The sequence below is a fragment of the Talpa occidentalis genome, unplaced genomic scaffold (assembly GCF_014898055.3).
Source record: "Talpa occidentalis isolate TD23 unplaced genomic scaffold, MPIMG_talOcc4v2.1 talOcc4.14, whole genome shotgun sequence".
Lineage (NCBI taxonomy): Eukaryota > Metazoa > Chordata > Mammalia > Eulipotyphla > Talpidae > Talpa > Talpa occidentalis.
This window is the reverse complement of record NW_023601433.1, coordinates 72,982,443-73,054,531: the sequence shown is the minus strand read 5'-3', so window position 1 is coordinate 73,054,531 and position 72,089 is coordinate 72,982,443. Positions and strand designations below refer to the sequence as shown.

Below are 72,089 nucleotides of genomic sequence, written 5' to 3'. Positions count from 1 at the left end.
ACACCATGCATTATATAACACATTGGAGAGCACAAACCTTTGAAACACCTTGTAATCATCCCTTTACAGTATATGTGTGCATGGATGGATGGATGGATGGATGAATGGACGGATGGACAGATGGTGGGGTGGTGGATGGATGGATGGATGATGGATAGATGGATGGATGGATATATAGATATTTCTTATTTGGCACACAAAATCAAACTCAAAAGCATCAGGTTGATGTCTTTGCTCCGTCACTTCCATGTTGGATGAGCCAAAGCAAATCATCCCACCTCATCTGCACAATGATGATAATCACAGTCCCAATCTCAGAGGGCTGTTTGGAGAGTCAAAAAAGGTAGTAGACGTAATAGGATGCAGCAATGTGCAACAAACTCTACCACGGTGAGGCATCATATTTAATGTGAACGCTGAATAAATGAAGCAGCGACTACTGATGCGTAGTAGGTCCTCAACAAAAATTAGATAAATGGAGGTAAAAATGACTAAACCATTATCCACACTGTGAGGCACAAGTCAGAGACGGAGACCACAGTTTCTGGGAGCAACTGGAGGAAGAGATTACTTGGGAACCCAGGATGGGCACCAGACAAGACAGAGACGGGTGGGTCTGATACAGCGGGAAGAGCCAAGACTGAGGGGTCAAGCAGGTCTGGGCTTGGATGTCAGGTCTTCTACTTTCTGAATCTGTGGCTTCAACAAGAATCCTCCCAACTCAGGGCCCCGGCTTCTTCTCGGCAAGATGATGTCAGGGAGGACTCCTGACTTGGAGGAGTTTAGAAAGAGCACATGAAATACAGATTGTGAAATCACCCAGTTCAGTACCAGCCACACAGTAGGTATTTGATGAAAATAGTGCCCGTGACCTGCCCCCTGGTCAAAGGCTGAGTGAGAGGTTAGAGCAGCAACAGGACCAAAGTCTTCCATTCTAGCATTACTTGAGCACCACTTGCACACTGGGCACTTGGTTAAGTTTCCTATATTTAATAGTTATCTTAATTATTCCATAAGCCAACCCCTCAAAGTGGAGTCTATCATTATCCCCTTTTCACTAATAAGAAAATAAAAGGCCAGAGAGGTTATCTGACTTGTCCAGGGTCACACAGGAGCTGAGATTACAACTCAGGTCATCTGATGCCCCATATTGTGTTCTTATTAATATAAAGATAAGATTCATGGCATTTTTGTGGCCAACTATATCATTTCTAGTGTTAATTAAGCTCCTCCCACATATAAGGCATTTGATATACTTTATCAACAAGTCTCTCACTACCCGTGGGGGCAGCATTGCCCTCTCCTTTGTATAGATGGTGAAACTGAGGCTCAGAGAGATAAAGTCACCTGCCTAAGGTCACAGAGCCAGGACGCTTCAATCCCAGCTCTCAGGGGGACTGCACAGTCCAGGGTGATGGCTGTTGGGAGGGTGGTGAAGGAAGGGCAGTCTGCAGGAATCTCTCCTAGAGGGTCACACACTTCCTACCATGGCCCCTTCCCTCCTGGGAGATGCAGCCCCTCTCTGTAACCAGAGTCACTGGGCTCTGGTTAGATACAATTACTCTTTCTCCACTCAATCACCCTCAAGTCTCATGCCTTCCAGCAATTTATTCTTCCTGGAATGTGCCTGTCTTGGGCTTCTGTGTGTGCTGCCAGTTTCTAAAATGCTGATGTAAACATGACAGGTCCTGCCTTTTGCACCCTAATCACCATGGGAAAGAGTTGGGGGCAGGACACCTGCTCTGGTCCTGTCAGGCACTGTGTGAGCCTTGCTGGGTCTCAGTGACCCCATCTAGAAAGTGGGTGGATGCGTCCTGGAGGTTGGTCAGTCCAGCTTGGACAGGCATCGCCTCTGCTTCTCACGCCCAGTTAGTAACCTGGGCAACTGCCAAACTGGGGGGGTGTTACCCATCCCAGAGGTGTTGGTGTTCTCTGCTCCAAAGTTCCTCATTAAAACAGAAATTCCCCTAGCCGAGGGCCAAAGTTCCCATCTTGAAGGAATGGTTCTAGTCTTATTGTGCCTGTGGAGAGGAGCAGGTCCTGAGTATGGGGGTGCATCCAGAGACAGCCAGCACGAGTCAGGAGAAGGCCCCTCTGCTCCCACCCACCACTGCACCTTCCTCATCAGTCTTCCCAAGCACAGAAATAACTGGTTCTGGAGTAGCTGAGCCCGGGAAAACTCCCACCTCTTCTTGGTATTTTGTGAGGGATGTTGTAGAAAATGTACAGATGTGACATGACGCTCACAATCAATTCTTAAGTGGAAAAGAATTAGTAAGTGAAGGGCCTCCCCGGTGGCGCAGCGGTTGAGCGCTGGGTTGCGAAGCCTCTGCGGCCTCTGCGGCGCCGGTTCGATCCCCGGCTGCTCCCCGGCCACCGGAGGAGGGTCCCACATGGCGCGCAGACCTCTCCTGCCGCCCGCTGCTCCCCTCAGCAGTGTACTTCGGTCCTTCTGCCTGCTCTGCTCCCCGCTCTGGCTCTGGTGAATTCTCTCACCCTCCCGCGCTTCTGACTGTACCCAGTGCATGTATAAACCAAACAAACAAACAAATAAATAAATAAAAATTCATGCCTCTTTAAAAAAAAAAAAGAATTAGTAAGTGAAAAAAGCAAGTTCCAGAGTAATAGGGATGGTATGATGCTATATTTTAAAGATATATACTGTTTAAACATATATTTATATGTATAAGTATAAATTTTATGGGGAAGCACTCCTGGAGCCACACACAGTAAAATGCTAATGGTTGCTTTCTCTGGGGGGTAGAGAAAAGGAGATTTTTCTTTCTTCCCTGATTCCACGACCTGTAAGTCACTGGCGCAGGATGACATGACAGTTCCCTCACCTCTGGATGTTCAGCACCTGGCTCGTGCTGACGCATAGTAGGTGCACAATCAGTATTTGCTGAATGGACAGAGAGCATTTTTCTGCATGTTTTCTGTCAGGTACAAGCTTTATTCTCACAAAGTGAAAAAGTTAATAAGCGCTTCATTGTTAAGTCCGTCCTCGAATGGGCAGGAAACTGGTCTAAATGAAATGCCTTTCATCATGGGCGCCTGGACAGGGAAAGGACGAGGGCTGCTGGGGGGCAGCATGGGGGCTGCGTGGCAGCAAGAACCTGGTATGTGTTGTGCAGCTGAGAGGCCTCAGGGGCACCTGGGCTCAAATGGGAGCGGCAAGCAAGACACCAGATGGTGGCCACACCTCCAGGAGACGAGGCAGGTGTGGAAGTCAAGGTCAATCCAACTGGCCACATGGTCACATCCCCTGCTCCAGCCTGCCCTGCACACTAGCCTGACTCCCCCATGCTCTAGCTGGCCAGGCTGCCTCTCCCAGAGGCCGGCACATGCAGGCGAGAGCCACCTCCCGGGCCCTCACCCGGCCTGTCTGACCCCCAGCCCTGACGGGCACATGTTCAGGCTTGAGGCAGCCAGGCTGAGGTCTGAGCCACTCAGGGTAGCCACCCTACCCTGAGTGGCAGTTTTCTCATCTGCAAAATGGGGCAAGATATGTCCCTTCTGCAGGCTCTGGGTTTGTTGGTTGCTTTCAGTTACATGGGCTTGAGTTCTGGGAATGAGGGTGTGGATATTTTGGGGTGTCATGGCTGCCCATCAGAGTACGCACAGGCCTGGCGGCACTCATCGCTCTGCCCACCCGGAGGCCAGATGTGGGCAGCAGGGAGCAGTTTGTTGCCAAAGGCATTGAACCCGCCTGCCAGGACATTTTGGCGGAGGCTCCTGTTACAAGGGGAAGGCTGGACTACATCGCCCCCCATTTCCTCGCCTGCACAGGAAGGAAGGAAGGTGAGGAAGGGAGAATCCTGCAAGCCAGGTCTGCAGCTGAGATCCCGCGCAACCCCATTCATATCATCGTGGCTGTGATGCACGTGAGCACCCCCATTTCACAGATAAGAAAACCAGGACTCAGAGGGTAAAGGGACGCACCCAAGACCACAGAGTGAGGAACGACTGGATGGGACTGGAAGCCTTCATGTTGGACGTTGCCTTCAACCCATGGGGCTACGTGGTCAGAGGTGCAGCCAGCTGACCCCACGCTGACCGCTAGCCTCAGCAAGGCCCATGGGCAGGGGACAGGGCCTCGTGGGGCCCCTCCTCTGCGCAAACCACCCATCGGAGGACAGGCTCAGGGGCTCCTGGGTCTTCAGGAAATCAGGCAGGACAAGGCCACACTGCAGACAACACTCTCATCCCTGACTACAAGAACGCGCTCCGGAAGACCTCAGCGCCCGCCCGGCGGTGCTGCAGAATTTATGAGGAGGGGCTGGCCCTGGGGGCGAACATGCAAAAAGGACACATCTTCAAATTCCCAGCCTCGACTGGCTTCCAGTGCCGCTGTTGGAAGAACCTCAGTACATAGGAGGTTTCCCCGAATCAGTTTGGTTTGGCTTTATTTTATTTTCAACTGCTTTGTTTGTAGCCCCGAGTGTAAGAGTGGCTGGCATTCATCTCAGGGTCCAGAAAAATGCTAATTGACTAGCTCCTGCGCCAGAAGGAAAACAAGAATTTACTGAATTCTCAACCAAATCAATGAGTCATAAAATATCATAAACTAGACATCACATTGGCTCAGTGGCAGGAGGCTTGAACTTGAACAGCCAAACTGGGGCTCAAACCCCAGGTCCTCGCTTCCTCCCTGTGTGACCTTGTGTCTGTCACTTCATTCTGGGGTGATATGAGAAAAATGAGCATAGATGCTTGGTCTGCTCGGGCTAACGTGCTATGTGACAAGCACTATCACATTAGGTCCTCCCAGCAACTCTGGAAAGCAGCTGTGATTATCAGACCCATTTTACAGGGTGGAAATAGCCTTGAATTTCCAGCCTCTGTGCTCTCACACCCTGAGTTCTCTCCAGAGCAACATTCTCCTGATTCCTCTGGTCTCAGCAGCTCCTACCCACCCTTTGCCATTCTGTTGCCATCCCCTCTGCAGCCTTCCCACACTGACCTGGTTATAGAAAGTAAACGTCCCTTCCCCTGAATTCACATGGAATGCAGCTCCTCTTTTGGAAAGAGCCCACAGCCAACTATTCATCCACAGACTGGGGTAAACACAGAGACTGGAGGTGCAGAAAAGAGGCACAGAAGCCAGACTGGAGCCATGCTGTGGTCAGAAGTGGCCTCTCAGGGGAGATAATGGCCAAGCTGAGAGCCCATGGGGCAGCAATAGGTAACCATGGAAAGACATGGAGATTTTTCTGTAGAAGGAACAGCATGTGCAAAGGCCCTGAGGCACTTATGAAAAATTACCAGTAGTTTAATATAGCCCACCAATGGTTAAGCAGGCACATTTTTGCTCCCCAGAAGACATTTGTCAAGGTATACAGATGTTTCTGGTCATCACAAATGTGAGAGGCAGCTACTGGCATCCAGTAGTAAAGACCAACAATGCCACCCAACATCTTACAATGCACAAGACCACTCCCACCCCAAAGAATTACTGGTCCAAATACCAATAGTGCCAAGGTTGAGAAACTCTGGTCTGCCAGCAGTGATGCATTACTGGGAGCTTGTTAGAAATGCAGATTCTCTAGCTACATCCCAGATTTACTGAATCAGAAACTGTGAGGGTGTGCCAACTCTCACCCCTGGGATTCTAAGTCTCCCAGTTTGAGAACCACTGGTCCCACTGGGCTTTCATCCTTGGCTGCCCCCTGTAGTCACCTGCTTTCACAGCACATGGTGCCTCACCTCTGTCCCCTGAGACTGACTGATGAGCCCAGGGGGCAAGCATGGGCATTTTGCAAATGTTCCAGTTCTTTATTATGGACTAAAACAAAAAGGACAAACACAGGGAGAAGAAAGAAGCCATAAGGCCAGTGTGCTCCTATATTACACGCTAAAGAGTAAAGACCTTAGCAGGAGGGCACTGCGGAAGCCACCACTCCCTTCATTTGCTACAGATGAGGAGTCGAGGCTCAGAAAGCCACTTCCCTGCTCAGGGTCAGGCCACCATCTGCACTGGCTGGGAAGGTGTATCAGAACAGCTGAGCTATGCACCTGACTAAGCACCTGAATCTCTCATCACATTAAAAAGAGTGATTGACACCTACTACGTGCCAGGACATGAGCTGGGATTCAGTAATGAGAAATGGAGTCCCTTCTCTCTGGAGTTCCTAGGTTTCCGGGGTGGTACACTGTGTCTTGGATATTGTGTGTGGGATCATGTTGCTGATGATGATGATGATGGTGATGATGGCAACAGCTCACTTTTATTGTTCACTTACTATGCGTCACTCCCACATGAGAGCTGTATGGACATTCACTTAAGACTTTCAAAGGCGGGCACCATTATTATCCCCACTGGGCAGATGAGATAATCCAGGCACCGAGAAGGCTAGGGCCTCACCGAAGACCACAAAGCTGGTTAAGTGGGATGGGAGGCCAGGAGCCCCACCTGAGCAGTCCAGCCCCTGGACCCTTCACTCATTCAGCCCAGGCCTTTTCCTGAGGCATGTACGAGAATGAGCAAGGTACACCATCCAATCCACTGTGAAGTTATTTGCAGTGATAAATAACACATGTAACAGAAGTTTATACAAATCGTTAGTGGAGGATTTACGTGGCGAAGGCTGGGGGCAATGGCCTGTGACCAGTACCTGTAGCTGTTAGCACTCTGCAGACAACAGCACGCTGCCTGGCTGAAGCCTGAGCGCTCCTCAGTATGTGGGCAGCCCTGCGCAGCTGGGGGCAACAGCCCTTCACCTTGGGCGCTGGACACCGTGATTCCCTGAAGGGCTACGTGGATATAGCCAAGGAGTCAGAGGAGGGTCCCCTCGGGAAAATACCAAGAGAATGTTGAGGTGGTGGGTTTGGCAGACACAGCACAGGACTCTGAGTGAGTCATTCATTCATTCATTCATTCATTCACTGATGAAACTTTTATTGAGCACCTGCCATGTTCTCTGTGCTGAACTAAGGGGTAGGATCTAATATGAGCAAAGCAAGCGGAGTTGTTCCCTCAGGGAGCTTGCCGTCTTGTGGAGGAGGCAAGATTCATTCCAACCCTGAAAGCAGGAGATGAGCACTGTCGCTGAGAACATAGGAAGAATGGACCCGCCCTAGATTAGGGGTCAGTGTCTGGGAGGTGGGGGAAACTTGTGTGCAAGAGCGATGGCAGATCTGATGTTTGAGGGTGCAGCTGACGGCGATGGGAGAGAATATGCAAAGGCTGTTTGGTAGGAGCAAGTTTGCAAGAGATGACTTGTATGCCTGAAACTCCGAGAAAAGCAGGAAACGGTAGAGAAATGGGTTTGGAGAGGAAGGAAGAGGACAAATTTTTTTTCCTTTTTTTTTTTATAATAAATTTTATTTTTATATTCCCCATACAATTGCAACTCCCTTATTTTGACCCCAATCCCTCCCCTCCCACCCCATACCCCCATAGAGTGTCTCTGGTTCATAGTTTTTTTGTTGATTTTGATTTTCACTTTCTTATAGTTATTCATTTTCCTGGTCCATTATTTCAGTTTTCTAGATTCCTGCTATGAGTGAGACCATCGGTATTTTTCTTTTTCTTTCTGGCTTATTTCGCTGAGCATGATCCCTTCCAGCGCCAAATTTTTGAACCCAGTTTTGTGGGCTATGCCACAAAGTTAGCCCTAAAAACAGTCTAAGAGGTGGACTATGCACCAACTCGATTAGATTTGCAGTCTTTTAAACCCTCTGGTGAGGAGTGGATGGCTTAAAGGGAAGATGGCCAGAGTGGATCCAAAGAAACCATTAAGGAAACTCCATGATTGTCCCAGGAATGTTATTGGTGGTTTGACCATATCCTACTTCTGACACTTACCAGTTCAGTGGCCTTGGGTAATTGGTTTTTCTCCCTGAGGCTCAAAGTCTTCATCTCTTAAATGGGGCTAATACCAGCCACCATGCAAGGCACTGAGAAGATGTTATAAGATGTAAAACTTATGGCCCAGCAGAGGAGCAGAGGTCAGGAAATCTGTCTCAGAACTCAATTAAGCTCTGCACGCCTTCTTCTGTGACTCAGCTTTCTGACTCGATCTTGGAATAAACTAAGTCTCAGAAGAGCTGGTCTTGGTGGACCAGATGTTCTTTGGATGCATCCGATGATGAGATTTGACCATTCTTTAATCTGACTTTCCACAAGCCAGGCCCAGCTCCCATACCCTGGGTGGACAAAAATAGGGAGATGGTAGGACAGGACCCATGACCTTGGGGACCATGGTAGGATTTTTTTTGTTATTCTCTCCTAAGTGCAGAGAGTTACTAAGAGTTACTAAGAGAGTAACAAATTCGCATTTCCAAATTTGTAATTTATCTTGATTGCTCTAGCCACAGGATAGAAAATAGGTCGCACAGAAGTAAGACTGGAAAGAGTGGATGGGGATGGAGAGAAGTGGACAAGTTCAAGATGAAATCTGTGATTAGCAGCGATGGAGTGAGGAATAGACTGGGAGTAACAGGGGTGGGGGTGAGGAAGGCATGTGGTACTGAGTGGGGTGACTTTTTCAACTTGGGGCCTGAAAAACTGCAACTCCTTGAGTTAAAAAGCTGTCATGTTCATCACAGTACCATGACACCTGGCATTTAAGAGGTGCTCAGTACCTGCACTTGAAATGAAAGGACACAGTGGAATCCAGGGCTTCCTAGACCTGTACCTGTGAATGGAGGTAGTTCCACCTCCCAAGAGAAATTTGGAGAATATAGGACAATGTGGGGGGATGTTTTCTATTATGTTGGTCCAGTGGTTCTCAACAGAGAGAGAGTTTGCGCTCCCAGGTGACACTTGGTGACATCTAGAGATGTCAAAACTTGGGAAGTAGGTGTGACTGGCATCTAATAGGTAGAGGCTAGGTATGCTGTTAAATAGCCTACAATATACAGGACAGACCCCAAAACAAAGAACAAAATGCCAATTATGCAGAGGTCCTGTTCTAGAGGATTGGAAACCTGTCCTAGAGGATTGGAAAGGATTAAATCAGCCTTGCTGGACATGCAATGCCCAGGACAGTCCCATACCAAGAAAAATAGCCCCAAGTCCTTTGAAAATTTCAAATGTCCTTGTGGACATTCATGTAGGTAAGATTCCTACTTAATATCTGAACCTAAAATACAAACTCATCTTAAACTCATCTTAAACATGGCAAAACCTTTTTTGCACACATTTCCTTTGCATGGGATTTTCTTAGAATGCAGCTGCAGTAGAAATGTGTGGAAGGCAGTATTTTATTTTCTCCAAGATTCTATCATGAGTTGTTTTCCATTTTGGAAGAGCCAGGCATTGGCCTCGGAACCACTCCTGGAATGTGAATTGCTGCAACAACACACCTGTGTCGACCGACATTTGAAGCAGCCCCACTCATGGTGATGCCACCCATACATATGAATATACTAATTTAGCTCTTATTTCAAAATGTCAAATATAGAGAAAAATGTCGACAATATTCAACTGAATATTTGTCTGAAATCTCAACTTATTCATTATAAGTAGGTACAAGCGTCAGACTGCTTCATTATGTCTCCTGGCAAATAGTGGTTTCCCGATAATTTACATATTGAAATAGATATTATTTTATTATAAATTGCTTTCATTTTATTCCTCTTTTATATTACAGTTAGGGCATTATATTGATTTTTTTTTGAAATTACATGTGTATGAAGATAAAATGCATGAATTTCATTTCAGAATAGTAAAGTGGGTGTTATAAAATATATGTAATGAAAAGAGAGTGTTGGGGCTGCCAGAGTAGAAACCCACCATCCTAGACTAGTTCCCATATTGATGGGAGAACATTGGCATTTAAGGTGCAGAAGACAGAGAGACTAGATATGCTGCAATTCACAGAAAGATCTCAAAGAATTGCCCTGAGTCCCACATGAATTTTAAATGTTCTGTAGAGCAGCCATGAAGGCAAACCTCTGTTTATAATCATTTCAGTGTAGCTACTTTGTTAGTTCATTTTTGCTGTGTAACAATCCACAAAGCCACCACGGTTAACAATAAACATTCATTTTCCTCACAGATCTACAGGTTGACTGGACTTGTCTCTTCCTCCACAGACCAGCCTCTACTTGGGGCATTCCCAAGCAAACAGCAGGACTGCAAGAGACCAAGTCAAACCACACAGTATATTTAAATTATCTGTTGGCATCAGGTCTGCCCATAGGCCTTTGCTCAAAGTAAATCACATGACCAACCCCAACAGCAATTGGCTGAGGAAATAAGCCACACCTCCTGTAGGAGGGGCTTCAAAGTCACAAGGCAAAGGATATGGGTGTGCAGAGGGTGGAAAAAATAGGGAACAACGCCCAATAATCTAACTTAACTCCCTTACACCTAAACGGGAATTACTATGATGGTTTTCTTTTCCATGCTTAATAAAAGCTTATCAGATAAATGCTTTGACTGCAGAGTGTACAAATAGCACCAAACCTTTGCAACCTAGAAAGGGCTATCCCAACCCTTGCAATTACCATATTGAACAACTATGCGCCAGATTCTATATGAAAGATTTTTGTCCTCACAGCCACCTATGATTTTCTCCATTTTCCAGAAGATAAGAGAGGCTCAGAGAGGTTAAAAAAATCACTCAATGCCACACAGCTCACTAACATCGGAGTCCGCATTGGAATACACGGACACGTGACTATTTGATCAGCACATCACTCTGTGGGTTAGGTGAACCCACCCTGACCCAGTCCATCCGGGAACCCCCAGATATTTTACCTGGATGCTAACATTGGCTTCAGCCATTTCTAGTTGTGGAAGGCAAGTTGAGTAAGTGGGACATGTGACATTTATTTAGTTACATATCTCTGGTGGGAGGTTTCGGGGGCCATTAATGTAGTGTGTCTGCATGGCTAGTTTACATGCTACTTCTTGTTATTGCTGTCTCTATTCCATGGCCCTCACACTCAATTTCAATTCAAAGTTTGGCAGTCAAGGTGTCAGAGCTAAAAAATGGAATGGCCTCCCTCCGAAATGAAATAATTTTGTTGTTCAGTTCCGAGCGATTTTGTAATTTCATGCTTGTGTATGATAATTTTATGCTGTCCTGCCTCACGTAACTCAGTTCTGGCAGATCCTGACAGGTGATAAATACAATCTTTTCCGCCCCGCATGCGACAGGCCGGTGCTAGGGGGGAGAAAAAACGGCAATTTCACATCTGAGGCCAGTGCACAACTGGAGGCAGCAGCGGCCACATTCTTTCATAATTTCACGCCTGGATTCCAGCCGGCGCCACCTCTGTTGTGGCTGAAGGACCCACGGGTCAAGGGAGCCTTCCTGAAAATAGAATGGTGTTGGGCAGGGGCCAGGGCATAGGTGGGTGGGGAGGGGACAGGGAGAAAGTTATGGCTCTGGGCCCGCCCTGGGCTGGCGCATCGCAGGCTGGAGATGCTCAATTTATGGCGTTGCTTCTCACTCATACTCGCCTCTGTGTACTTCTACAGAATAAATTCCTCTTGGAGGGATGATTTTCACAGATCTGTTAAACAGTTGAAAGACAGCCATAGCCCATTTGAAAAAAATAAAAACAAGGAAAGGGATGAAGAGAGGAAAGAGTGGGAAAGAGGGAGCGAGAAGAGCAGGGAGGAAGAATATGACTCCTTCACATTGATCACCAAGCACGGCATGTTATAACTACTCCCTGGTATTGTTCCTGAAAAAATAATGTGTCTCCTCCTGACAATGAAGGAGTCAAAAGAATATTAAGGAAGTGCCAAGCAGGATGGGCCAGAAGATGTCATGGTGGCTGATGAAATGGAAGTAGAGGCAGCAGCATCAGGACCAAGAAGAGAGATGAGCATGTTTTACTAGCATGGCCAACAGTCCTGCCTTCTCCCCCATTATCCTACCTTCTCTGCCCCACCTCTTGCTAAGAGAAAGGAAAGTTGTTTTGGGGTGAGCCAGGAGAAGCCCAACAAATGGCTCATCTATAATAACAGCCATCAATAATGACTCCAATTTCTTGAGCTTCCACTGTGTGCCATGCAGTGTTTCAAGCAGTTTACACACCAGCCTTCTCTCGATCCCACAGTGCCCCTAGAGAATAAACTACAAGACAACCCATTTTACAGATGAGGAAACTGAGGTTCAAAAGTCTAACCAAGAGGGATCAAAACGAGGGTGGGAAGAGCACAGGGACTATGGTAATGGTGCACAGGTAAATTGGTGGTGGGAATTCTGTAGGGACTACACCTGAGAAAAGAAAGCAAACACTGTAAAAAAAAATAATGTAATATACATATATATTAATTAATAAAAAATAAAATAAAATGCAATAATAAAAACAAACCAAAAAAAAAAAAAGGTCTAACCGAGTTGGCCAAAGTCACTGTATCCATGTCCTGGAGCTGCCATAACAAATTACAACAAACTTGGTGACTCAGATTACAGTTCGGGGTTCTTGAGGTCTGAAATCAAGGTGTCTTGCTTCCTTCTAGAAGCTCTGAGTGAGCAACTGCTCCTTGCCTCTCTCCTGACTTCTAGTGTTGACCGGCAAACCTTGGCTTGTAAATGCATCTTTCAATTTTCACCTTCATCTTCACATTCATCTTTCACATATCTGCTCTTCTCTTTAAGGAGCCTGCCATTAATCAGAGGACTCATCCTAATTCAGGGTGATTTCTTCTCAAGATGCTTACCTTAGTTACCTCTGTAAAGGCCTTTATTCCATATAAGGTCACATTCTGAAGTTCCAAGCAGACATATATTTGAGGGTGACACTATTCCACCCACTGCAGTCACGCAGCTCAGAAGTGGCAGATCTGGCATATTTTACCCCTGACTCAGCTGCCTTGTGCCATGGGATTCTCATGCAGCAGAGCCCAGGGGGTTGATGGCCCCACTACTGGAGGGGACAGCTGGGAAGGGGACAGGTAAGAACACGACTAACTTCAGAATTCCTAATCCACTTTGAGAAGCACACTGTGTTTTGTCCCTTCCTGAGATTTCTAGGCTGAAATTGAGGTGCTTTAAAATCAGTTTATTCAAGAGCTAAAAGACATCTTTAAGACATTATAGCTACAGGGGCCAAGTTCACTGCATGAAATACAGGGTCATCTTGAGACTCACCACAAGGACATGGGCACTGATGTCTATGAGACTCTCTTATGCCCGTTATGAAGCTCTATCAGCTTATGTTATCCTGAGAGGTAAGATCCAATTCAGCACATGAGAAAACGGACTAGTGACCTATAGCCTTTTACCCAGGTGAGCACATGTGGTAAGAAAGTAAATCCAGACTTGACTCAGGTCTGCCTCACGCGAAAGGCCAGGCTCTTTCTCCCCCACCAGACTGAAGTCACTCTTAGAGCTTTCCAGGCAAATAGCAGTCACAGGGTCACTGGGTTCCAAGAAAGTCTACCCCCCCCCCCGCTTCCCATGCACCACTGCAATCTGTAAAGACATTTCCATACCCATGATTCTCCCAGGGCCCAGAGAACATTAGCCCCCTTCATAATGATGCAAATGATCACGGCATAAGTTATCTGCCCATGAAAAATGAAAGACTGGAGACTGTAGTTGGGGAGATAGAACTATCATGACCCCAGCCTTCATGGAGCTTCTAGTCTAGACTAGAACATAAAGTAGTAAACAAAAAGTAGTCCAAAGCTATAAGGAATGCTATAAAAGATTCATGAACTGGTGCTTATAGAGAAAATATAAATACTTGTGGGGGTTTTGGGCAACACTTCTCCCAGGAGTGATGGTTAAGCTGAGACCTGAAAGCAACTGAGAGTTAGGGGAGGGAAGGCCCCCCATCCCAGATCAAATAGCATTTGAGAGGGCCCCAGGGTAGGAAAGGGCTTAGTACGTTACAGGAAATGAAAGATCCATGGACTGGGGGTACAGAGTAAGGGGGGAAAGGAACATAATGACATTTTGGGGATCAGAAATGAGTAGACCTGACCTTCGTGTCAAGGGCAATGCTAGACTCCATCCATGGGAAACCACTGAAGTATTTCCACAGGGGCAGCCAGGATTTGACATCGCTATTTAGAGAACTGTGCTGGTGGAGATCAGGTTGAAGGGGATGGTGTGGCAGGAGTAGAATAAGCGTGGGCCAAGTGAGAGACTTGCTGATGCAGGGGTGAGATGACGGATCAACCTGGCACACTCAGAGGAGTCAGGCTTGGGCTGACTCCAGAGAGATGCACAGTCCTATCTGGACCTATTGATGGATTTATTAGATGTAAAGGGGAAGGAATAATTCAGAGCAAAGACTTCTCCTTAATTCCTGGATGTCTCAGAAAACTTTTCTTTTTTTCCAGCTAAAAGTTCCATAAGAAAATCCTTGCTCCAAGACAACTTGCTGATGTCTAAAGAGAATTTTGTAACTGATGCACAAGGATTGCAGAGAGGTCCTGGTAGCTCATGTTCAAGTGCTGTGTGGTTCTTCCAACCTGGACAAGGGGCTCCCTCTGAGCCAGATGTGCAGCAAAACAATTCTCCAGTAGGAAGTACCATCTCAGGATGGATCATTTGGAAACCTTTCTTAGAAAAGAGCTTTCTCACAAGCTAGTCTTATTCTTTCTCTTGGGACGGTCATAAATAAATCCCTCCTTACTGGCTATCTTTTGGGACAGTCAGCCTCTCAGGATTAAAGGCTTCTACAAGAATGTCCACTACCCCATCTTGTGAACAGAAGTTGCCTTGCGCCACCTCCAGATTTTTGTGGGATTTGTGGGCACAGTAATCCACCTGGCCTCATGACACCACAGGGTTATGCAGAATTAGGCAATCTTGAGGGTCTGGTTGGAGAGATCATTGAGGTATAGAGTGGCCTAGTGACTTGTCCTAAGTTACGCAACAATTCTAAGTTCCTGTGAAGAAAGGATGTGGAGATATCTGCCCTGGAAATCATCAGGGAACACAGTATTCTAGAGAGGTTACCAGTGCACAAAAGATAATAGCTTGTCTCCATCACCACTGTGTTCCTAGATCATAGTACGGAGGCTGCATGGAGTGGATTCCTCCAGTATCTGTGGAAGGAAATGCTGTATCTACCCAGAGCTTACTCCTGGGTATAGATCATCATCCCACTTACTCCATTTGTGTACCTGAGCATGGGGGCAGAGGGAGAGTTGAGATTGGAATCCCACCTGCCTGACCCCAGAGTCTGCATTCACGCAGCTACCACCTCCACTGCAAGCAGAACTCACTTACCAATCCACAAAGCATCTGATGGTCATTGCAACTAATTTGAGAGGTGCAGTCGCCACTCCCTGTCCATTACCCAGAGCCCAGCCCAATAACCATGATGCTGGGTGGCAGGGCTATGAGGCGGCCAGCCCACTGTCCAGACATGAATGCTCACTCTGCCACTGGCTAGCCAGATGACTCTCCTGGGGCTTCAGTTACAGTATATGGAAACAGGAGGGGATAAAACAATTGCCTCACCTTGCCACATAATTGTGCTGTGAATATCAAAGTAGATAGTAGAAAAGTTTTACCCACTGGAAAATGCTTTGTTTATATGTCAAATTTGTTTATTTTTAAGATTCTTTTGCACTTGAAAGCTTTTATATATGCTGCTTCTTGGGCCCTGTCCCACCCCAACCCCTTTACCTGGCAAACTCTGACTAGGACTCCAGTGAAGCATCTCTTCCTCCAGGAAGCCTTCCTGATTTCCAGACTGAGTCACATCCTTTTTGTAGACTCTTTTTGCACTGTCTGTCTCCTCCAAACTGACATCACATCTCTAATCACTTGATCATTGTCTAACTCTCCATGACAAAATGAGCTTGTGAGCCCAAGATTACATCAGCTCAATTCACCCCATATAGCCATTTATTGATTGAAACAAAATTGTGTATTGAGCAGATACTCTCCTGGAATGAGAAATGCAGTGGCCACAGAACAAAATTAGCTAGCATGTGGGAAGAAATTAGAAACAGTAAGCATAACAATGTAGTACCTGATCATGATAAATGCTATGAAGAGAAAATAAAGCAAGACAACATAAATCTTTATTGACTAGGAAGTGATCACAATGATTTGCTCACTCATTCAACATTCTGCTTGTCTTCTATTTCCTTCAAGTTTGGAACTGCATCTGGCTTGTTCATTACTGGTACCCTGGTGCATAGTACAGTGCCTGGCACATAGGAGGTTTTAAGAAATAGTTGATGTTTCCATGAATCAAGCAATCAAATAGATGAATGAATAAATGAAAAGATGGATGGCTGGCTGGGTGGGTGGGTGGATGGATGGATGGATGGAGATATAGTAGGTAGGTAGATAGATGTTTGGGTGAGGGTAGGGACAGATAAGAGGGTAGATGGATGAGTGGGTGGGTAGGTGGGTGGATGGGTGGGTAAATGTGTAGATAAATCATTGAATTTATGGATCAATAATGAATAGATGAGTCAAAGGATGACTGAGCGGTTGATAAACATCCTCGGATGTTCAGATGAATTGATAAACTGTAGAATAAGAACATAAACCTGATCCTTGGTCACTGGAATCTTGGAGATTAGAAATTGACATTGCAATAAACAAAAGGTGAATTTTTTCCCACAAGAGAAAAACTAGAGCAAGGTGGTCAGGGCAAATTCATAAACACACAATGATAAAAGTTTATATCAAGTCATGGATGATGGTTTCATAGCCGTGTGAACACAGCCATTAGTTCTCACAATCTCAAGGCTTATATCTCACAGGTGACTATCCATGCATGCCAGTCATCAGTGCACACCTTTTCCTTAGAGTCACCTTCCTGACATCAACCTGCGGAGTGTGTGGTTTTTTTGAAAAAAGACTAGGTTTGCTATCAGACGGTCAGGTGGCCCCAGCTGCGCCATCTGTCAGCTGTGCAGGTTTGGGTGATTCACTTTTCTCTAAGCTTGGTTCCCTGTGGTCAAACTAGAGAAACTAATTGCAACCTAACAGGATGACCAGGGAATTAAATGTGATCTATGGAGTCAAGTGTTCCTCCTAGACTGAGAATACAGTAAATGCTCAATTAGCCCAGATATTCTGCTGCATCACCATCTATCTAACCTATCCCCTATTGTTTCCATTTGGGTCACTTCCAATTTTTCCTCTATTTTAAACACCACAAGAAGAAGGCTTGCAACAAAAAGCCTCAGTCACTGCTTTGCATACACCAATGATTCATCCCGTAAGGCAAAAGTCCCAGAAGTAAAAGTTGCTGAGCCAAAGGAAATGAATGTTTTTATGGCTTCTGATACAAAGAGCCAAAAAGTAGGTGGGACCCCTTGTAAATATCACTCTACAAGCTTTAGTGCATGTTAAAGCTGCCACACTTACAGATTGTCCCCTTAAAATCCATGACATAGTCCAGATATTTAAGTTCCCTTCCTGCACAGATGAGAAAACTGAGGCCCACAGGAGAGTAAGAACTTGTCCTAGGTGAGCCAAGTAGAAAAGAGCAGTGATGAAAACAATGCTTAATAAGATTAGGGCTGCCATGATAAATACCAGCCATAGATTGGACCATCCCCTGCTCGTCCCCTATGGAGATGGGAGACGCAGTCATTCCAGGTTCACGGAACTCAGAAGTGGTAAGGCTGGGATGTGAATCCAGTCTGTGCTCTAACCACTAGATTATATCTGCTCTCAGAAATGACGAGCTAAATGGGCATTAGACTGAGAAGGTAGCGCTTGGGGAGTCTAGCAAGGGATGAGTTTTTGTTTCAGAATGATTGCTCTGAATTTCTCCACCTTTCAGGCCCCCGATAAGCCAGCACCTGGAGGAGCGCCATGTGTAAATTTGTGCCTGTCTGGACCATAAAGTGGGTGGCATGGCCTTTTCCAGGTACCTGTGAGTGGATTTCATAGCTACCGTATACATTTTAGGTCCAAGAGAGCTTTGCACATCCCTGTTCTGCTCTGCCCTGGCACAACAGGATACACTAGGGAAGTCCCACAAGTCACAGGCTTGCCTTTGTCAGACCACTTTGGAGTTACCCCACATCTTCCTGCAAACTGGAGGTCCCAGAAGATGCTAAAGCATCACAACCAGGGAAGAACCACAGAAGTGCTTCTAATCCCTACTCTGCCACTTCCTAGCTGTGTGACTTTGGAAAACTGACTTAACCTCTCTGGGCAGCCCCCTGCCCATCTGCAACAGAAGCATCCTTAACATTCCCACCGACTCACCATCGTTTCCTTAGACGCCCCCCATCCCAAGCCTCTTTCTGACAAACTTGTCACTAAATCCAGCCTTTGCCAGGATGAATGCACCCCTTGCCATTACTGCAGATCAAAATCCTCCCACGTCTCTACACATCTGGAAATTAACTTCATAACTTCCCATTTCGCCATTGCTCCATAAGTAACCATAAATCACCATTGGTTTGTGTTGCATATTTTTATCCATTGCCCTTTTAATGTCTCTGAGAAAATAGAAATAAACCATACATAATCATTAGAACATTCTGAATCCTGAAAAGTACATAAGAATTTATTTGTCTCCATGCAGATCATACATATTGTATTAAAACCGCATAAAGGGGTTTAATAAAATGGCAGAAAGAGAGGCAGGAGTGCAGCATCTCGGGTGGCGGGAGAGGTGGAAGTGATCTTTCTTTGATGCCTGTTAAATGTTCCAGCAGATGAACCCTATATTCTGCCAGGAAATGAGTTTGCCACCGGCCTATCGGGCCCGTCGTAAGAGGCTGGTCTCAGCACGGTCATCCCTCTTCTGCGCGCGGCAATACATTACGCCGCCTCAATTTTTCATTCCTTGCTGCCCGAAATGCAAATTTCTTCTCTGTTGTTTATATTAGGTTTTCAAATATATGGAAATCCAGAGATCGGGAGGGAAATGCCAGGGCCACAGAGGCACTCAATCTGTCTTTTTCCTCTGACTGACTTCTTTCCATCACTTATGTGATGCGTGATGGGGGCTGTGCTTTGAACCACGAAGGTCTGGCATGGCCTCGTGGATGGCCATCACTGAGGGCCCACAGTGGGCCAACACTACTCTGGACACGTGGCCCAAAGGGTGAGACCCCTCCCAACCCCTGCCTCATTGGAGACATCAGGGGGGAAATCCTACCTTCAGCAATAAGAACTAATTGAGCACTTACTGAATACCAGAGACCAAGAGGTGCTAACACCTGGGCCCTGGAGGTTCATTGCGTTCATGGATAGAGACACCTGGACAATCATCTTCCATGAGCATCTCATCTCTCTGTGCCAGTCACCCGATGTTGTACATTTGTCACTTTAATTTGGCCAATGAGGAATGATGATTTCACATAAAACACCTGACATCACTCAGCAAGGAAGTCAAAGTTTGAGGTTTGAATGCTGGTCTTGTAAGTGCCAGTGCCCATCCTGATCTGTGCTGGGGTGAGCAAACCCTTTTGTAAAGGGCCAGACAGTAAGTATTTCAGGCTGTGGATATCACAATTGCTGTTGCAATAACTCATCTCTGCTTTTGTATTGCAAAAGCAGCTCTAGCCAATGAGCAAACAAATGGGCTGTGTTCCAATAAAACTTTATTTACAGAAGCAGACAGGAGGCTGGGTTTGCCCAGAGGCAGTAGTTTGCATGCTCTGCTCTCCCATGCTGCCCGTGATGTGATAGGGGAACTGGGAGCTTCATGGAGCCTCACCAAGATCCCACCTTGCAGATGCCCATCTTCTGGGGTCCAACTAGGTCCCCAGGAAATTTCTTCATCATCATCATGATATGTGTCATATAATTTCAACCTCACAGCATGATCCTCACATCACCAGGGAGGAAAACAGGCTCAGAGAGTGCTCAGGCTCAAGTTCACAAGCTGTGACAGTAGCAGAGCTGGGAGTCACATCAACAGAACTTGCATGGACCCAGTTCAGGGCTAGCATAACTGTGCGAGCAGAGCCTGCTCATGGTGGGGGCTGCAACTGCACTTGTGGGGCAGGGGGAGGTTGGGAAGGAGGGGCAGGAGGCAAGACTGAGGCCAGGCCAGCATCAGCGTGGGATGGGCTTCAGCTGCAAGTCTGTGTGGCCATCATGGGAATGCCAGTCCCTCCTGTCACAATGCCCCCCACACACACACAGAGGACCATGTGGGTGGAAACAGAGGCAGAGAGGAGCATGGCACTTCTCCAGTCCCAGAGCACCATGGATTGTTGGAAAACCTCCTTCAGGAGGGCATGAAACAGATTCTCTCACAGCACACAGAAAGAAGAAACCTATGGACACCTTGATCTTGGATTTCTAGCTTCTCAAAACTGTAAGGGACTAAATTCCATTGTTTAAGCTACCTGGACTCTGTCACAGCAGCCCTAGAAAGCTGATACAACCTGTGTGTGTCCAGCATGCTGGGCATTGGCTCTGAAACAGCCCTCAAGTATCCAGCCAGGATCCCAGCTCTGGTGGACTGGTTTTCCTATCTCTGAAATATTGCCAGGTCATCCACAAGTTGAACTTGTGACCTTGGTGATCCTGGATTGTGCTCTCACTTGCCCTAGCTAAGAATGCATTTACTAAGCACCCATGGGTACCATGCCCATCACTGACTCAATCAACAAAAGTTATTAAGCATCTACGATGTATATCGCATGGAAAAGAAATCTACAAATGGCTGATGAGCACATAAAAAGATGCTCCACATAATCATTAGGGAAACTCAGACCAAAAGATAATGAAATACCACCTTATATCCATTAGGATAACTATTAAATATTTTTTTAAAAGAAAAAAATAACAGAAAATACCAAACGGTTGTAGAGAAATCCAGAATCTCATGCATTCCTGATGGGATAAAAAAAAAAAATGGTGCTTGCTATGGTGGAAAAAAGTATGGATTTTGCTCAAAAAATTAAAAATAGAATTACCATATGGTCCAGCAATTCTACGTCTGGGTGTCTACCCAAAAGAGTGGAAAGCGGAATCTGAAGAGATACTCATACATCTATATATTATTCACAAGCCCAGCCCAATGTCCATTGTCAGATGAATGGACTAGCCCAATGGAGTGTATGCTACGATGGGTACTCTTCAACTTCATGAAAGGGAATATGATATAGGCTGCAACATGGATGAATTCTGAGGACATCATAGGGAGTGAAATAAGCCAGACAAAAAGGCCAGCTACTGTCTGATTCCACTTGATGCAGTGCAAGAAGAGTCAAGTTCCTAGACAGAGAAGTAGAATGGTAGTTGTCAGGGACTGGGGGGCTGGGGGCAGGGGGCTGGAGAGTGAGTGTTTATTGATGCCAAAGTTTCAGTTGGGGGAGATGAAAAATTCAGTGGTGACAGTTGCACAACAGTGTGAGTGTGCTTACTGTCATTGAACTACACAATTAAAAATGGCTGTGATGATGGGCCTCCCTAGTGGCACAAGGGGTTAAGATGCAACCTATGAAGCTACCCACAGCCACTGCAGTACAAGTTCAATCCCTGCCCAGAGAGCAACCCACATGGCGCAGCAGACCTCTCCTGTCTTGCCCACTGCTCCCCTCAGCAGTGTATTTCAGTCAGTCTGCCTGTTCTGTTCCCCACTCTGTCTCTGGTGAGTCCTCTCACCCCACCCCACACCTCTGGCCTATACCCCAGTTCTTGAATGCATAAATAAATAAATCTTTTAAAAAAATGGCTATGATGGCAAGTCAACAGAAGCAAATAACCCAATATAAATGGGTAGCATTGTTAAACAGGCACAAAGAAAACACACAGGTGGTCAACAAGCACATGAAGAAATGCTCATCATCATTTATCATAAAGGAAATGCAGATCAAAACCATAATGAGATACCACCTCGCACCTGTGAGAATGGCCCATCTGTATCAACCACGAACAAGCGCTGGTGAGGGTGCAGAGAAATTAACCCTATGACACTGTTGGTAGGAATGTAAAATGGCCCAGCCCCTCTGGAAAACAACACAGAGGTTCCTCAAAATATTAAAAATGAAGCTACCACGACCAGCAATTCCACTCCTAGGGATCTCCCTGAAGAATACAAACGCTAGTTCAAAAGGAAACATACACGCCTATGTTTATGGCAGCGCCATTCACAACAGCCAAGACGTGGAAGCAACCAACTGCCCGAATATAAATGAGTGGATGAGAAAGACGTGGTATAGACACACAATGGCATACTACTCAGCATAAAAAAAAAAAGATAAATTCTTACCATTTGTGATAATACGGATGGAACTGGAGGGGTGTAGCGCCAGCCAGACACAGAGCAGTTTCTCTATAATCCTGGCAGATGGGTAAAAAAGAGGCCTGGAGCCCTCGGTGGCTTTTTCAGGCTTTTTTGGAGCTTTTTCACATTATTTGTAGTGTAGCAACCAGGGACACAGCAGGCTGGGGGTTGGGGGGCAGGAGGCTGGCAGGCCTCCCACCCCCATTATCTTCACTCTTTCTGGGCTCTCTGGGGTTCTCACACGGTCTCCGGTTCTCTGCTACCGCTGCTTCTACCCCTGGCGGCCCCACGATGCTGCCCTTATGGGGGGGGGGGTGGTCAGCCTCTCAGCCCAGGTGTGTCCACTTACGCATGCCCACACCCACTCCAGGGGCGGCCGCCATCAGGCGCGCGTGCAAGACCACAGGTGTGGATCATTGATGCTAATGGCGGGAGGCGGAAAATCCTGACAAATTCCATCTACCCTACAAGGGGATTACACTCAGCGAAGTAAATCGAATGGAGAAAGGAAATACCAGGTGGTGCCATATGTGGAATGTAGAGAAACCAAAGGGTCAGGCAAAAGCCAAACCAATAATAAACCCTGGAAATCTGACTCCAGGACTGAGGTTACTGGGGTGGGGGGCGGGCAGGGGAGAGAACCAAGTGGGGAGGGAGCACCACGGACTATCCTGGCAGCCCTTGGGTGCACTGCTGATGGGTGCCGTGCGGTCACAACACCCGAAGAGGGAGCACCTGTGCTTCTAAAACATAGTGTGGTAAACCAGTTACCTCAACAGTAAAAAAGAAATGACCATGAAGGAAAATCTCTATATATTTTATCACAATTGAGAGAGGTGAGAGGTGGCACTCTCTCTAGAGCCCGCAGGTTCAGAAGGGAGGTGGGGAGGTGGCGGGAGGCTGAGGGCAGGGGATTACCCAGGAATCCTTGGGTGGAGGCCCGAAGTGGCCCCTGTCCACACTGGGCCCTGGGCTAGCTGCTGCGCTCTCCAAGAAGCACTTAACACCTCCATCAACCAGACATTAATCACCTCTTCCTCCTCTGGGCACTGGGTCTGAGAAGGCTCTAGAAGCCCGACAGTGCTGCTCTCAGCAGTCTTGTCCCTTTCCCCGCACTCTTGGCCACTGAGGTCCACTCTTTCACACCGCGGCTGGAGGCAGCGCCCGCCCTCCCTGCCAAAGGCCCCACCACCCTCTCAGAGTCTTGTAATCTGAGTTCTGTTCCAGTCCTTCACGCCCTCGGTGACATGATGTGTCCCCTGAGGGTGTGAGAGGCCCCCCATGTTCCTCTCTGCACCTAGACCTTGCCCAGCACAGATGTGGAGAATCCCACGGCCTTGAAGCACCTCCCCTCCAGTGGCTGGAAGCTACAGCAGCGCTTCCCCTAAATAGAGTCCTCTCCCCTTTGGAGGGGAAAATGAAGGGGTGTACTTTAGGGGGAATGACACTGGAGCCAGGGAGAGGGGAGAAAGTGACCTCAGACCAGCATTAACAACATAGAGCTGCCCCAACGCCCCCAATCATCCATCACCAGAGCCAGAGGAGGGAGCAGGGAGGGAGTGCACCAGTCTGAGCCCTATTCCCTAAGCCCCTGCCCAGCCTGCAGCTTGTGGGGCCCTCCTCCTACTCTGTTTCCCAGAGTACCCCCAAGTCTTTCATTTGTTCACTCATCCATCTGACAGGTATGGACTAAATCCCCAGCCTGTGTGGACACGAGAGCAGCAATGCCTGCTGCCATTCTGAGACTTCACAGGACCTGGTGGCACCTCCCTGCCCTGACACCTCCAGTGTTCCCTCAGGGAGGGGGTTCCCAGGAGCCCCCCACCTGCCTTCTGAGGTGATAGGCCGGGGCTGCAGATATCTCTTTTCCTTTCCTTCCACCTAGATGCTCCGGGCAGATGCGCCAGCCCCTGGGTCTTTGGCTCCTGGTCTCCATGTGGGTCTATCCATCATTAGCCAAGGTCAAGTCGCAGGTGCCTCCTATCATTTTTCAATTATGGGTGGCCCCTGGGCCAGTACCATAAAGTGGGCTCTGCTCGGCTCATATTAATTAAATATCACAGGCTCCGGGGAAGGAGCCAGGGAGGGAGGCTTGGCAGCTGGCCTCTCTGGAACAGCAGCTACTTCTGGAGTATTCATTCATTCATTTTACAGATATTTGGTAAACCTTGCATGTGTGTGTGCCAGGCACCATGCTAGTCTCAGGCAGCCAGCAGCAAAAGAGAGAAACATAGATCATGTGCAATCATGCATGTGCACCATTGGAAGGTCCCCAAACTCTAGACCTGGGGGCGATAACCTGAGTAGGAGAGCCCCCAACCTCAGGAGCCAGAAATAGAAGATTCTGGGTAGGGGACACAGGAGACTTGCCTTCCCTTTTGATTGCAATAAGCATCCACAATGAAGGCAGTCTGGCCAGGGCAGGGGGCGTCACACCAAGAGTAAGGAGACCTGACTTCTGAGCCTCTGTGACTTTGGAGTTCTCTGGACACTTCCTACCATTGTTCTGAAAAAATATGAGCTAGTCCAAGCTGAGTTCTCACCATGCATCAACAGCTGAGCAGGCGTGCATCTCATGGAGTCACTGCCACCAGCCTGCTGGAGTCCTCTCTCTCAAAGCTGAAGTAACGAGGGCTCAAAGAAGGGGCACCGCTGGCCTGCAAAGTCACAGTGAGAGTGAGTCTGTTTCGCTTCTCTGGATTCCCACAGTTGGAGCCTGCCTGCTTCTCCACCCCTTCCTTCCTCCCAATGTGACATTGGCCACATACACCTCCTGCCAAGCCCCCAAGCGTGGCTTACCAAACACATGGTGGGGGGACACTGGCAAGTAACTTCAGAGAGGGCATCCACAAACATGTCTCAGGACAGTAATTACCAAGTCCAGGGTGGTGCTCAGACCGAATGCCAGACACACACTTGCTCACTTAATTCTCCCAGCAGCCAGTGATCTGGGTGTACTTTGCCCACTTGCGGTTTACACCCAGGATCAGAAACAGGAAGTCACTTTCCTAAGTTTCCCCGGATTGCAGGGGACAGAATGGCAGCCCCAGCCCCCCACCTCCATGACTCTGAAGTTCTGGTTCTTTCTACCACACTCTTCAAGGGAAAGATCTGGGGGTGAAACCAGGATAGTGAAGGGAAATGATAGCGCAGCTAGCTAACCAGCATACTTTAAAGAGAGCCTCCCCAAATGGTGAGGTCATGAGGGGAAAGGTGTCTCAGGTCCCATCCTGGGCTTTCCAAGGTTTAGGATCCCAGAAATACCCTGGCAAGCCTAATAGAAAAGTCAGGGAAACAGCTGAAGCCCCGTCCACCCAGTATCCCTCACCAAATCATGTATGGGTAGCAACTGGAAATTGTAATTAACATGTACTGGGTGCCAGGCACTGCTCTACATATTTCACTTGTGTTGAGTTCATCTTCAAAATCCCCCATCCCTGTTTTTCAGACAAGGAAACTGAAGCACAGAGAGATTATACAATTGTTCATAATTCCATGGTCACACTGCTGGGATATGGCAGCATCTGCCCCCTGACTCTTGGTATTGGAGCCCAAAGCCTTAAATTACAAGAAATATCAGCTTCACAGATGCATACCAGTAGGGAATTAGCTGAGTAAATTAACTGGAATACTATACAGGCATCAAAAATACTTGCAGTCATTAACATATAGAAAAATGCAGGATAAAAAAGTCAGACACAAAATCACACACTGTCTTGTTTCAGTTGCATGTAAAAATGCCACAGAAAGACTGGAAGGGAATATTCAAAAATAAGCTCATCATCCATCCACTATCCACCATCCATCCATCCATCCATCCATTAACCCACCGACCCACCCATTCATCCATCTATCCACCCATCTATCTGTCCATCCATCCATCCATCCATTCATCCACCATTCATCCATCCTCTATCCACTCATCCATCCCCACTCATGCATTCACCAATCTATCCATCCCTCCCTTCACCCACCCCCCACATCCATCCATTCATCCATATATCCATCCATTCAGCAAGTACTTATTGATACTTCTTTGTATCTACTGCCCTTGGGGTGACCACTGGGGCCTAAGGTAAATGAATCACATAGGTGTGTTCTCAGTCACTCTGGAGAAATGTGCCTAGAGAGACAGACTGCGACCAAGCATATAGCTTCACATACAGATAGCTGGTGGCCACGGCGACACATGCGGTGTAGGACACAGGCGAAGGCATCAAATGGCAGGTACATCCTTAAAGTTGAGTGGGAAGGTGGGTGGGGAGGGCACACAGGAGAAAGTGCTGTTTAGGCTGTACCCTGGAGAGAATGTAGGAGTCATTTTGGAGTCGAGAGGAGAGAGGGAAATGCTGCAGACAGAGGAACAGCAATGTTCCAGGGCCCTGGGAGGGGAGAAGTTGAGCCCATTCGGGGGGCCAGAGGGAAAGCCAGCAGTACAGGAGGGGGATCATGTTGCCTGGGGTCTGAAATCCGTGGTAATTCTATCTTCCTGTCTTTGGAATGAGCATGTATATCTTCAGTGATGAGGAAAAAGGTTTAAAGAGGGTTAAAATAAAGAATGATGCTTCCTGGGAAAGACATAGAAAATCCAGGAAAGATTGTCATTACAGAAGAGTCTGAGGCCAGAGACGGAGTTGGGGAGGCGAAGACCTGGCCCCTGTCGACCTCCCTGCTCCATCCTCCTTCCTTGCAGGGCCTTCCTCTGGGGGCTTTGAGCAGGGAAAACGGGGAGGGGGGAGTTGGAAGAGTCTGGCATGTGGAATAGATATTAATGTCGCAGAAGGGGGAGCTGGGGGGAGGGCAGACTATTAAAATTCTGTAGTCCTGAAAAATACATAAGTCTAAAATAAGACTAATGAGACATTTACTGGTGTGGTTGCCTTGCATTAATGACCCTGCTGAGGATAAGATCGCAGAAGGCTTTCAATGTAATTACCAGGCTAATGATTAGCTGTGACATCACTGGAGACTAGAACGCAGACCTTGTTTTGGATTGCTTTCAAAGTCAGCACGCTGCTGACCGCCTCACTGCCTGAGCAATCTGGGGGTACCTACACCCCACCCCCTGCACCCTTGTCCTGCTTGCTTCGGCTGTGGCTTCTAGCCAATACCCCCACCAGCACCGGCACCATCACTGTGCTCCCTCCTCAGCCCCCCACCCAGGCTCGCATTCCTGGACATTTTAAGAAGGCCTCTGGGACCACGAAATTCAAGCAGCAATTTGTCAGCACCAGTGGGGGCTGGGGGTGGAATGCCTAGACAAGTGGGAGCTACAAGGATGTCCAGGAAGAATCTTTAATGAACAAGTGATGCATTAACTGATGAATGCTTTCAAAACCCTCTGCCCCAGGAGACATGAGCACAACACAGCAGGCAGCAGATAATGCTTCGTCTCAGAAAGTCATTGGCTCTGAGCCCATCCAGCTCGCCCATTTGAACAGATGGGGAATGCTGAGGCTCAGAGAAGAGAACCAGCTCCCTGAACATCACCCAGCAAGCCTTAGATTCTCCATGTGGATAATAGGAAAATAAAAGTGGAGAATGACAATCTTATCCTTCTGGAATCCACAGCTCTCTACACTGGGAATTGCATCTGCTGTCATCAAAACCCAGGCATTCTTATTAGCTATTGACCTTTGATTAGGACTGGGATGGGGCTCAGGCCTCCCAGCGTGGGACTAGGCAGATCAGTCTGCTGGTGGGATGGAAGAGCTGAGAAAGATTCTCTGAGACCAGCTGTGCTGTGGCTGCAAGGCTGGCCCTTTATTTCACAGATGCCAGAGTCAGGGCAAGGAGAAAGTACAGCAGGCCTGCCAACCAAGCTCCATCCCCTGTCGTTTCCTTGTACCCTGGACCACAAAGGGGAAAACTGGATTCCCCACCACCACCACCACTGTCTATGTGGATTTGGCACCTTCTCCCCACATTTGTACATTTCTGTGGGTTCTCTCCAGATCCTCCAATTTCTTCCCACATCCCAAAGACAGGCAGTTCAGTTCATGGGAGGGTCTCGCCATCCTGCAGAGGGCGTATGGGTGCATGTGTGAAAGCCATTGATGGACGGGTGTCCTGTCCAGGATTGGTTTGCACCTTGCACACCAAGCTGCATGGATAGGCACTGAGCACCCTCAGCCCTAAACTGGAACAAGCTGTTTGGAAAATGAATCAAGGGAGCGAGGGAGGAATACAAATTGTTGTTTTCTATGAGAAGCATTTGGGGTCATTGTTTAGATGCTTGGTGATGTTAGTGTGACCAGAAATACACCATAGGAACTTACCTTTTGTTTATATCAATTAGCCTGTGGTCAAATCACCTTCATTATACATCTTTTTGCTTCAAATCACAATTTCTAAGAACCTATTGGTGACGTTAAATGAGTATTCACTGTACAAAAACATGGTCTTCAGACCACGAACACTAGGAACACGTAGCTCTTCCTGAGGAGCAGCATGTCCTGTATTGAGAATCTGTGGAGATCTGGTTGAAGGCAACCTCAAGGCAGGCGATGATGGAGCCCAAATCCTGGAGGAGGAGCAGATGATCCAGGGCAAGAACTGGTTGGAGTAAGTGCATCTGAAGCGAGACTCTACAGGATAGGGTATTTTGGGCTCTTCTTGTGCATGAGTTTGGCACAAGGCCATGAACAGTGCCTTCAAAGAGCCATTTAGACATAGACAATAAGTTTGCAATAAAACAGTTCCCTGAGCACAGAGGACCAGAGCAATGGGGCATCGGACAGGAGGGAAGAGGAGAACGGAGAAGCTGGGCGTAGAGAAACTCATTCAGAGAACCCCCTGCAGCAAACACTGAAGCAGCCCCAGAGAGCTGGGTGCATAATGGTGCGTAATAAATATGTTTCATTCCCAAGTTCCCAGAAGCTCATATTCTTGAATCTGCCCCTCCTATCCGAGGCTTGTATCTGTCGTTCGTGCACATCCCTTGCACATCTGGAAGAGCAGAAGGGTGGAGAGAGGAAATCAAACTGGACAGAGTCCTTCTCCCACCAAATCACAGAGGAAGAAACTGCAGTCCGGGCCGGGACATGACTGGCCCAAGTTCCCACTCAAGCAACCATCGCCCTCCCAGCCCACAGCCCCTCCATTGCACATTTCAATTCCTTCCTTCCTGTGTTTCAGTTTTAGTAATTCCAAGATGACAAGTTTAACTGGTGCTTCCGCTCCAGCTAAATTAGAAAAGGAGGAGATGTCTTAAGCAGCCATTATAGTCGCACACTCCGTGGCTCTGTTTGGGGGAACACACAATAATAAGATCAAGAGGAGGGTAGGAGAGAACTGGTTTCCCTGGAGACTTGAATGTCAGGACTCAACAGAGAGGCTGCGAGGTCAGAGATGGAGCCAAGACCAAACAGACCCCAGAACCTCTCGCACCAGGCTCACAGAGGCTGAAGGCAGCCCCTTCTCTGAGCCTAGGTCAGATCCAGGTTTGCCAGTCATCTTGGGTGGCACCTTCTGCCTCCTCCACCCACCACCTGACACACCTCCTGCTCCCACTCAGCCCCCTAGACCATCTCAGTGTGTCAAAGCCAGAGATACTCTCAGCCGTTGTGTCCTGATTCTCTGCCTCTGCAGGCAGGGGCGTGAGTTCTAAGGTGACTTAGGTTTGGGGACTTGGCTGCCTGGGCCTCGCGTGTCTTAGCCTTAAAATGGCCGTAGCAACTATTTCAGATGCTGGGGCTAGGGGCTGTGCCAGGTGAAACTGGGGGGGTCTCTCCCAGGAGCTGTGATTTCTTTTCTCAATTTGCTTAGGTCTATCTGCCCCCACTTGGCGTCTCCGCTCCCAAGTTAACCAGGCATGTAGTCCGGAAGGCAATGGCGGTACAGAAGGCATGGCTTCCCTTTGATTTCAAGCAGTCTGAGCATTTACAAGCTGTGGCATCTTGGATAAATGGCTTCATCTGTCCAACTGCTTGTCTCCACCTGAGGATTAGGTATAACAAAGGGGCCATCTTGAGGCGTGCTCCCTGGAAGGGGAACGTAAGACTGGCACCAGGGCCAGGATAAGTATGTCATCCAAGTGCCCAAGGCACAAAGTTTAAGGGACCCCTCAGTCTCAGGCTCATACACATGCAAGGTCAGCCTTGGAGAGTGAGTGTGTCCATGAACTTTGTACCCTGGGCACCAGACTTGCCTTACCCTTGTTCCTAAGCTCCTGATGAGAGCTCTTATGCAAGATTAATTGCAGGAGCTGTCTAAGGAAAACTCCTACGGATGGACAGGGGGAGCTAGAACGGGCAGAAGCAGCCAAGTAGTGGAGGTCCAGTCTGCCTTGGAGCATAAATGGCACCAAGATACTGCCCCACGGGAAGCCAGGGGAGCTCCCATAAGAAGAAGTCATCATTGGCTACAGTCCGGCGCTGCGTGTAACTGACTCACCAGCGATTCTGAGCTTCAGAAAGGCGGGCAGTTGTGAGTGGTAAACAGGACCAGCAATGTTTACTACAAGTACTTACTCCACAGAGTAGCTGCAAGTTTTAAAGAAGGGGGCTGTGCATTCGGCACATTTGTTTCAATAGTACATGGGTTCCCAACAAAGGGTAGTTAATATCGCCCTGGACGAAACTTCAAGCTCCGGGGAAGCAGATTCCATCTCAGTCTTCTCTGTTCTAGTCCCAGAGCCTGCTCAGAGTTGGGCACACAGTAGGTGCTCTTTCATTTACCAAATGAAAGTATCATTTTTCCTGGACACCATCGTTACCATTATTTGGGCCAAATCTGACTGAGGCTGCAAAGTTATGCCAGATGGATTCAATTACTCTTTCCAAATTTGAACTAGCAAGATGCTTCCAGGGAGAAAATCTTACATTTTGCTTTTGGCCGTTTGGTCTTTTGCTTTTGAATTCCCAGTGGATGGATGCTTGAGGTAACTTCTCAGGCGTGCAAGCCCTGGGGTGAGCAGCCTGCTCTGGCATCTTCTTGCTCTCTCTGGTTAAAGCATCTGCAGATCCTTGGCATTCTTCCCCCTGCACGCATCCCAAAAACCAGACTCCTGTGAAGGTCATGGTAACCTTGGGCGCTTGCTCCAGAATGTGAGTGTCCTTGGCTCCCAATTCTGACCTGAGTCTCCTGACCTCTGTCGATATTCCACGTAGACTAGTTTCATGATGGGTAGAGGTTCTCCTTTCATATTTTGGGATGCAAATCTTAAGCTATAGGTCCAGAATGTTAGGTCAGGGAATCTGTATTAAATTGCTGTCTTTGGGACAAATTAAGCCCAGGTGCCACTCTTCTGCTGTGTGACTGCAGGCAAATTTCGTCACCTCTCTGGGCCACAGTTTCCTTACCCAAATAATATAGAATGGTCATACTTACCTCACCAAGTTGCAGTGAGGATTTGGTGAAATACCTCAGGAAAGGAGTATTCGGTCAGTAACTCCCATTTATAGACTTCAGCGACTCCTTGTTCCTCTATAATGAAGTCAAAGCATTTACAATGCCCACGAGGTCACACCTGGTCTGGCTTCTGCTTATATCTCAGCTTTATCTGAGCCCTATCTCTCTATATACAAAATATCCTGGCCTCCTTTTTTGTGGTTCACAAACTCCTAATACTCTGCTGCCTCAAGGCTCCCATGTACATTTTTTCTGTTATCCAACCCATTATACACATGCACACTCTACCAAATTAGCCACAATTCAACTTTTGAAGCTCATTCTAAAGGTCACCTCCTCCAGGCAGTCCTCCATAACCTCTACCTAAACCATTATAGGCTCTTCCTCACCACTTTCTGTTCTCTTTCATTAACTTTTTATAAAACTGGCATAATAACCTGCTTAGGTCTATCTTCCCCCACCAGACTCTGCATTCCATGAAGGCAGCACTAGATGTTGAGCCCTGTACCCCCAGTGCCTGGCACCGTAGGTACCAAGTAAACACATGATGAATGAATGACTGGTACCCCTGCAGCTCACCTCAAGTAGGTACCCATGTTATCTCTTTCCCACTTGTTCAATGGGTTCTGGTCATCATAATTACAAACAGATGCTGCCCCCTTCCAAGTCACCCACCTTTAGTTGCCTGCTGTTTGGATATTATATATTTTCAAAGCATTACCCTGTGTAATGTGCATTCTTGCCACCCCCAGCAACTTAATCTTCCCCTCCCCAATGTCCATTGGCATAATCAACAGGGGCCTGCCCAGAACCTGCCAAGCTTGTTGGCTCAACAAGAGATTTATTCCTTCCCAGCACAGCTCAGACTAGTCCGGGCTCAGCTAGGATTCTCCCCGCCTTTGCAACCCTCACCTTGTGCTTGCACGAGCACACGTTCCAATGAGCTTTTTGTGGAGCAATAGGGGGAACTGGTTGGCCTTTGCCATATATAGTCAATTAACCCTAGAGAGTTTTAGGGCCTCAGCATCATTGGATCAAGAAATCTGTTTCCCCAATCACATTTAGAATATGACCCTTATTTGGAAGTTTAAATATCAGCCCTGGGAGCAGACAGTTTGCAATTTGAGTGGATAATTTACCTCTTTGATCATCAGTTTTTTCATTCATAAAAAGGGATATTAGTGGGATAATGTCATAAAGTTGCACTCACATTCAATGTGTAATTTAAAAAGCAAGAACAGAACCATCTATACCCATGGAGGTGAGAGCAGCCTAACATAGAGTGTCTCCTCCCACCCCAGTTCAAGCCTCTAATTGCTTCTAGTTCCAATCACACATACCTCGCAGGTAGAAACACTCACTGCTGCCCTGCTCACCTGATTCTGTCCTTGTCAATTACTCCTGAGCTCCAGTCACATAAAACTGTTCACTGATCCTAGGACCTACCACCTTTGCACATGCTGTTCCTGCTGCCTGGATTTCCCTTCACCCTATTCTCTGCCTAGAAGACATAGACTCATTCTTCAAAGCCTATAGCTAAAACTACCACTGGTTTCTAGTTTTCCCTGCTGCTGTCCCTTCCAAACAGACATCATTTCCCATGTGTCCCTGTAGAATCTCAAAAAAAGTTTTATTATAGCACTTTTTGCACTGCACCACTGTGACCTGTCTCTTCCACAAATGGTAAACCCCGGGGGAGAGGTCCCTGTTCATCTTCAGTTCCCAAATGCCCAAGCCAGTGTGCCCAGCATGTGACAGAAATGTAATCTATGTTTGAATGAATTATTCTTTGTGTCCCCAAAGCTTAACACCCAGACTGGTGCATACTAGTTACCTAATGAATGTTTGTGGAAATAATTCATTAATATCCACTTACTCTATAGCCCCGGAGCCTAGTGTCTGAATGAATGGATTGTGCTCCATATGCCTGGCACTCAACATGCTGCCTGGGCCGTGACAAATACCAAGAAAAAGCTTGCATGTTTAAGCCCTGAATGCCTGGCATAGTGTCTAGATAACAACTTAAATCACGAAATCTTCCCTTCCCTGACTTCCACTGGCATAATCGACAGGGGCCTGCCCAGAATCTGCCAAGCTTTATATTAATGTTGACTCAGTGACATATTTGCAAGAAAATACCTTGCTCACCTGAAGATGCAATGCAGCATCAGGCCAGCAGAGGGTGGAGATGGAGGAGGAGCTCTGCTCCACTTGTTAATTCAGGGACCCAGGATACTGATGGCTCTGCCAGTTTCAACAGGTAGCCCTGTGGGATCACCCTGGGTGTTGACTCCCAGAGCTGGCAGGCTGAGGAAACAGCAGAGGGAGGTCACATGGAGGAAGATTTTATGAGCCAGGCCAGAGTCACCCACCTCACTTGTGCCCACATTCTGTTGACTAGAATTAGTTTAGTTACTTTAGTTATGTGGCCACTCCTGTCTATAAAGGAGGCTGGGGAAGGTAGCCTAGCGGTGGCTCAGAAAGAAGAGAAATGGGCTTGATGTTTAACAGCCCAACAAACTAGTCCATCATCAATAAGTATTTGAATGAATAATGTGAGTAATAAGTTTTTCTCTATCTGGATTTCAGCATAATGTTTTCACATAGTGTATGTTCATTAGGCAGTTGAAACAATTCATCTCTGTATCCTCAAAGCTTGACATAGTGTCTGGCATGGAGATGGTGCCCAGGAATAGATGGAAGAAAGACAAGATGGAGGGAAGGAGGGATGCAGGGAGGGAGGGCAGCATCTTTCTACAATCCCAGATCATAACAGAATTCTTGGTATAAATTCAGTGCTTAGGAAACTGTTACCTCTACAAACAAGGCCAATGGGCCATTCCCACCGCCTCTTGCCATCCTGGCCTTTAGATCCTGACTGTTGTGACCTCTGGGGTCTCTCCTTGGCCCTGAACCTTAGGTCCACATCAGCCCTTTCACTCATTATGCCCTGCAGAGTGACCTGGCCAAAGTCCAGCTTCTGAGCAGGAGCGAGGGTACCCCATGTTTCCCAGGTGTTGTGTGTGCTACAGCTCCGAGCAGGAGCAGAGGAGGGGAGGGGGTGGGGAAATAGAGTAGGGTTTTCGATTCAAGGTCTGCTCCCTGCTTGAGTGATCAACATCATTTCCATACTATAATTACATTGCCCAATCCTCTCCTGATTTTACTGCTATCTTGTAAGCCGTCCCGGTTGTGAGTAATTTAAAGCTATATGAGATGTCAGACTCCGTGAAACAATCACCCCTCAAAGAAATATGGCCCTAGATCATAATTGATAAGTCCCATTAGGCAATGGAGCCTCTTATTTCCTATTTGGTCTCTTCTGAGATGGCCTTGTTGATTCGCCTAATATAGACTGTGTCCCCAGCATTGCTGCAGGGAGAAGATTCACCCAGTCTTGGGGAACAAGGGCTTGGGGCTCAGGCTGAGAGCAGGAAAAAAAATGAGGCTGGGGTTAAAACGTGATGGGGCTCTGGCCAGACCAAGTGCACCCTTATTGGTTTTCTTCCACAGTCTGTCTGATTTGTCTGGTATCGGGAACTCCTCTAAGGAGAGTTTGTACTACTGGAATTTAGATCACAAGGGGTCACAATATCTGTTCCCATGAAGTTTGATTAGGGTAAAAGGAAAGGAGAACCATCTGGCTATGAGCCCAGGCGTGCTTCCCAAGGGATGCCGAGAGCCCTACAGGTGTTCCAGAAGCGCCATTCATCTTTTCAAAGGCACCCCTATCCCGCCCCTGCCTCCCATCCCCTGCCCCAAATCCTGCTGTCCCCTTTCACCAGACTCTCTCCCCTAGGCCTGGCACTTCCATTGAACTGGGATGTGTTAAAATAACTGTGCTCTTCAAAATTTTGTGCTTTTGAAAAATTTAGGACCCGTTTGCTCAAACATCTTCCCCCATAGTCCATCCTTCACCTGCCTTCCTCATTTCCAGCGCTCATGCAGCTAAGGCCGCTCCTGCCGAACAGGAAAGCCTGCTACAATGAAGGGGCAAAGACACTGAACTGGAAACCAAACACTGGGGTTCTAGGTCCTATGCTATCAACCTGCTGAGTTGCTTTAAGCAAGTCCCTTCCCCTTCTGAGTCTCAGTCTCCCCATCTTAAAATGAGGATCTAGTCTAGAACTTTTTCAATTACTTGCCAGCATTTAAAAATCAGGAGATGCCTCATAAAAGAGTTGTGTCACTCCTCTCATAAATTCTGATTACTCCTGTGTCACTCCTCATAAATTCTGAATTTCTGAATTCCCAGATGACTTCTAACAGCTGAAACTGAGGGTAAGCTGCCCACTTTAGATGGGGCATGAACCCTCCAGTTAGCCACAATCCCCACCACTCCCTATTGCCTAAAGTTTGTCTTTTTTATGTTATCAACTGACCCTTGTAGGCTTAAGTGTTTGTGATTTCTGGGTATGTATCCTCCACTCCAGTTTCACCAATCCATGACAAACTCACTCCACAGAAGCAAATGGCTGATTACGTGATACTTATCACCTGTAACTATGTCTCGCTGCACTAATTAACCCTGCGTGGGGGCAGTTCAGCAGCATGATGAGACCATTAAACTGGATAATTAGAGGTAAGTCCTACCAGGTAAGTCCTACCATGTCCCAAATGGGCAGGCGCCCATTCGTCTGAGGATACACTGATACCAGCACCCTGGCTCTCCATCTTGTTATTACCACCCAAGCCCGATTCTCTGCTGCTTCTGTTCTCTGCCTGATTGATTTGTTTGTAATTCTGTCATTCCTGTGATCAGGCCAGGAGTGTGGGGGGAATGGGGCTGGGGTGGGTGATTCTTCACTGGCAAGACATGTCAAAACTGCCTGTCTATCTTTTGGGTGCAACCGCTGTTTCCCAAACGCCATCGTCCATGTTGCTGTAAAGAATGACGGATCTGATATCATATATTACTGTTGTGCACTTGCGTTTTTGATATCTGTTTTTCCTTCCAAAATTTGCTGAGTGATTGAGAGCCCGTGGTTGCTTTTTTGAGATGCATCATAAGGCCTCCTTCATGAACAACTTGGCCAGGCAATGTGGATCATCAGAGATAAGGGAAAATTGTCAAGTCCCTCCAAGCTGTTTCTCGCTGGCGTCTCTTTACGAGTTCCCCCCACTGCGTCTCTCCAGGAGTCCATGGTTGTCGAGAGGAGATTGGTTGGTAAAGGCAGTTTAAAGCTCCTATAATTAGCTGGCATGGTACAATTTGGAGCCCATTGTGCGTTCTCTTCATGCCAAGCACTGTGCTAGGAACTGAGGTGCAGAAGGAAGAAAGCAAAGTCTCGACTCTTGGGGAGCTCAGATTCTAGTGGATGAGACTATTGAAAGAAAGAGATGAAACAGTTGGTGATGATAAGCATTGGGGGGAAATTCTGAGAAAAGGAGGATGAGAGCAGTGGCTATTTTAAATTAGGACTCTGCAGGAAGTGGCATTTAAACAGAGATCTGGAAGGAAGTGTCGGTACAGGCATGCATATACGCGCAGGAACAGCTTTCTGGGCAGAGGGAACAGCAAGTGCCAAGGTCTGGCAGCTAGAACATGCTTGGCACATTTGAGAACTAGAAAGGCCTCTGTGGTTGCAGTGAGAGAAGAATGGAGGTGGCTTTTCCCATCTCCTGCTCCTCCCGCCAACTACGGTCTTCAGTTGTCACGTGAGGTTCTGTGTTCATCATGGGTCTGCACAGTAACAGGACCAGTAGGACAGGTAGATAAATATATAAATCTAGGTCTTATTAACAGATTTATTCCAAGGTCTTGGCTCATGTGATTCTGGGGGCCACAGTCCAAAATCTTAGGGATCTTAGGGCTATCAGTGTGGAAGAGAGCAGGCAGGAGCAGATTCTGCCGTCCAGGTCTTTCAATTGATTGAATGGGGCCTTCCCAGACTACCAGACTACTTCCCAGACTACTACTAAATAAAGGATAACTACCTTTATTTACCATCAGTTGATGGTAGATGTTAACCAACCACCTCTACAAAATACCTTCCCAGAAGTAGATTAGGGCTTGATTGAAAAGCTGGGTGCCAGGGAAATCCCTGGTGGCCAGGGGTTAAATCTCAGCACTGTCACTGCTGTGGCTGAAGTTCGATCCCGGCCAGGTTGCTGAACTACAAGGCACAGCAGACCTCTCCTGTCATGCCTGCTGCTCCCCTCAGCAGTGTATTTTAGTCAGTCTGCCTGTTCTGCTCCCCACTCTATCTCTGGTGAATCCTCTCACCCCCCACCTCTGGCCTATACCCCAGTTCTTCTATGCATAAATAAATATTTAAAAAGAAAAGAAAAAGGAAAGCTGCATGCCAGAGTCTAGCATGTATGCACACATATGACTCCCTATTGCAGGCTTTTTGGGCCCCCCGCCATCACCCACCCCGTGCTACAGTGCTCCCCTGAGAACATGTCCAAATACATCTCCTACCCCCACTGCCAGCATGGTGTTCGGCCTTGAGAAGGCACTAAAGAGATGTTATTCTGTTAGATAGCTTAAATATTTTTAGAGGGACTGGAGATTAGATTACCAATGAAAATATACAATTGCAATGTCCATATCTGGAATGAAAGATGTTTGAATTTCAGCAAGAGGTGCTTAGTGTGGGGATCCAAGCCAGTAACGTAGGAAGTAAGTACAGGCAATGGTTGCCTTTTATTCTCATTCAGAACAGCCATGTGGACCCCTTAGATCACTGCCAGTGTCACTGTTAGCAGGGTAAACTCCCTAATAGCTGGGGTTGGGGGAACCTAGTCATCTGAACATCACAATCTTTTCTGTGGATAAGGAGTGTGAGACCCAGAGAGGGAGAGGGAGCTCCCCAGGGACACTCAATAGGGAGCTGACACAGAGTCTGGCCTGTAATCCAAATCTCCTGCTGTGTCCCCCCAGTTCCCACCAGCCCTCAGAGACAGTCTGTGACCCTCTGTCATCCTCTCATGCTGCAAGCTTTTCATAGAGCTGAACAGCACCAGGCTGGGCCAGGGCCTGAGAGGGCTGTGATATCCTTAAAGATGGCATTCCTGAACATAACCCCCTGCCCACCTTCTACCTAGTAAGATCTGGGGAGAAGGACCACCAAGGGTTGTCTGTGCAGTGTCCCAGGTGCGTCTCCCCGGCTCCCGCAGCTCCCTGCAGCTCCGTCTCCCTGACAGTCCCCACAGCACCATCTCCCCAGCTCCACCTCACCCCATTACCTGCACTGGGCACTTGCTATTAAATTAATACTACTATACCAGCTCTGGCCTTGGTAGCTCTTGCTTCAACACCCTGTAAACTTCAGGAAGGAAATCCAGACTCCATAGCATGGCATTCAAAAGCTCCCATTATGAGTCCCCAGTTTGTCCTCCAGCCTTGCCCCAACCCCCAGACTCCTGCACCCAGTTCAGTGTCAGGTCCCAGCTGATGGAGGGTGCATGTTTCCTGTATGACCTGACCTTCCCACCTCCCACATTTGCTCAAAGTCCCCTCTACCGAAAAGGGCTGCTGTCTGCAGTCAAACATGTTTTATGGGCCTCCCCAGTGGCGCAGCAGTTGAGCACTGGGTTGTGAAGCTGCCCGCAGCCTCTGCAGTGCTGGTTCGATCCCCAGCTGCTCCCCGGCCACCGGAGGAGGGTCCCCCATGGCACGCAGACCTCTCCTGCCACCCACTGCTCCCCTCAGCAGTGTACTTCGGTCCTTCTGCCTGCTCTGCTCCCCGCTCTGGCTCTGGTGAATTCTCTCACCCTCCCACGCTTCTGACTGTACCCAGTGCTTGTATAAATAAATAAATAAATCTTTAAAAAAAAAAACACACATTTGAGAACATTCCTCCCTGCAATAAGAAAAAGAAAAATTAAATGCACTTCATTTAAAGTAAGAGCATCTGCCCTAGGAGAGCAAGAAGACAGACCGCCCCACAGAGGGTATATCTCTCAACAGTGTGTGCCATGCACCACGGAAGCCTTCCAGCCAACAGGAAAAAGGTAGACAACCCGAGAGGAGGGAAAAAAAAAAACACTTCCCCAAAGGATGAGCAAACAGTCAATAAACATATGAAAATGTGCTTGACTACATTAATCACAGAGGCGAGCAGATTAAAACTACAATGTAAAACCACCTCATCCCCACAGGATGAAAGGAAATGGAGTAAAATGAAAATGACAGATATGCCGAGAGTTAGCAAGGTTCGTGCCTCCAATGCGTGCACGCTTGTGGTGCAGGTGCGAATGAGTGCACCCCCTTTGGAGGCCTGTTTGGCAGCTCCACCAAGAGCCCTTCGACCCGGCATGTTCACCCTGACATCTTACCCAACAGAAATGCGTGCGTCTGTTCACCAAAAGACTCATACCCAGAAGAATGTCATAGCGCCCGGTTGGCCAAAAATGGAAGTGTCTCGAGTCTCCAGCAATAGCAGAATGAGCAAAAAATAATGTTCACACACTGGGATCCTGCATAGCAATGGGGATAAATGAGATACAATTATACTTAACATGGATGAATCACGCAAACATGATCTGAAGCAAGAGAAGCCAGACTCGCAAGAGGGCATGTGTCTGTAGAAACAGGCAGAAGGAACCCACGTTGCCTGGAGTTGGGGGTGGTGGGTGACGACCTGGGGGTGGTTGGAAGGATCCTTGGGAGCTGCCAGATCCTGTTTCTCAATCAGGCTGCTGGTTTCATGGGAGCATTTATCTCGGTGAAAATGTTATCAAGCATTTGTTTGATATATTTAAATAAGAAGTTCAAAGAAATCCCACCTGCCTTCTAAGTCCAGAGCAAATCCTCCCCTGACCAAAAAAACTACACCCCCTTCCTATTTTATTTCACCTCTCTATATCTTCCTCAGGCCGTCAGGGAACCTCCAGTGTGGGTCTATGTCACCTGCCATTTTGTTGAGCCCCATAGGCCAGGGGCTGCATTTGGGAGACTGAGTTATCTCATCCACCCTCTGACCCAGGCTGCAGCGGACTCGGTGCTGGAAAAAAGCACATACTGAATCAATTAAGGGGTGCAGAGTGGGGAGCAGAAACACAGACAAACCTGTGCTTCAGCCCTACCTCAGGGCCTTTGCACACGCTGTGTCCACTTGCAAGCATCTCCCCTGATGTCCTGTTGGCTCAATCCATTCCCCCTTCCTCCACATCTCTGCTCAAAGTCACTCCATAAATGAAGGGGGGAAGGGGATAATGGAGGATCATTGACAGCCTTAACCCCAAGTCTTCAAGCTCACAGTTCCAGCCAGCTCCTCTCTTCCTCCTCCAAGTCATTGTCCACACGTCAGCCATCCAGAGGCTCTTCCTAGAGTACAAATATGACCATGTCGCTCCTTTGCTTAAGAGGCTTCGATGACTCCCCAATGACTTCAGGAGTCACAAAGTCAGTCAGCAAGTACTGATTGGATCCTATTGTGCGGCAAACAATGTGCTGGGGAGGAAATGAAAAAATAAAAACATTCTGGTGAGAAATTCAAAAAGACATTCTCCCTGTCCTCGAGGAATTTTTGGTCTAGTGAGAGCCAAACACCAGCAACTTGACTGAGCTCCCGATGCTCCCCGCTGAGCCCCGCCTCACTCGCCACCTCCCCCCACCCAGTCTGCACCCTCGACAGCAGCACACCGGCCCCCGCACGCCTCTGAGGCTGCCCACGTGCTGTTTACACCAGCACGGCACTGCCCACGCTGTCTCCTCTCGTCACTTGGCCAATATCTACGTCTCACTCAAGCTCCACTTTCTCTTGGAAGCTCTCTTGACCTTGGCTGGGTCAGGGGCCCTTTGGGGACCCCACGAGTCCCTGCTTCCTCTGTCACAACACTGGTCACTCTGGTCCATAATGGGCCTTTGTCCTAATAGCCCGCAGTTCCCTCAGTCACATGGGACTGGTTGTTCACGTCCCGCGGCTAGGGCTTTGCAGTGTGGCTTAGAGTGGACTTAAAGAACGTTCTACAAGGAAGGGAGGGAGGGGGGCAAATGAGGGAGGGAGGAGATAATAGTACCCTCAGTACCCCAAATCTTTTGACTTCCCAACCTGCCATGGTCCCTAAATCTTGACCATTAGGAAAAAGAAATGAATGAAGTTTCTACTGACATTCTTAAATCTGAAAATTGACAAGTTACCAGCAAGGTTTATTTTTTTTCTCATTGTCTCCCTATTTTTTATGTTTCCTCTTCCAATGCTTTATTTATCTCTGTCTATTTAATGATGATACAACTCACATCCCCCTTTTATCTTGCCCTTAAACTTCTGAATTTTTAATCGAGCAATGTAAACTTAATTTTTTTTTTTTTTGGTCTACCAGATATAAAAGGTCTTCGGCCCTGACAGGAAAATGAGTGATGAATTATGCAGGCAACAAGCGCCAATCTGACTTCTGTGATGTGTTGGGTTATAATTGCACAAACTACGGAGTCCCGAGATCCGGGAAATGTGGTTTTACACATTCTCAGATATCTTTACCAAGCGGGGAACAGCAGATTTCACAAGGAGAGAGAAACAGGAAAACTGGACTGCTTTTCCAGAAACAGCCTGGGTTGGATGCCCATCTCCTCCTGGCCCTCAGCGTGCACATTCGGCTCCCTCACCCGCTCTTGGCAGGAGGCTCTGGTGTCAGCTCGCGCCGAGAAATAAGGTCTGGTGCCTTCCCAGAATGATGGCCATTTATCAGGCATGACACGCGGTGACTCCGGGGACTGGAAATGGGATGTGGCATCTCCTCTCTGAGGTGGGGAGAGCCGGAGCCCTCCTGCAGCACGGGCACCCTGAGTAACACGATGGAGTACGTTTCCTCAGTGCTTCATTCCACTCATGTTTATTAAAAGCCTATTTCTTCCGCGCGTGACTTATGCGGGCGGACATCCCCATGATGGAGACAGACGCCAGCCCAGCGTTCAGCTTTCATGGGGCATATGCTGTGTGTTAGAGACAGAGCGTAGGACAAACTGGGTGTAGTTCCCATGGTTTGGTAAACGCTGAAAGGAACAAAATAGTGTGAAGATGGGGCCTGGGCTGGGTGTCACCTGTCTGGGCAGAGTGGGCAGGCAGGCTTACCTGTGGAGGTGAGGGCTGCGCTGTGTGAAGGGGCGAGCAAGTTCCAAGCAGGGGAAACTCCCAGTATGGAGGCCCTGAGATGGGATTGAAATTGGAGCATTTTCAGGACAGAAAAATGAGCCAAGTGATGAGAGCACAATGAGGAAGGGCCATTTCTTACCAACCTAACAGTGAAGCTCAGCTCGTAGACATCACACCTTTTCCTCAGTAGGTGGAGAAAGCATCTTCTGTGGTTACCTGGGAGTTCCTGAGTGTCAGAGCCTGTGGGACTGTAGCGGTGAATCACCTCAGCAGTGAAACCGACCACACAGTGTTTTCACTGAACTGTCGAAAGCTCGGGGACACTGACTTATCAAAGCATTGGAATCAGTGAACAGCACAGTTTCTAAATCACCTCTGTCCTTATGACTGTAGTAAACCCTAGTCCTCGCCCTATGAGACGGGCCTCTTTGCTCACGTTACCTATAAGAAGGCAGGTGTCAGTCACCTGGCACACCTGAGTCCATGTGACTAGTAAGTGGTGATGCTGTAATCAGGGTCCACGTGTCCCAGTGTCTCATGTTCCCTTCTGTTTCAAGATCCCCAAATTGGACCTCCCTAGTGGCCCAAGGGTTTAGGGCTCAGCACCATGAAGCTATCTGCAGCCTCTGCAGCACGAGTTCGATCCCCGGCCGGGGAGGTACCCACATGGTACAGCAGACCTCTCCTGGCCCACCCACTGCTCTCTTCAGCAGTGTATTTCACTCAGTCTGCCTGTTGTGTTCCCCATTCTGTCTCTAGTGAATCCTCTCACCCCCCACACTTCTGGCCTACACCCCAGTTCTTGAATGCATAAATAAATAAATCTTTTAAAAAAACAAGCTCCCAAATCTGTGAGCCTTATCCTATAAAAGGAAAAGTTCCATATTAGAAATAAGAACAGTAGTATTTTAGTCCCAGCTCTGTCCTTCTTGAACTATGTGATCCTGTCTTTCTCCAAAGCACTTTCATCATCTCTATTGATAGTGACTGCCTATAATATTGAAGAGATTAATAAGCATTAATACCTATTAATAGGATTAATTGTACTAATCCCTCGGCACAATACCTGAGACCATGACCACAAAAAACTATTAGAATTCCATGGCCAAGAGCAAAGTTAGATTGATTTGAGATTAAGTCTCAACTGCCCATTACTTGCTGGATGACTTAAGCAAATACTTTGAGCCTCATTCCTTCATATGTTAAATAATTTAAGTAATATATGTAGAGTTATGCATATGTTTATAATAACAAATATAAAGTCATTGTAAGAATCATGTGAGATAATGCATGTAAACTACCTGTTATGTAATAAAAGTTTAAAAAAGTAATATCTCCATCATCATCCCTGCTGCCATCATCATCACTGTCTGTCGTTTTCACCATCAGCACTCACAGAATTAAGTGCTATCTAAGCAACAAGCACCATCCAGATGCAAAACAAATCTTTATTTTTTACTGAATTTCCTTGCTCACTATCAACTCCTCTCTCACACTTAGTACAATACCGGGGAGACACTTGACTGTGAACCCTTATATCCACTTATTCCTTTATTCAGCCAATTTTTGTTAAGAATTTTCTATGGGGCCTCCCCTGGTGGCGCAGCAGTTGAGCTCTGGGCTGTGAAGATGCCCGCAGCCTCTGCAGTGCCGGTTCGATCCCCGGCCGCTTGGCGAGGGTCCCACACGGCACGCAGACCTCTCCTGCCGCGCCCGCTGCTCCCCTCAGCAGTGTACTTCATAGGTCTGCCTGTTCTGTTCCCCTCTCTGGCTCTGGTGAATTCTCTCACCCTCCCGCGCTTCTGACTGTACCCAGTGCTTGTACAAATAAATAAATAAATCTTTAAAAATAATAATAATAATAATTTTCTATGTGCCAAGCGCTGAGGCAAGTGACAGGGACCCGCTGAGGATAAACGTGGACATTGTCCTTGCCCTCATGAAGCTCATAGGCTGGAGGGAGACCCCAAGAGTAAACAATTAAACCAACAAATCAATACCCTAATTACAGGTTTCTGTGTTATTTAATTACAGAGGGTGATTAATGGCTGGACTGAGAGGAACTGTTCAGAATGTGTCGTGCCTTGGAGGTGACAGGCACACCAAGTTCTTAAATCAACAAAACATTGGCAGGTTGTCAAACAGCCTCTCCCTGGGGTAGGACAAGGTCTGTATTAGAAACCAGTGAATCCCGATTTGGCTTTGGAGCCTTTTTTGCCACATTCACAAAACCCAAATTAGAAGAACCCATTTGCCTTGCTCTGGCGCTGATGGGGGAAGAAAGGAAGGAAAGAATGGAGCGCATCCTTGCTGCTGGGCGTGTGCTCATCATTTAACGTTATTAACCCATTTAGACAGAAAGGCACTGACGTGCCAGGCAAGGAAGCCACCAGGATCACGTAGCAGGGACAGCCAGAGGAGGGCGCACATGCAGGTCTGCTGACTTAGGGGTCCAGAGTGTGACCACCACGTACTTCAGCCTTCCTTGCCTGAAGGTCTTGGATACTTAAGGCAAGGATGGCTTAAAAAGGGAAGCTTGCATTAAAAAAAAAAAAATACAAGTGTTTTCTTCTCCTGAGCTAGAGAGAATCTTGCAGACCTGGAAGGGATGATCCTCCAAGGAAATCGTGGCGCCCGTGGAATTAAAGTCAGTCCTTTCCAAATACATGAAATATAAAATGCAGAAAGCATTTTACAGTGTTCCCAGGGTATTGTTGGTTATGAATCTGGTGTCAGGCTGCCATCAACACTCCCCCCACAGACACAGACACACCATCTGAGGACATCACAGCCCCTCCTGCTGGAAGAGAAGGCAGCCCTTGGGCCTGCAAACAGGACAGCAGTGAGCACAGTGGGACAGAGCATAGAGTCTGGACTCAGGTTTGGGCTTCAGTCACCACTCTCAGCCTTGGTTTCTGCATCTGTACACAGACCAGCTTGGACATACCTGCGTTATAGGGCAACTATAAAGATTCAAGGAGCGAATACAGACAGGTTGTTGGCACAAAGCAAATAATTGTGTTTTGTAGTAATTACTGTGAATACTTCATTCAGAAGAAATGCACCCAAGAGGATGTGATAACTCACTTTTGATAAAGAAATTTTGTCTTCAGTTCTCTCTTAAGAATATTCCACAAAATAGAACTTTTTCTAGCAATCTCTGAGAGAGAAATAATTTACATGAGATCTTTTAGAGCTATGTCTCCTCCCAATTCAGTTTAAGTTTTTCTCATACCAATTTGTTTTTCTCTTTCATCGTTCCTTTTTGGTGTATTTACTTGTCTATCTTCTGCTTCTAGCATCCTACCTGAAGAAAAATAATGGAATAATTGGATAAAAGTAAATTTGGGAGGAGTCCCCACTGGAAACAAGGTTGGTTTCCATTGACTAAAACTCCCGCATGCTTGGGGAAGGAGATAAAAACAGAATAAAACCAAAGAGGTTGATTTGGAGCAATCTCTAGCAATGCTCTGCTAATCCTACCTACTACCACCCCCGCAATGGAGTTCTGAGCAGCTAGAATTGGGTCCAATGATCATTGGCTGCTGTGTTCATAGATAACCAGTTTGTGATCACAGGAATTTATGGCCTCTCCCAAGGCTGAATCATAGGTAATTTGAAAATCCACAGGACTTTCCAGTTTAAAGGTAAATAAAAGTCCCAAGGCCCAACTCTTAAATTGGAGCCTATGGGTAGAGAAGGTCTTCCTTATTTCTCACTCTCCACTCACCAGTGGTGTGACCTGGAGCAAGTCTCAAAGCTCTTAGACACTCATTGTCCTCACCTTTAAATTGTACATACATTAACATGAAAGTCTACATCTCAAATCTGTTTGCTGGAACCCAACCTATGCAACCTCTCTGAGCTTCTGTTCACTCATCTAAGCATGGAAGTGTTGAGGACATCTCCTGATTAAAATGGCCCTTTAAGCAATGTATCTTGAACAACACCATTCTTGAATGTCCCTTCCACAATAGGGTTAATTCTCTTGGGTTGAATGGAGTTGACATGGACATGTCCCTTTAGCCTACAAATATAATGCTCCAACTACATGCCAGGCTCTCAATCAAAACATTTAGTCCCTGCTGCAGATGGATTGCCCTGATTCATTGAGATGTTAACCAATTTCATATGATGAGTATTTATGGGGTACCTACTGCAGGTCCTTCACTGTGGTCGCACTCAGACATATGAAGAAGAAGGAAGAAATCCTTCTGGAGCATCTCATGGTCCAGTAGAGGAGTTAAACCAGCTAATGGACAATGACAGCTGACAGCACTGTATGATAACATGTGGGACAAGAAAAATTGGATCAGGAGGGAAACCCAGATGTTCTGATGTAAGCTTGCCTGGGTTCAAATCTCTCATTAGCTACATTCCAGCTTCACAACTTCAGGGTGAGTTACAAATATTTATTGAGTTCCTACTCAATGTGAAGTTCTGTGCTAATACTGGAAGGATGTCAAGGAGCAAAATGAGTGACAGGCCATGGTTCTGTCCTCTTGGAGCACATGGTCTACTGCCTAATGCTTCCTTTTATGACTTGCCCAAGGAGACAACTGTTGGTCCCATAATACCCTGAAGGTCAGTGGTCCTGTTTGCCCACAGTTAACAACTGGCCAGAAGAACTTTCCTCTAAGGTCCAACTATGAAGTCTCCATCCCTTAGGCAAGATCCATGAACACAGAGAGTGGGCTCCCCTGAATACCAAATTGGCTCCCCCCCCCTCTCCACTGTCATTCATCTTGTAGTTCTCACAATCACAATCCTGACGTCAGTGCTGGGGATCCCATGCTAATGTGCTCATTAATTTCTTAGTAGACCCTACTCGCCAATTGCTCCATTTTAAAAGAAATATAGGCATTCTTATTTTGTCAAAATATGTCTTATAAGGAGCTACCAAAGAGAAAAATCAAAATCCTGGATACTGGTGGCTCTTACTAGAGCACTCAATGGCACTCTGTACCTGGAGAGCAGTTAACCAGGCTGCTGCCAGATGAGTCCCATTCATGAGCACTGGATTTTAAATCAAGTGTGACTAATTCCAGCCCCATCAACATGATGGGCAGGAAGAGCTTTAGAAATACCAGCTCCATTACACATAGTGTGTATTCGTGGGAGCATAAACTGAATCCTGAATCAACACTGGGAACACTGAGGCCTGTCTGCCTGTATTGTCCCTATGCCTCCTATATGAATAGAGAATCTGATGTCCCTGACAAGAGTCTCCTCCAGGTATGGCGACCCCCTTAGGAAATCCCAGAGATCACTAGAATTGTAGAATATTGGAGCAAGAGGTAACCAGAGAAGCATCTTAAACAACCTACATTTGATAGATGGGAAGATCAAGGCCCAGAGAGGAGAAGGAAGATTCCCAGGATCACACAGCCAGCTCAAAAGCAGAGTCCAAGCTTCCTGACTTCCAGTCCAGCCCTATTCACCACACCCTCTCATCCTATATTGACATTTAATTCTAACTTCAATAGAGTTCCTAAAAATCAATTTAAATATGTGGGTTAGCTCCCTGCTGGTTAAAAAAAATCAATTTAAATAAAGACTCACCCTTTACCCAAAGGAGAGAAGAGAGTGCCTTCAACAATCCCATTATAGAATGTGTTGAGTGATGGATAGATAAACAATATGTGGCCGAGCCACACAATGGAATATGATTTAGCCACAAAATGGAGTGAAGCACTGACACTTGCTACAACATGGATGATCCTTGAAAATATGATCAGTGAAAGAAACCAGACACAAACGATCACATGTTGTATGATTCCATCGATATGAAAGGTCCAGAATTGAGAGATTCACAGAGACAGAAAGCAGATTGGTGGTTACCAGGAGCTAGGAAGTGGATCCTTAATGGCTACTGGGATGATGAAAATATCTTGGCACTAGATAGAGGTGGTGGTTGCACTAGTGTAAATGTATTAAATGCCACTGAATTAGACACTTTAAATTGGTTACTTACACGTTATCAGAAATTTTGCTTTAACAAACAAAAATACACACACTACTGAACACATCCCCCCCAAATGCCACATTTTATTGGCGTTATCTTAATGAATTCTCATATAATCTAGTGGCACAAATGTCATGATCCTATTTAACAGGTGAGCAAACTGAGTCAAGGGTTTTATCAACAAGCCCAGGAAGGTTCAATTACCAAGTGGCAGAGGCAGGATTTGAACTTATGTCTGACTTCCAAGCAATCTTACCTTCCCTCCACCACCACAGTGCCTGTCTTTGGAAATGCACAGACAGGATGATGAAGAGATGACTATGATAATTCTCTAGCAGACTCACTCATCTCTCTCATCACAGATGATTAGCTCTTCCTTGGAAAGTCAGTGGCATCCAAGAGCACAGAAAATAGAAGCAATCTTAAAAATACAGGAGGAAATTTGAGTTTTGATAGTTAAAGCAGTAGAGACAGAGTCCTTGTAGATGGCACGAATACTTCCCAAGGAGTAAGTTCCCTGTCGATGTGGCAAAGTGGATGCATTCCGAAATCTTTGGTTGAAATATAATTCAACATATATCAGCACTGCAGACCTTCTCGGTGCCTTTAATTTCCCATTGTGTTTTGTGATTCTTCTTATGCTACATCATGTGTGTGTGGCTTTTTCCAATTGATTTGACCCCAGGCCCTTCTCTTCCTCTTCACTCACCAGGAATCCCTGGGACTCGCATTGAGTGTCTCACATTAGGGGAACCCTGCATTAATGGTTGTATGAAGCTCCAATATGGAGGAAATAAGGAATTGGCAGTGGTGGGGACAGTCAGGTGTACCTAGATCCCAGTTGGCGCCTCTGAGTGGTGATGGCATAGTCCCTTTCCCTGCCAGCTTTGCATGTTAAGCTAATCTGATTCTGGGCCTCCCTGGTGGCGCAGCAGTTGAGCGCTGGGTTGCGAAGCTGCCCGCAGCCTCTGCAGCGCCGGTTCGATCCCCGGCTGCTCCCCGGCCACCAGAGGAGGGTCCCGCATGACGCGCAGACCTCTCCTGCCGCCCGCTGCTCCCCTCAGCAGTGTACTTCGTCAGTCTGCCTGTTCTGCTCCCCTCTCTGGCTCTGGTGAATTCTCTCACCCTCCCGCGCTTCTGACTGTTCCCAGTGCTTGTATTAATAAATAAATAAATAAAACATGCATCTATATAAAAAAAATAAGCTAATCTGATTCTCTTTTCAGAGAAAGAGGAGAGAATGAGCATGTGAGATGCCGAGATGGAGGGAGAGCGGGAGAGAAAAATAGAGGCAGAGAGGAAGGAAGGGAGGGAGGGGGAGAGGGAGGAGCGGGTGAGAGAGGGCCGGAGAGGGAGGGAAAGTGATGGAGACCAACAGATAAGTGGCAAAGATGAGCAAGAAGAGCTAAGCGAGGCCCAAGATCACTGGGCCTCTCTAGACCTGGCATCATCGGGTGCAAGAGCAGACCCTGAGGCTCTGCCGCTCTGGAGGAAGCAGACAGCTGCTACATTAAGGAGGTATTACCTAGATGAAGGGAACAATTAGGACATTTAACACCGGAGATAAAGCAAACACCTTTTCCATCAAAAAAAATATATATTAAAGCTAATTCAATTGGAAAAGAGATGATGGCGAGGAGACCTCAGAAGCCCAGGGAGGGGGTGAAGGGCTCACTGATGAGCATGAAGAAGAGACATTTATCCCAACTCAAATATGTGTGCAAGGAGGAGGGGGAGCGAGATTCAGGGGTTCCCCTCCCGCGGGGCTTGAATAAACAAGTCGATGTCAGCTTTTCCTTCCAGTGAAAGAGAGGGCGAGAGTGAGAGGGTGATGAGTAAACCACGCTCCCCCGATTGGCAGGCCTGAAATGAGTGATCAATAGGGTGATATTGCCAAGCTAATTAAATCAGAGCTCCGTGGAACTGATTTCTTGATAGCCTCGGACCAGGTAGACCCACTGATGTGCTGGGCAGGACGGCATTGGAAGGCCCAGGCCAATCTCCTGACCCCGACTTGAGAGTTGAGTTTCTTTCACTGTACCCACCACCCCTTCCCATACCTCCCATACCACCCAAGGCAGCAGCATGTCCTGCTATTTGGAAACACTGAGAAAATCAACACCACACAGTCTAACAGTAGATGACTGGGCATCAAATTTGAGTGCAGTTATTTCTCTTTTAATCTCCTTGCATTGTTCAGACAACAATCTGTGGTGGGTGCACTGTTCCCCACCATCCTACAGATGAAGACAATGACGACCAGAGAGGTGAAGGGATTTGCTCAAGGTCACACAGCTTATGAGCTAAGACTTAGGGTATAAACCCAGGTTTCCTGGAATCCCAGGGAGGTGGTCCTGACAGTTGAATCTGAGCATGTCTAGACCAATTTTTAACCCTCCAGGGCCATATTTTGTTAATTCATTCTTTCTACACAAATTTATAGCTATGAACTTGGCCATGGGAACAAAATGGGGGAAAGGCAGACATGATCCCTGCCTCAGACCAGAGGAGGAAGATAAAGGTAACCGACCAAGGAGGTGACCAGCAAATGGTCATTTACGGAATGTGGGAGTGGCAGTGCATGGTGCAGAAGGCTGAGATGCAGAACAAAGGGGTCAGAAGGAAGCCTGAAATGAAGCAATGGGGGCAGGTGTGGCGGGAGATGGGTGGTGGGCAGACCTGATGACTCTGGAGTGCAGGGAGAGTCTTTGAAAGTATCAGCTCCTAAGTGTCACAAGAAGCACTTGGAGGTCTCCAGCTTGGGTGGTGGCATGACTCAGTTTGTGGTTTTTATGTTTACTTACCCACTTTATGGAGAGAACAGACCCAGATCTGGCCAGTGATTTTTTTCAGGATAACAATACAAATTTATGGTGGCACCAAAGCAGATACATCTGGGAAGGCCAAAGGGCCTCTCCCACCTCATGGTGAGACAGCCTGAGAATGGCAGCTATGTGTTTCTGATCTGTCAACATATCCCCATTACTCAGTCTAGCTCTGGTACCAGCCAAGCACACCCGGAATGTTTATAGAGTGGATGAGTATTAAAAAGGATGGCTGGAGATGAATTTAACACTGGCTGAGCATCCTTTGTGTATCAACAACAAGATTATTTTAATGGGAACAGAAATAATGAAAGACCCTCTTCCTTGATGGAGTTGTTAGCTTTTTCTCCCACCACTATCTCAGAGCTTCCACTGATTCTCTGGGCATGTTCCTCTGCCATGATTCTGCTTCTGTAATTGCTCTGCCCCCAAATGACCTACTTGTTTCAGAGGGAGACCTCTGAGGGAGGGAGACCTCTGAAACAAGGATGATCAGGGCAGGAGGATGGGACTCTAGGATAGGCCAGAACGGCCACCCACCTGCCTGTGCTCTAAGACAAGAGCGCCATTAAAAAGCCCCAGAAGTCCACAAGGCCAAAAACCAAAACCAAGGACTACAGCAATACAACACCCACACAGTAGGGCCCTGTGGGCTACAGCCAATCAAAGGACATTGCCTGATAAGAGAACAGGTCACTATCTGTGAGTTCTCACCTGCACACACAATTGCAAGAGACCTCAGTCTCTGGAACAACATCTAGGGGGTTTATTTATTTTACAAACAGGACAACAAAGAGTTCACTGCAGCCACAAGTGGCTGGCTGTCTCACCCAGATAACATCCATCAGAACTACAAGCAGAGCACCGGTCGCCAGGATTGCTGGACAGTACTGGCCAGTATAATGGTCATTACTGGTCCTTCTGCAGCAGTGTCAGAGACACCAAGTGTTAACAGCTTTGTGACACCAGGACTGGAGCCTTTGGCGCTCCTTTCAGGTGATGTGAGAGACTGGACTGGAGGCCCTGACAGAGGTCTTTGGCTTCTCTTTCCTCTTCGGAGGTCAGCTACTGGGTACTGCTTTTCTTCTTTCTTCTTTCAGCTTCTTGTCCTTCTTTCTTAGGAGGCTGGAACAGTCTCCCTCTCTGTTGCCTCGGATCCTGGCTTATATTCTCTTTCAGGGTGCCCCACCCACAAGTCTGATTGGACCATTTTCAATCCTGTGTCTGACTGGACCAGTTAGCACCAATCAACTAATAGCTCGAACCTGATTGGTCCACTCCACAATCCAGGAATTAAAAGGGCAGTTGCTGGGCTCTGAGGAGCAACTGCCACAATTGACTTGTGGTGGAGCAGCAGGGCAGGGCGGGAGAGCACCGCTGCTGCCGGCTCCCACTGTCAGGGGAGTAACACCGCCAATGAAGGCGGCTCCCATGCGGAGTCAGCCAAGTTCTAGTAACACCTCCAACTTTTCAGCTGCCCAAATTAGATCAGTCCACCCAGATCCAATTCCTCTGTGATGCCCTCCCTGCACTATTTTCCTGGACTCTCTGCACATACTCTTTATCCATGTCTTATCCCTCTCGATATGTAGGCCCAAGCCATGATTCCTATAGTCCTTGCTACACTAGACCCAAAAGAGTGGGTGAATCACCTCTTGCTCAGGTGACTTGGAAGGACCTTGCAAGTCACTCCCATTCTTTGAGACCCTGTTTCTATTCCTGAAAGATAACAAGATCAAATTTTATTGAGGATGGCAAATCTGAGGCACCCATACTGCTATACCCCCTACCAGAGTCAAACAGACATTACAACTGATCATAGACTGCTTTTCTTCCCCATGGTGATCAGATAAACCTTTATTTATTTATTTATTTATTTATTTATTTATTTAAGATTTATTTCATTTATACAAGAACTGGGGTATAGGCCAGATGTGCAGGAGGGTGAGAGGATTCACCAGAGACAGAGCAGGGAACAGAACAAGCAGACTGACAAAATACATTGCTGAGGGGAGAAGCAGGCGAGATGGGAGAGGTCTGCTCGCCATGTGGGTTGCTCCACAGTGGGCAGGGATTGAACTGGCACTGCAGAGGCTGTGGACAGCTTCACAGCGCTGAGCTCAACCGCCTGTGCCACCAGGGGGGCCCCAGCTAAACATTTAGAATGTTTCCCAATGCAGCATTCCAAGCATCCATTACTAAAAAATGCAAAATCACTGAGCAAGATGAAAACTGGAGCCTACTCACCACTCCTTAATGCAATAACTCTAAGCAGTTCTCACATCTGAACTCTGATGACCACCTTGAGTCTGTCTGATGCAAAGAATGTGAAGTGAATACACTGAAACCTACCTGCCAGTTCATGCAGTCTTGTGGGCGCCCCAACTTCCAGAAGCCTCAGTTTCCTTTTCTGTCTGATGGGGTGTCTCTTATAAGATGAAAGAGAGAGAGGGAATCACTGCTTTCTGCCTAGATGACCAGGCCTGCTGTAATTGTGTATAAATATAGTTACTGGACTCTCAGTAAGGAGGCCTAAGGATTTCTCCCAGCAGCACAGAAACTTGATTCCCTGATTTGGATTATTTTTTCAGCCTGTCCAAAGCCGTGTTGCTTTTCTTCTAATGCTGCCATACTTGCAAACATCATTTCGGTGGCTATGTTCTTACCAAGTTCACTGCTATCCCCTCCTCTTCTCTCCAGACAACAGTGTAATCTCCTAGAAGTTCTCAAATAAGTGAGGATTGAGCTTTGCACAAATAGTATGAATAAAGGAACTCCACCTCAGCCTCTTCAAGTCCTCCAGAGAGTAAGCTCCTTGAGGGCAGGAACCTGTCTCATCCACACTGGGTTGGGAGCTTTACAGACTATCAATCAAGAATTGTTGCCCAGCTGGAGGAAAAGAGGAAGCCTCAGACACTATTTGCCCCACACCACGCTTTCTGCATGCCAAGCCTGCTTGCACACGCATTGCTCTCACTCGGACACAATTATGTTAAAAGAGCAATTAGCAACCTTTTAAGCCTGATTGCCAACTCCTCCATTAATCACTTGCAATTATAAATCCCAAATCTTCAAAACAATTGGTCCCAGACGCCCACTAGAGAGGAACGCTAATAACCTTCGTTCTTCATCTGGAAATCTCTGCTCAGTTTGGAGCCTCTGGGTCACAGAGGGGTGGAGAGGACACGAATGGCTGAATAGCCTGACATGAGAGTGGGGACCCTGGAGAAGGGAGTAGGAAAGTCACCCCACAGGAGCCAGAGGGCACTCTGGGAGGCCCAATCCTCTTCCCCTGTCGCCTCTCCCGCATCCCCACTGCCAACCAGGGCCATATATCTCCCCGTGCTTTCACCAAGCCGCTCTAATTCCACATTATGAAGACACTCTCTCTAATTACTGCAGCTAATTAGCTCCTCGCAGCCACCCCAGTCGAGGCGCATGAGAGAGAGAGCAGCCTGCCTAGACCTCCGACGTGCTGGCCACCTCCGGCCGCTGGCTGCCTCTTTGCCACTGCAACGGCACCCCGTGAGCTGACCCCCATGTTTCAGGGGAGAGAGAAGAGGAGGGTGAGAGATGGCGGGAGCCTGCTCGGTCAATCTGAACCCCCTCTCTCTGCCGGTCCCCTGCTGCGGGCAGCAGGCAATTCAGACCTGAGTGCAGCAGCTAATTAAATCAATATGAGATAATGAACGGCAATTAGAGGTCCAGCTAGGCACATCTTCTCTTGTAAATACTGTTTCTCTCCCAACGGGGAGCTCTTTTTTAATAATCTGTTTGTGTTTCATTTCCAGGAGCCGTAATTCCCCCAAGAAGCACTTTGGAAAAGTGATTTGTTTGTCTGTATAATCGCCAAAGCATTCCCCTAGACTTGTTTGTTTTGCTGAGCGCCTGCTACTACTGGAGAGAAACAATTCACATCTCCTCTTTTTTCTTTTTTTTTTTTTTTTGTTAATTTCTATTTCTGCTTAAATGCCCTGACATTGGACCAGGCCAAGAATGTGTTTCAGAAATCTCTGAGCTCCTTCTTCTCCCCTCCCTGTCTCTCCCTCTACCATTTTGAGCAATGAAGAAAACCAGAAACCTTACTAAGAGATCAGGATTGAGGGCAACCTGCCCATTCTACAGATGAGAAAACAGAGGTTTAAAGTAGCCATCAAAGACTGACACACCAGCCATTCTCGCCTTCATTTAGACATCTCTCCAGCTCCCGTGGTGCCCAGGGAAAAGCTGGGGGAGGGGGGAGTGGCAGCATTATAAAGAGCCCTCTGCCCTCAAGGAGCTTGCAAATTTATCTGGTGAGACAGGCTAAGGCACATATCAATTAGAAAGCAATTAAGTGCCTAATTGTGTGGCACCAACAAGCTCAAAGAGTTCAGGGAAGGAAAAGATCCTTTGGGGAATAGAGTGGAAGGAGAGGAAGTCAGAGCTATTTGCATCTTAACGCTATCTTTATCCTCCATCAAGGCCTGTTTTGGAGCTCTGGGCTTTGCTATCTTCATTTGGATTCCCTGTGGCCCCACAGTCACTATGCACAAAGTGGAAAGCAGCACCCCCACCCCCACTATTCTCATTCCCTGTGCTTTCTCCTCAATAAATTGCCCACCATTCATGCAGTTTCCCCAGTCCAGGGAATATTCCTTTCCCCATGCCATCAGCACCCAGTCAGAACCCAGGACCTTGTAAATGTCTCTTACTTTGTTCCAGCCAATTATCACTATCTTGGTCCCAACCATCAACCCCTGCACCTGAATTCTTACAACATTTACCCTTCTGGTCCTTGAGTCTAGACTCAGTCCCTTCCAGGGTGATACACACAACTGCAATCAGGGTGCTCTCCACAGCACAATCTGACCAAGTCATTCTGATGAAAACTTCTCTGGGTCAAAACTTCAGTGCTTACTGCTGGCCTTTGCCTACAGTTTTAACCTTGCCTTTTGCATCTCCCCGCAGGCACACACAGTCACACACACACACATACACACACACACACCATGCTTCAACTTGTGACCTTACATATAATATATATAGATTGCCCCTTATATGTCCAGGACTCTCCAAGAGCTTCTTTTTTCACTGAGAACTCTTTATACATTTCTCTTAACATCTGTAGTGTTCAATTCTTATTCCTTTCTTAGGTAGCATCTTAGAAAACACCTCTTCCAGAAAGCCTTTCTATCCTCCACCAACTTAGACTGAGTACCTCTCCCCTGGGTTGCAATAGCCACTTGTGCTCACCAATTATAGTCATAGAATTTATTGTTACAGGGCAGGGTGAGGGGTACCTAGGACCCCCAAACTTACCTGCTCTAAATAGGTTCTGCCATCTGCCACATCCAGACAAAACATACTCCAGAGTATAAGACCTTTAATGGAAAGGAACTTGAATATAATTTGTGTGCAATAAAGAGAAAACAAGGCAAAGAACAGAAAGAAGAGCTCCCAAATCAAGTACGCAAAGTCATCACCCCTCATGGGGAAACACCCAGCAAACAGGGTTGGCCCAAAACAGGACTGCTGAGGCCCAAAAGCCTGCCACAGTCTAAGGTACCTTCTGGCGGGTTCCCATAGGAAAGGGGCAGAAGGGGTCAGACAAGTCTGGAAGGAAAAGAGCAAAATCAAAATCAAGATAAAAGCTGCCATTGTTAACCTCCCCATCGGTCTCTCACCCATATTTGCTTCAAGTGTCTCCTTTCATGTCCCCCAATCCCTGGGACCAGTTCAAGGCCAAGAAGCAAGTGCTGCTTCTTCACATGTCCCTCTGCTCCCTGGGCCACCTCCTTGCTCTCTTCCTTCTTGCTTCCTTCTCCAGTCTCCTCCCCAGCTTCTCCTCCTCCCTGCTCAGCTCCACCCTTCTCTGAGTGGGGCAGGGAATCTGGAACCTCCCCCTTTTCCTGGGGACCACCCTGTTACAGCATCATGTGTGTGTGATATTATACAGGCCTGACCATCTCCTCTCTGCCCTACTGGAATAAGGACTCTTTGAGGTCAAGACATGTTTTGCTCTTCATCAGACTTCACACTACTTGGCATACCTTAGGTGCTCGATATGCACTCATTGAATAAGTGATAAATTTAGAAAACTGGAAGTACCCTCACAATTCATCCAACCCAATATCCTTCAGATAGCAAAACTGAGCTCTCAGAAAGAGCTGTGAGGCAGAATGAGAGTAGATCCAAGTCATCCTGGCTGCTAAGGCAGGATTCAGTTCAGCATGCTTATTTGATTTTAATCAAATATGTATTTATTTGACTAAATGTTTAAATATAAGTAAATATTATTTGACTAAATGAATAAGGACTGAACATGTTCCTTGGGAATCTAGAAATGACTACAACATGGATCCCATCCTCAAGAATCACATGGTCTAGTTTGTAGGGGGTCAGATTATGACAAGACAAATTATTACAAAAATAAGCATGTAGTGAGCATGGAGGAAGGGTTTATTGGGGGTTGAAGGTAGCACTAAAAACTTGACAGAAGGTGATGGGCAAGATTCATGTAGAAAATAAAACTTTGCTGGCCCATGACGGATGAAACACAATAAACTTCAAGTAAAACTCAGGCCCTTACATATCACTCCCATTTTCCCCACAAATTTCACCCTCTGCAAAATCCTATAAATTATGAAGAGAAGGAATTTTCACCACCCTCATTTCCAATTTTCAGAAGAGGGAACAGGAACACAGAGAGTCTGTGATTTACCCAAATTGACAAGTGAATAAGGAGAAACAATTGATGAGTATTTTTGAGGAAGAGTTTGGCTTGAAAGAGCCCTACTTATAACATTTGTTGTCCCTGACTGAAGAGCACATATAGGATCTGGTCTTCCTAAATATCCCATACATAGCTATCTTGCTTATCTCATCAACTGCCTTATCTACTTGTACAGATTAGGATTCTGAAGCTCAAAGAGATTTAAAAATTTGTACAGGACACACATTTGGTCAATATTGAAACCATGATTTAATCCAGGTCTGTATGCTACCTTATGCTTCTCTTTTGCACAGAAAATAGTGTCATTAAAGATGGCATGAAGTCTGAAGACATGTTATGGTAGAGAATAGGTGAATCTACTGTGGAATCTGGAATAAAAAGTTGGAGCCAAGTCTGGGATTCAAACTGCGCATTCATTTTCCAGTAGAGCTTATTACAGGAGTTTTTGGAATACGAGATTAGACAAGGTTCCGGTCTGTTAGATGGTTGAAAGTTATTCTTAAACATATAGGACATGTGTTATAACTTGCCAGTTGTATCATGGAAAGGTGAAATTAGGAGAATTTCTCAGGGGTAGAGGCCATCAACCAGAGCCATAGATGGATTCCCATCTACCATGTGAGAACACGAAAGCAAAGAATTCAGCACCACGGACAGCTCTGTCGAGGGGGCGTTGCTGCCCTAAAGCTGGTCCTTGCATTACTTCCTTGTAGTAATATACAGTGAATGGTTGTTCCAATAATTGACAAATAAAAAGGAAATAAGTAAGAGCTTGGTGTCGACTTTTCTCCTCAGAGGATCATAATCCCATTGCTGAATGACTTATACCAAAGCTTCAGTCTCCCATGGAGCCACACCCTATGGTCTCAGCTCTTACATGGAATTCCATCTAAGGTAAGACTATCCCTCAAGATGGTTGACTTTGGCTTCCTCTTAGGTTCCCCGAGTCCCCAAGGTCTGGAACACTAGGCCATATTTGAAGTAAGGCAGACCATCATCAATCAATCTTCCAGCAGACCATTCTTTCCAAGACTTAGGCCAGACTTAGTCCAAGTCCAGGAAAGACAGATGTGCAAAAAATAGCACCAACTCTGTCACTCTCCTCAGGAGGGAAATCAAGGTGAAGAGAGAGACTTCAGTTTAGCTTGCTGTAGGTACTGGTGAATTCCTAAATAGTGACTGTATCATTGTTAATATCTACTACTGGCATTTTCACATTCTAAGTACACTTTTAAATGTGATTTCATTTAATCTTCTCAAGCACTCTATAATAAGTGTACTATTAACACAATTTTATAGACAAGAAATCTAAGGCTCACAGAAAGGAATTAACTGGTCACAGGTCACCTAGGCAGGATTTTACAGAATCTGGCTTCAGAGTCTGATTGTCTGACTCAAGTCCCTAATGCTTCTACCATGCTATGTTTTCTTTGGTGGTCTTCCTTGATCTTCAAGCTAGTAAGACTTGTAACTCTTGACCTAAGAGCAGGATACATCAAACCCACTCCAAAGGCAAGCTGAATCTCTCCATTGGTCCTTGTGTGGTCCTTCATAATTTTTTCTCTCCATTATTTTCATGAAGTCTATCATAACTATGCCAGATTTCACTATTCCCTAACAACTCCCTCCCACCTTTCTTTTCTACTGTACTCAGAGCTTTAAAACATGAAACCTATTTTTTTCTGGGCCACAAATATCGCTGGATAGGAAGATTCTTACCAACAATGTAAGAATCTATTGCATTTTGCTATCAAAATGCAAAATTCACCTTCTCTTCCAGTCTTTACTATCCGAATGATAAGGTACCGGGTAAATCTGTAACATAGTCTTGCTCACACTCTACTCCCTACAACAGGAGGCATATAGGCTCCCCTCCTATTCTCTTCCATCTTCAATTTCTTCCTTCAAACTCTTACAAGTCACATTTGACATAGGAAAACTTCCCAAGCATAATGCAATGGAAGAAAATAAGCTTTCAAATCAGGTAAAGATGTCTTCAAATACATGTTCCTTTTCTTCAGTCTGTGATTTTGAGCAAGTTTCTTAGTTATCTGTAATCTGGAGATGATGCTTATTTTTAGCTGCTAAGTAAATCAACAATCATGTATACATAGGTAGAAAGAGGCATAGTGGTATTGATATTAACATTAATAAAAATAACAAATGCGAATTTATTAAACCCTTGTCATTTACTAGGCATTGTTTTAAATGTTTTATGTATAATAATTAAGTCCTTATCTAAAGATAAAGAAACTGAGGTATGTTGAAGTTAAATAATGAGCACAGGATTATACAACTAGGGATTTTCAGAATTTACACAATCCAGATGTCCAAATAACTCTACAGTCCATCTCCCTCAGTCTCCATCACATGGCCCCTATCTTCTACTGCTCATCATCCCATTTGTCATCCTAGCCACCAAGGCTAGGCTCACCGATGGCTCCCTCATTCATAAAATCATGCCCTAACTTCTAGGAATACACAAAGACCCGATCATATAAACATGCAAATGTACCACACACTAAATGTGCTTAATAAATATTTGTTGAAAATTATGATTTCTGGAAATTTAGTTCTTACCTCATATGCAACAACCGCTCAGCAAAATATCATTGACAATAAAATTACTACATCTAAGAACCCATTCTTGTTCTTATCCTTAATTTCTTGGGTGCCCTTGCTTCTACTGAAAACACATCTAAGCTTCTCCCCTTCCTGGGTTCCCTAAACTATCCTTTCCTATTTCCTCCTTACCTCTGAGTTCCCTTCTTAATTCCACATGTTAAGTGTACCCAATATCCCAATAGGTGATTCTGACTTCTCCACTTGCTCCTCTCCTGCCTCCATCCCCAAGATTCATGGTTCCCTTCTGTTGGAAGGACCCCCACTTTAGTTTTATTTCCCCATAAGCAGAGACTCTGAGTTGAAATTTCTAGTGTAAATGGTTTATCTGGTCTTCTATTAAATAGTGGGAAGGGGCATGCAGAAGTTAAATAGAGAAAAAAAGGTAGATACCTCATCAAAGGTACAAAACCAAACAAGGTACCACTGAGGGCATCTAGAGCCTTATCCCACCAGAGAGTGATGGGAAGAGTGTAGAACATGCTCTTCCAAGTAACCCCACTTGAGGAGTCAGGAGGCAGGGACCATTTATCCAACTCCCTCCAATCATTGGTTGAGTGTTGCCCCTGGAACTTGTGACTTCTCAGGCATTTCCAGCTTGCTTGTATGTGGAGCAGACACCAGCCAACAGCAATGCCTGTAGACTCCTGAAATTCAGCCCCGCCAGTTCTATAAGGGTAAGGCACTACTGGGTAGGGCCACCAACAGTGTCAGCTCTAACTTCCAAAATTGTCTCTTTATCTACAACTCCTCTCTCAGGTTCCAGACCCAAATTCCCAACTTGGGGTGGTCATTTGGGTGGACCTTCCTGGGTTTCTCAAACCCAGTAAGGCCACATTAAGCATCCCACCATCCCTACCACCCCATATGTCATCATTCCAAGTTCATCATACATCTTCTATATGCTCAGCATGCAATAATTTTGTCTATTATGTGTCCTTACCTACCACCCTCAGTGTATACTCAGAGACACAATGTGACAGAGGTCAATGCCATCTTGACTGTGGAAGGACAATAGCTTAAATGCCAGTTCCGCCACCTCCTAGTTCACCCATATTGATGACTTGCCTCACCTTTCAGTTTCTGTTGCATGATCCACAAAATGGACATTTTTAATAGGATTTTGTGAGCATTGATGAGAGTCTAAATTAAAAAGAACCTCATCCAGTTTACAGTCTGTAGTAGGTACTCCATCCTTATAGCTACGGTTAGTCCAATCAGTGATTAAGTTATAGCTCTTTTTTACAATATAATTGCATGTCTCATACTAGTTCTCCTTGGTTTTACTTTCTTGGTGATTTCAAGAGTTTGCAGGTTTGGCAAAGAGTTTTCAGAATTGCTCCAATGAGCCAGACTCTCTTCCTCTAGTCCTCCTTGCATAACAGCTCCAGACTCTTCTCGTCGAAATACGATCAGATATCACCAGTGGTACTCAGCTGCCTTCACAGTGACTTTTAACCTCTTTAATCTGGCATTTAAGGCCCTTCACAATCCAACATCCTGACTCTACTCCATCCATCCAAGACTTCCTTTGATAAAACACCTCATGCATTCTTCTTTTGGCTGATACATTCATCAAATGTTTATTAAACACCTAGTATGTGCCAGGCACTATACTAAGCACTAAGAAGATGTTCATAAACAAGAAAAAAATGGCTTTACTCTCCTGGAGTCCTCCCTCTTGCTTTTACCCATGGTGTCCTCCAGCTATCAAACCTACCACACTTCAAAACCTCTCCAGAGTGACATTTCTGAGTCCTGGAAGCAGGGAAGTGCTACATGAAAACCCCAGTCTGGTCATGCATGATGACTGATCTCACGGCAATCGCTTCCCTTTCTTGGTCTCTGTTTCCAGGGAAGCACCTCTGTCAAGTACTGGTATGGTAACAACTGGGTAGTGACTAAAGATGGCTAGTCCTAGCCCCAGAGCCAGTGAACAAACTACCTTAAGTGGTAAAAAGGGCTTTGCAGATGGGATTAAGTTAAAGATCTTGACATGGGGAGATTATCCTGTCATCACAAGGGTCTTTGGGAGAAGAAGGTAGGAGGTGCAGAGTGAATATAGAAGATGTGATGATAGTAGCAGAGAGTGATGTCACACAAGGGAAGTGCTGGGAGCTGGGAGCCAAGGAATGCAGGTGCCTCTTGAAGCTGCAAAAGCCCAGGAGATGAGGTTTCTTTTGCAACCTTCAAAGGGAAACAACCCCGCTGACACCTCAATCTGAGACTCCTGACCTCCTCAACTCTGAGAAAATCAATGCATGTTGTTTTAAGCCACTGTTTGTGGTGATTTATTATAGCAGCAACAATACCATTAGATTACTTTAACTGTAAGCAGACTGATGTAGGAAACTTACCCCCCAGAAAGTCACCTCCTTATAAATGCTAACTGGGGCTTTACCTGGGACTATCCCTAATCCCAGGGCTGAGATGCCTCTCTGAGGAGGATGTGGTGGCATGCAGAGTGTCCAGTGCACAATGCCTGGCATGCTGTAGATCCTCAAAAGTAATCTGCATGTGTGAGAGGAATTGGGGAGCAGCTCAGTTTCCCTCTCCTCCATGAGACTTCCTGAATCCTTGCAGTCCACATGCTTGCTCCCTTGCCTGAGCTTCTGCAGCAGGATTATCTATAAAGCATGTGTCTGTTAAAGATGCTTATATATCTTAACTCAGAATATTGTAAATTGGGACCTAATATCATCTTGTGTGCAATGTACTTAGCAGATAAACACTAGTTCACAGTGAGGTTATAGAGACCCTAGTTGATGATGGGACTTGTCCAAGTTCACAAGAAAAAGAGCATGGCAGAGCAGGAATGCAAACCCAGTGACCCTGTTTCCTGACCCAGTGAGTGTGCGGCCAACCTGGTCTCTGTCTCAATCTTGCCTGCATCGCCATCCCCAGGACCTGACACAGTGGCAGACACCAGCCCCAGAGAATTCAGAATCCCAGTCCAGTCACTGGGGTTTCCATGGGAAACCCACTGCAGTTCATCTCCCAAGAGATATGACAAGGAGAGAAAGCTGACTGGGGAGAAATGGTAATTTCCTGTAAGTCCTTGACGGGATGAGAAATGGTGCCGGGATAAAATATACCCCATCTCCTATTCAGCTTGGATGCAAGCCCAGGAGATGGGTGTGCTGGGACTGGGCTGAGGTGTGTGGAAGGGTGAGGGGAAACAGGGGAAGGCTGGTGGGGGCAGGGTCAGCAGCATAGAAGATGGGAGGAGAGGAAGAGTTCTCCAAGCCATCAGTTCACTTGACAGTGAGACTCACTACATGCTTGCAGTGTGTGGGAGAGAGCCCTGCTCTTTCAGCTTCAGAAAGTCAGCTTAACCACTGCAGCATTCCCTGGGATCTAGAACAGTGCCTAGTGCAACATAGATACTCAACAATTTCTGGTTGAATAGATAACCTGAAGTTAGGGGACCTAGAGCCCTACAATCTATGTTCTGGGGATCTTAGATGCCACTTCCTCTCTATTGTCCTCTATTTTACCATATGCAATCTACCTGCCAGGTAAGTGGTTAAAAAATTAAATCAAACATGCATTATTGAATTTACCAGCTTACTCTCTAGAATCAGTCTTCTGTGTAAATCCCCTCTCTACTCCTTTGCAACCATTTATTTCACCTTTCCGAGTCTTATTCCTCCTCTAAAACAAACAATGAAAGGACCTGTGTAAGAATCATTAACATGTTGACTGTCAGTTGACTATATCAGTCATTTTCACTTTAGTATGAATCATACGTCTGTACCCAGGCTTTTGGTAGGAACAGAAGGAAATTGCTATTTGTTAAGTGTTTTCTATGTACCATAAACTTTTCCAAGCACTTTGCATGTAAAAATTTCTTTGATGTTCACAACCCCATGAGGTTCAAAGCAAGGAAGGAGATTTCACAAAACCACAGAGCTAGTAAGTGGCTAGGTAGGGATTTCATCCAAAATTTGCCTAAGTCCAGACCCTAGATTCTTAATATCACGCAACCTCTTCAGATCAAAATTGCCTATAAGCCGGGAAAGTTAGCTTATAATTTATCCTGTGTACCACTGCATCTCAAATTTTGCTGTGCAATGGAATCAGATTCCCGAGTCAGCAGGCCTGGGGCCTCAGAGTCTGCATTTCTAACCAGCTCCCAGGGCAGTCAAAGCTGGTCCACTCTAAGTAGTGACATTCTAGACGGAGGGACTGCACTGGTGGTTTTTAAACAGCAACATGATGTGGGTACCCCAGGCCTGTGGAAGCCTGTCTGGCTCCTGGGCAGGGGGTGGATTCCAGGGTGTAAGGCTGGAGGTGGGGTTTTATGCCCTGAGGTCCCTTCAAGTTCAAACATCTCATGATTTGATTCTTTGAGACATTCTGAGCCTCTTAGGGAAACTGATGGAATGTAAGAACACAGGAATCTTCCAGCTCCAACCCCTCCTCAGGCTGAAAAAAAAGAATATCAGCTTTGAGGCAGCTTCTGCTTAAAAATGATGCTCTGAGCAGCCACTCAGTATTCCAGGGACCACGCTGGATTCAATACATCAAAGGTTGAAGGATCATATAGCCCCATTAGCTGCAAAGTTTAATTTCCCTTCGGGGCTGGTGGTTACAATGAAACTACAGCAGCAATTACAACTTCCCCTTCACTGACAACCTGCTCAGATCAATAATAGCCGCCTTTCTGGGATCAGCCTCATTCGTCAGGAGACTCTGGGCCACCCAAGGCCCCTTCCCTGCCCTTAAGGGTGACAGAGGAGAAAGTGTGGGGACCCCTTCAAAGATTCAAGTTTCCCTTCCTGATTTTGTAGAGGAGTCATCTGAGGCCAAAAAAGTCAGGAACCTCAATTAATTAATTCACCATATAGTTAATCAAGTGTCAATTCTTCTAGGTCTTGGAGGCACAGCTGTGAAGGAGGAAGATGTGATCCTTGTCTTCTTGGGGGACAGAGGTAAACAATGAACACGCAAGCCAGAAAGTTTAAGGTCGGGCTATAAGCCTCTTTCGTACGTGGTCAAGGATGGTGACACTGGAGCAGGGCCTGAAGGAAGTGGGGTGACCCTTTGAAGTTCGGGGGAAGGACATCCCAGGAGGAGGAACCTGCAAGTGCAAAGACCATGATGTGGGATCAAACTCGAAGAGCGAGGAGCAGAGGGGAATTGGCAGAGTTTCAGCAGTGAAGAGGAACGGGGTGGAAGATGAGGCCGGGGGACAGCAGAAGGCCCGCAAGGGGGCTGAGTACCTTTCTGAGCACAAAGGGAAAGAAGAGCTTGTGCGAGAGAATATCTTGTGAGGGACCTCACAGGAAGTCTAAGAATTCTGAAACAGAACCAGCTCTCCTGAAGCCCCAGATGGGGGCTCTCTCCCCCCACCTCATCTGGGCTCTGTTTTGCGGGAACGTTAGACAAACTACAAGGTGCTCTGACACCGACTGATATCCAAACATTTGGAGTTTGCAGTTATTGTCTGCAAGGTCCAGGGGATGAGAGATCCAGAGCCCCCAGGATGTCTTCTGGATATGAACAGGAGTCTTTGGTTTCCATACTGGCTGATTAAACGTGACCGTTTTTTTCCAAAAACATCCATTTTCCCCCTGGGAACCTCACAGCAGGCCTGGGAAGCCAGAGTCCTGGATGAACTTTTGATTTTGACAAATGTAGAAGCCAAAAGCCAGGGCAGGTGCAGAGGTGCGCTAAGACCCCAGGACTAGCCTTGAACAAAGTCTCCCAACCCTGCCTATCCTTCTAGATGCACACCCAGTTAAGCCCAGCCCATAATCACACTCCCAGGGACTTCTGGCAAGACTGGAGTGGTTGGTCTCTTCCAAAACACCCATGAGATAAGAAACAGCTTCCACCCTCATTTCTTCCTCCATGCCTCCCATGTCCATTCGATCTTCCTTTCATTCTTTTTTCCAATGCTGTTATTCTCCCCTTGATTTATTAATAAAGCCATTATTAAACTCCTGCTGTAGGATAAGCAGTGGGAAACCAATACACAGAAACATAAAAAGGCTGGGGAAGAGAGAGGAAAGTTCAGGGTCCAAAGAACACAGAGACAGGAAGTCAAATTTCAAATGAAATGAGGTTCTGTTCATTCCAGGCATTGTTCCTGTGGTGCTTGATTAGCCTGGCCTTCCCTGCATTCAAACTCAACTGTATGGTAGCCTCCTAAGGGCAAGTTACCAGTTCCTCTTTGGTGCAGGGCCTAGCAGAATCCCTTGCATATGCTGACCATCCAAGCTGAGCACATACAAACTGGGACCACATTCCCAGGTATTATACCAGCTCCACCCAGTACCAGCTGTGTCTTAACCTCTTTGAGCAAGTGTCTTCATCTGCAAAATGGGTCTAAGTATAGTCTCTCCATGGGTTCCTGTAGGATTCAGCACTGTGTGGTGAGGCTGCCTGAACAGAGGACAATATGAACCAGGGTCAACTTGCTATCTGGTTGCTGTGGTTCCCTGGGCAATCCACACCCTCTCCTTGAGTTTCAGGTTCCCCTTTTGGATGTGATCATAATACAAAAATATCTAAGTGAGACCAGTGGCCAGATAAAAAGGGCAAGCTCCAGCCTCTCACAAGGCTTGGGAAAATGGTGGGAGACAGGAGAGATATAGGGCAGCCTCTTGTTTAGCTGGTCCTGGACCACCAGGGCTCTCTGATGGCAAGATGAACAAGATCCGAGAGCCAGCTCAGCAGAGTGTTGAGGGGAGGTGAGCAGTGCTGGCGAGGGGGCTTAGTAGGGCATTAACCATGCTGACAAGTCCAGGTGGTTGTGATAAGACAGGAATGGAGCCATTCTCTGGCCATGAAATATGGCCCCCAGCCAATGTAAATGTCTTGGAAGAATTAATGCACAGAACATTGATGTGTAGTTTATCTGCCAGGTGGAGGCATGTGTGGGAGAAACGCAGGGTCTGTGAATGGATTCCCAACAACCTCCAAGTTCCCAGTTAACTGAGGGCATGTCTTCTATTCCATAAAGAAAAACCTATTTGTGCAGTGAAGCCCAAGGGAAAAGAACTTTTTTATCCTTATACAGCTCTGCGGGGAAGACATGGGGATGGGAGCCACAGTGTACTTCACCTCTAATGAGAAATTCAAGAAAGAAGGGATCTTAGGGTTCCTGCAGCCTGACCTGGACACAGAAAGCAATGGCTCACGTCCTCAGCAGTCTTCAGACACCTGAAGACAGACCCTTCCCAGTCCTGGCCTTTCCCTATTTCTTTATCAAGAATTTAGTGAAAAGGGAGAAGGAGGATAGAAAGATTTTGGAGGCTGCATACTCTTGATAAATTGAAGTCTTCAGTTAAAAAAGGACTAGAGGGTAGGTAATAAAATAATTAGCCCCAGAATTTGGGATCAGGTCTGTAACAGCCCCTTTTGAGCTGATGATGGCTAAACCCTTAAACTTCAGTGTTCTCCTTAAAAAGTAAACCTCTGTGTGTCTGTCTATCTCTCTCTATCTACTATCTATCTACTATTCTATCTTTTCTGTCTACCACCATGAAGAGTATTGTGATATTAGAATAAAGAAACAAGCTATGATGTATTCATACAATGAAATACTAATCAACAATAAAAAGGAATGAACTATTGACACATTAAGCAATGTGGAAAAAATCACAAAAGTACTTTGTAAAATGAAGGAAGCTAAACATATACTATATGATTCCATTCTATAACATTCTGGAAAACATAAAACTGTTATACAGAAATTGAACCAGTCATTACTATAAGCTGAGACTAGAGGTAGTGGATTGACTGCAACATGGTATGAATGAATTTGGGAGAAAGTGAAAAATGTATCTTGACAGTGTTGTTAGTTACACTACTGTATCCATTTTGTCTAACTGCATGTCAAATTGTACAACTAAAAAAATTTAGTACAGGAATAAAATATCTCAATAAACATGATTTTTAAAAAGCTGTGAGGATTTGGTAAATATCTGATACTTGCCTCATGTGTGTTTTCTGCCCCACAGAAGTAATAAAATAGGTGGAGCTGGGTTGCCATACCCAGCCCAGATGGTAGGTGTCACTGCATGCCACTTCCCAGTCTAACAATGCCATTCATTCACACTTTCAGTGTCAGAAAACCAAAGTCTATGTTCATATTGTAATTTTTAAATATTCTGTTGAAAGTAAGGGCTATTTTCAAGCCTCTGACAAACTCACTGTAGGTGGTCCTGCACCCAGCCAAGTGAATAATAAGGTCTTTGCCCCATTTCATACCCAAACAGTTCAGGTAAGACATAAGATGGCACCGGAATTCATGTGACCTTTGAAGTCCTTCTGTTGCTGCCCTCAGTGGACAAGGCTGAAATGTTTCTTGAAATTTTAGACTACATTCCTTGGGATATTGAGCTCTTGCCAGGGCCAGCCCTGAGGGTAGCAGCAAACTTTGAGGTTAGGTGGACATGCTCTTCCCCACCCCCTCATGACTGTGCCTCTTCCAATAACAATATTTTCTCTGCTCCCTCTGAAGAGAAAGTCATGTGTTAAATGGAAGATTTGCTTGAGTGAGTCACTGGGAACCTCAGCAAAATCATATTAAGGAAGTAATATTTATTATATCCATAAAGCAACCCGCACAGACGATGTGTAGGGGCCAGATGGGCGGCCCAGATGTGCAGGGAGCCAAATCAAGTCTGTCAAAAGGGGGGCCTGGGCCTATGAGTTAAAGCCCTTCAACCAGGGAGGAATTGGAGATGGATTAGCTCAGCAGTTGGACCCTCTGACAGTCTCAAAGGTGGGGGCTCTTAGAGGAAAATGAGGTTAGGTGCTTTTTTGCAATGGCAGACTCCTGGGATAGTCCAGGAGAATGCAGAGAGGAAACTGCACCATCAAATATGTAAGAGATCAGATTTGGCAGGCCATGCATAAGGGTCTGAGAGGGGTGAGGAGAAGGGGAGAGAGGAAAGAAAGGAGACACAGAAGAAGTTGGGGACAGCAATCCCAGTCATTGTTCAAAGATGCTTAGTCAGTTGGCCAAGAAAGCGTTGAAATCCAATTCACTTTCTACTTCAAAATGGTATATAGAACCAACAGGAATTGATTCTCTACAGTGGATAAGCCTTTTACTAATTTACACAGAGGTGTCCAATGGGTTAACCACAATCATAGATGAAAGGAAATAGAGGAGGGGATGAGCCTTCTGCTCTATTCCTTTCTAGATTGTCTACCCCAAGATTAACATTCTTCTCTCCTGCTGCCTTCTTGGTCTATGTTAATCCCACCTTACACTACAAAGCCCAGTTCAACCAGCACCAACTCCAGGAAGCCTTCCTGGATATCTCCCAAAAGGAACTCCTGATTCTTCTTGAGCAACCAGACGAGAAACCTGAAGTTTCATCTACAAGCCAAGTTGACCTTGAACTCAGATGAGATGGCTTCATTGTGATTGGTGCCAAGGCTTTTGGATGACATCCTTCTCCCATCCACATCTCTTTGGGCTAAGATTTTAGTCTAATTCCTCTGGATTCTTCTCTATAGTTGTTGGTGCAAAGAAAGCTCTCCTTTGGTTACTCTTTAAATCCTTGTTGTGGATGAAAATCATAATGTTGGTAATTCAGACACTGTCAGGCAAGGGAGCAGGAAAATTGTAAACTGTGTCCTGAAAAAGGTAAACATCAGTTATTCTTGCTTACCCAACACCTGTCTTCTGGAAACAGAGTGCTCATATCCTTTTAGGAATACACTGTTCCTCCATTCCCAGCCCGTGGGACTCTACTTGCACTGGTACTTCTCCCTGACCCCAGAGATGAGTCCTGCTCTTCCAGGTCACAATGATTGTCTTGGTGACGTGCACAGGACCCCAGGCAGCCAATGAGAGCTGGTCACTCTGACGAGTTTAGGCGTGAGCACTGCTGTCCTGTGATGTTTTGCAGCAATTCTCAGAAAAGAAACCCCTCGGAAATGGGGTCAAATAATTCAAATGGAATTGCAGCTGTGATGGCCATCTTACTCTCACAGAGAGGAGTTTTGTCTCAAGTAAGGAGTCATTTCTGAAGAGGATAAGCTGAGCCTGAAGATGAAAAGATAAATATCCTGACATCATCTGAGCACCTATAATCAGCCCTACTCAGAGCTTTTAGCCTTTTTTTTTTTCATATAAACCAATATGTTCCCTATCTAGATAAAGATAGTTTCATTTAGATTCCTGGCATTTGTCACTAAGAGCCCTGATCAATAAACAAAGAATTCCAGATCTAGTTCTTTGTTAATTATCTCTAAATGCAGAGAAATTGGGTTTTGAACTAAGAGCAGCAAGTAGACCTGAGATTTTTCTGTAGTTCTTACAGTAAGCAGGTAGATATCCTAGCACACACATCTCCCCTTATCAAACCTAGTTTTCTCTCACATAAAATTTAAAAATCTTTGTTTTGTTATACAAATGTGTAGCCAAATGTAACAAAATATGTTCTTTAAATTTGGAGCAGTAGGGCCTCCCTGGTAGCGCAAGGGGTTAAGTCTCAGCACTATGAATCTATCACCAGCCACTGCAGCACTAGTTCCATCCTGGCCATGGAGGTGACCCACATAGCACAGCAGACCTCTCCTGTCTCACCTGCTGCTCCCCTTTGGGTTCAGCAGTGTATTTCAGTAGATCTGCCTGTTCTGCTCCCCACTCTGTCTCTGGTGAATCCTCTCACCCCCACACCTCTGGCCTACACCCCAACTCTTCTATGCATAAATAAATGAAATAAATCTTTTAAAAAATAAATAATAAATCTGGGGCAGTGAGTACAGTGAGTCCTTTAGTAGTTATATGTTCACAGTGACATGGACACATCTCATGCCTTCAACTACTCCCTGTAGTTCCTGGACTACCTCCCCTGTGAGTACTGCAGTCTCCCCCATCCTGTGGGAGGTAAGTCTTTAAGAAATGGGTGTCCATAGTCACATAAAGCTCCTGCACATTGGCACAGGACAGGCACTGACTCATGTCCCAGGAGAGCAGCTCACTGGCATGCAAAGGCTGAAGAATCCAATCATTTCTCTGACTTCCAGTACAATCGAGATCATTATCTTATATCTTCCAAGCCAGAGACTGTTGTAGATGCTTTCTGTGTATCTCCACCTTTAATCTCCATACTAGCCTTATACTTTAAATCACAGTATTATCTCCATTTTATAGAAGAGAAAACCCAGGTTCTAAGAGGCTGAGACCCAGACCTAAACTCAAGCCCTCAACTAGGATTTGAATTCAGGTTTGAGGGATTCTGGAGCTCAAATACTAGCACAAACTAGAAGTATGTGTGCAAAGAGCTCAGATACAGTCCAACACACCATTCACACACTAAATAGATACAAACAAGTTACTGTCCAATAAAATGTTCTGCCATGCCGAGAATATTTTGGCGCTGTCCTGCCCAGTACAGTCTCCACATCTGGCTCTTAAGTCTGAGGCACTGAGTTTTCAATTTTATTTAATTATAATTAATTTAATTTTAAGGAGCTGCATGCCACTGGTGGCTAGCATTCTG

General features: G+C 46.4%; 2 long non-coding RNA genes across 4 annotated transcripts; both read right to left on the bottom strand.

Moving 5' to 3' along the window:
* Positions 1-24,459: 24,459 nt before the first annotated feature.
* LOC129145792 (uncharacterized) lies at positions 24,460-33,804 on the bottom strand. Its single transcript, XR_008551852.1, has 3 exons — positions 33,595-33,804; positions 31,426-31,521; positions 24,460-24,752 (listed from the first exon to the last, which is right to left on the bottom strand). It is a non-coding gene; the product is annotated as an uncharacterized LOC129145792 (long non-coding RNA).
* Positions 33,805-36,323: 2,519 nt separating this feature from the next.
* LOC129145791 (uncharacterized) lies at positions 36,324-70,384 on the bottom strand. Of its 3 annotated transcripts, none has more exons than XR_008551849.1 (10): positions 70,251-70,384; positions 56,580-56,641; positions 53,631-53,706; positions 42,632-42,736; positions 42,468-42,541; positions 42,002-42,388; positions 40,480-40,846; positions 40,250-40,397; positions 39,730-39,870; positions 36,324-36,770 (listed from the first exon to the last, which is right to left on the bottom strand). It is a non-coding gene; the product is annotated as an uncharacterized LOC129145791 (long non-coding RNA). The 3 variants fall into 3 exon arrangements; XR_008551850.1 differs by lacking the exon at positions 70,251-70,384 and adding an exon at positions 56,827-56,866; XR_008551851.1 differs by lacking the exon at positions 42,632-42,736.
* Between the last annotated feature and the right edge of the window lie 1,705 nt (positions 70,385-72,089).